The sequence below is a fragment of the Ochotona curzoniae genome, unplaced genomic scaffold (assembly GCF_017591425.1).
Source record: "Ochotona curzoniae isolate NIBS_2020 unplaced genomic scaffold, NIBS_Ocur_1.0 scaffold_3890, whole genome shotgun sequence".
NCBI classification, from domain to species: domain Eukaryota; kingdom Metazoa; phylum Chordata; class Mammalia; order Lagomorpha; family Ochotonidae; genus Ochotona; species Ochotona curzoniae.
This window is the reverse complement of record NW_024467115.1, coordinates 3,101,354-3,173,442: the sequence shown is the minus strand read 5'-3', so window position 1 is coordinate 3,173,442 and position 72,089 is coordinate 3,101,354.

Genomic DNA, 72,089 nt, shown 5'->3' with positions numbered 1-72,089 from the left:
AGGGGTGCCAAAAGCATGTTAAGTCTTTGAGAGTGTAGTGTAGCAATGAACATGAGCTTTGTTTTTTAAACTCAGGGGTCATTCGTGAGACCTGAATGTCCAGAAGACCTGAATGACCTGAATCTTAGAGAAGGTGGCTCATACTACCACATCGCAGTGTGTGCCACCCGTGACTATCCAGACTCTAGACCTACAATGAAAGCAAGTGCTCATTTTATGTCAAATTGTTCCTGTAGATACACAAGTTGGTACAGTGTGGTTCAAAGCCACATCATAGAAAACAATCGTATCAATTAGTAGCACAGGAGAGTTCCCAAAGTCTAATGTCCCTGACTGAAATCAACAGCAATCATTGCTAGATAGGAAAGAAGTTATCATCATAAAATGAGATGCGTTAATACTTTCCTGCATATGTTAAGTTGACTAACCCTATTGAAATGTAATAATTTATGGGATTCCATATACCTTTTCTATTAGAGCATAAATTCAAAAGAAAACAGTAACTATATATTTTTCCTTGACCTTATTTCTTATGCTTAGTGAAATGACTGGTATGGGAGAGCCATTGGCAAGTATTTGATAAATGCAAAAAGGGTAGAGAATTCTCATGGGTAAGATTATAACATGCAACTGTGAGAGAAAGGAAGAGTGACTACTGAAGAAGGTTGTGCTAAAAATTATGTTTTCTAGGCACTGACAATAAGAATGAATACTATTTCCTCCTTCTGCTCCAAAGCATAAGATAGAGATGGGATGCTACAAGATAATTTAGACGAAGTAGTGACAATAATGAAATGCTACTGGATATGAAATGATTATAAGAAGAAAGGAAACAGCTGGTCACCATATTTTCTGACGTGGTGAATAGGCTTTAATTGTTAGTTAAATTCATACATGGCGTAAGAAAGACAATAAAGCAAGCCAGGCAACTAAAGGCTTATTGTAAAGGCTTTGAAATCTTTACAGAAGTTATCACCAAAAGATGCCTGTTTTCTACTCAGTCCTTTAGTTTTGATGTCGCCACAGTAAGAAGTACACTATTGTAGTCTTTTCAAGGCCTCTTCGGTTCATAGGATTATTGCTAAACATGCCTATCCCATACTCCCGAAGCAGCTTCATTAGTTGGAAAAGTAAAGCATGACACATGCATTTTTCTCGTAAGTTTAAAGTAAAAATTATAAATGTTTGCACAAGAGAGATGGCTGAGGGAGAAGCTCCAGTGGAGATTTCTCTGCAGACATCAACATGAACAGCTCTGCACACACCACTTATCTTCCCAACAGCAACAGCAATCGGGGAAAAATAAAATGACAGTCCCTTGTCTTAATACAGTCATAAGAAAAGTCTCATAGAAGAAGGCAAGAAACGCTGCATGCATTACTCCTCCTCCACTAAGTGCTGGGACAATAGCCAGATGGGACACTTTCTGTTTAACAGAGGGAGAGTGAACTCAATGTCAGTGCAATCTATGATAACCGCAATTAAGCTGAGCTCCTCTGCCAAAGCCTCCAGTCGAATCCTGGTGGATTATTGAAGTTTTCACAGCCAGGAGCTGCCCTGATTCCTCCAATGACCAGTCTTGTGTAGATGCCAGGCCATGAGGCTCAGAACTCTGTATTGAAAATTAAAAGCAGGCCTGTCTTGCCAACATCAGGAGCCTGATGAAGACAATCATCTGTGGCCCCTAGCCAGGGTTCACAAGCTGAACTTTTAGACTCCCCCATTATCAGACAGACACTTGCTCTCCATGGGGTCTGACTAGTTTTGATGTGCATTGCTGTCAGACTCTGGTGGATTTAATGGACTCATCTGGGACTCTGTAGTGATCTATGGTGGTAGGCACCATGTGTGATAGGCTTGAAGCTAATCTGAGTGGCCACAGGCCTGCTAGGACATTCAAGACTGTGGCTTGGAGCTCAGTATTAGCCTGGCAAAGTGTAACACTGGAATGATTCTAACAGTTTTGTTTTGAGGCAAATGAGAATGAATAGTCAGTCTCTCTCTCTCTCTCTCTCTCTCTCTCTCTCTCCCTCTCTCTCTCTCTCTCTCTCGTTTTGCTTTTTCCAGTAGCAGGCAGATATGCATCCTAGTGAGAGAGACTTGATTTGGTGTGTGTAATACCACCATTCTCTTGAAGAACTGGTGTGCATCTATAAAATTGCATAGGCCTGGTAGCTGATTCAGGTGTGCTGCACTGAGGGCCTGCATGTGAAGCTGATAACTTGTTTAGAACCCATCTTAGAATCTTAGAAAGCAAGGACTCACATGACTTTTGGGTATCATTGTCAGGCTGATCAAATTTAGCCATGGTACAATGGAATAGAATGTAAATTCTACAAATAAATGCATACAACTATAGTCAACTGATCTTTTATAGCAGTGCTAAGAACGTGGATTAAAAAAAAGATAGTATTTGGACAATTGTGTTCCACATGCAAAGGAATAAAACTGAGTTCACAGCTCTTACTCTATGAAAAACTCAAATAAAACAGATTAGACACTTAATTAGGCCTGGGTTTTGAAACTATTCATGGAAGTCATTAGGAAAGCATTTCAGGACTTTATAACAGATAGGGTTTTTCTACTTCAGCCTCCAGTAGCATAGAGAATAATGGCACACTTGACCTAGGAGGAATTTATTAGTCAAAGAGCTTTTGTAGAGCATAGGGAACAAGAAGCAGAGTGAATGGAAAACATGCAGAATGAGAGAGAATACTTGAAAGCAATGTACTTGCAGAGGGAATAATAACCAAAATATACAAAGATCTTATAGTCCTCTAAAGTGAAAAACTACATACTCCAACTAAAAATAGGCAGGAGAGCTGAAGATTTTGTCAGAAAAAGTCATGCAAATGGCCAATGTATACAGTCAAAAATGCTCAAAATTACAAATAATCAGGGCCATGGAAATAAAATAACATGATGTATTACCTCAGAGTAATAAGAGTGGCTGTTATCAAAAGGACAGATGGTAACAAGCATTGGCAAGGATGTGGAGGAATAGGGATTCTTGTACTGTGGTGATTCTTGAGTTTATAGATTTTGAATAAAAGTGATCAAACAATGTGAAGCACAAAGAAAGATTGGATACATAAAGATTATATTCATCTACAAAATTCACATAATTAAAGATAAGGGAAGTTAAACTTCGATTGATAAATGAAGTTCTTTTATAATTGTCATAGGCCTAAAATATTATACATATTATATCAACAGGCTCTTATGAATAACTTATTTTATGCAGATATTTATATATGCATATATACTATAAGTTTAATTGGTAGATATAATATTCATTGCTAACATTTTTTTCAAGTAACACGGATTAATAAAATGATAAGCAGCCTTTAGCTTTGATAGTTTGTTATCTACTTGTGTAGATTCCTCTAAAACCTATTAATAAGACAAAATATACTTAAATATTTGACAAAATACGCATTGGAATGGATAAAAAGCAAAAATGTACAAGCTGCTTTGTAGACATCTGCAGTTTGGAAGCACAATAAAACAGAACAAATGTCATCCTTTCCTTGAGAAATGGAAATGATCTATGATGAGTAGTACTTCATAGAAAATACCTTACAAAGTGGGCACAGAAAGCAATGCTTGTGTAGCCCTCACAATCCCTCCATGTGTTTACTATTCCTGACACCCACTATTTCAGTGCCATTCGTCACAACCAAAGCTTAGCTTCAATTTCTTAGAGTGTAATGGAACATCTAGGAACACCCAAGGAAATTGAATATATATTTCTCAAGCAAAATTAAACCTATCTTCTGTCTTACCTGAATTGTATCTATTATAAAGACAGCAGTGATTAGACTTGACTGTGTGTATTTTCTTACAGGCTATCTCCTAAATTTTAATTTGAACTAAATTGCTGAATTAAAAACATACCTAAAGGTGTACCTTTTTTATGTTACCCTTCTCGGGTGACATGAAAACAGAACTTGTCAGTTTGGGGATAAAATAAGGATGAGTAAACCAGCTATCTTCATTAGATAAAATTATCGGGTATTGTTTACATACTTCTGGAACAAAAGCTACTAAGAAAATACTCTATCTCCCAACGCTTCCCAGAGTCAGTACTTCTGTTCTGTTTTCAGATCTGCTTTAATTTTAATTTTCATAGATGAGAGGGAATTTGTGATACTTGCTTTTCTGTGTCTGGCTTATTTCACTTAGCAAAATGACTTACAGTTGCATCCATTTTCTTGCAAATGTAGGATTTAATTATTTTTAATTGCATTGTGAATAATTTTATTTGCATGTACAGCATTTTCTTTATCCATTCATGTGCCAAGAAGTACCTGATTGATACTGCATTTTGGCTGTTATAAATAGTGCTGAGTGAGCTTGAGCATGAAGGTGTGTCCTTCAAACTCAGATGGATTTTAAGAGATAAAGAGATTTATCTTCATGTGGTCCTAATTAAAAAAAAAAAAAAGTATGCTCCAAAAAGTAAAGCAAAGGAGTAGAAAAAGTAATTCAGAAAGACCATGTTTTTTGTACTTGCATATTGGTTGGTGTTCTCCAGACACACAGGACCAAAAAGAAGAAAGGATTGATTAGAGAAATGGTAGGTAGATAAGTAGATAAATGATACATGGATATGACTTACCATCATAGACAATCTAGGTATTCATGTCCTATTCCCCAGTCTATGCCTTAAAGCTTCAAAACCAGGGAGATCAATGGTATCATCCTAGAGAGATGCTCAGAATCCAAAGTCCTGACCACCTGCAGTTCCAATGTCCATGGGTAACTCTATGAGAGAGAAGAAGAACTTGGCTTTTCTTCTGCCTTAGTGCTGTGCATGGTCTTCCTGCTGATTGATTGGTTGTTACTCATTCTGAAGGAAGGTCTGAGCGCAACGGTTCATATAGCATATGAAAATATAGGCTTAATGTATATAACATATGAAAAGTCATTTAAAAAAGCAAACTCAGAAGTACCTCGATATCACTAAATAGGTGTCTATCCCTAAATTCAGTACAACTGATAACTAACTAATCATCACATTGCATAGGCATGTTTTATTGTATTAATACCTTCTGCCATCCAGTCTTCTATGTTTATATACCAATATCTATTTCTTATACCTCCTGGCCCGAAATCCCTTGTTATTGGTAATGTAGCTGATATCTGCAAATATTCTTGTGTGCCTCAGTAAATTGATCAGGTACATCTCATTAAGGTGATTGGCAAGTGCTTGAAGCTTCAGGAAGTATTGTGATAACTAAGAGGGCCAGGAATCCTAATAAATAATAGGTTTTCCCATATTCCTATTTTCACCTGAGAGGAACAGCCTATAGTTTGCCCTCTCCTGGAAGGAAATTCTGAGTATTCAGGCACAAAAATCTCAAAAATGATTTAAAGTTTGATTATTAATATAAATGCAATTAAATGAAAGCATTTTGTGATTGCATTTGCTCTTCTCCTGAAGAGGTCTACCCTCCTGCTATTGTGAGTCTGATAAAATTATCACAGCATGAAATTGCACTACAATCTTAATTCCACCAATGTATGTGTCATCTGGTTTCAATTCCATTTTGCTTTGAATTTCAGTTTCATTTAAATCATAGGTTAAAGGAACGCGCAGAAGAAGTTTTATTACATTTCTAAGTTTCAACAAGGTTAATGAAGTTCAGCACTTCAGTTGAATTTGAAAATGAAGGAAAAGGGGATGATTATCATAGTTTCATTTTAAAAACCACTGTGTCAAGAAAGGCATAATCATTATAATAACCGTGTCCTATGAATAAACACATGGTAATTATGTGAGATTCCTTACTTTCTAAAAATTTCAATAGATTTTAACTTAGTTTCTACTGTCCGGAGCATACCATTCTTATCTGTAAAATGCCTTGCAGAAGAACATGCATGTTGTCAAAAATTTATTCATAATAACAAGTAATGCTACTGTGTTACTTTTATTCAAAATAAGCATTTTAATAAATTTATTTTATTTTGATGATGTTTACATAATTGAGAAGGATGCATGTGAATGTGAGGAGAGCAGAATGATACAGTAAAGTGTATGACACAACTATTTTCAGTCTCCCTTTTTTACCCCGTATCTGGGGAAAGTGAGGAGAGAAGAGAGGACCACTCTCAGCCAGCAACCACATCAGTAAATCAATTTTTAATAGGGTCTCTGGGGACATCTACTCTTCCTACTACTTTTTCTACTGCTAAGGCTTACTTGCATTTAAAGTAAACATGACTTATAAAATAATTAGAAATGTATGTACATATAAGGTAATTTTCACAATATGTGTTAGAAATATGGAATGCTGATTTATCTTCAAGATGCACTAACTCTATGTGGACAACTTTATAAACAGTAGGATTCAGAAGGGTATTCATTAAAACTTTCCACCATATCTAAAATGCTTCTGTTGAATTTACATAACAAATCTCAAGAGCAAAGAAATCCCAGGCAGGAACCATTTCACGGCCTTAGTCAGCTGGACAAGCAGCGTAGGATTCATGTTTTTGTCAGTTAGGCAAGAGCAGATGCTTTCATTCTATCACCAGTTTTGATCTTGCTCCTCTAGATCAATAGGATGCTAAAATTTTCATTATGAGTCTGTCACAAGTATTATAAATGAGCCAGCATTTGAATTGCAATGATGGAGATTTTTCATAAGTTCTCTTCAAGGTTGTGTCAAAATGAACACATATCCTATTTTATTATCACTAGTACAAAACAATGGAATGACACAGAAATCAAAATAGTCAGATAACTTGCCTTTGAATAATTTCTGGTATCATGTAACTTTTAAAAATATTTTATTTAGAATAATTAAAATTTACAAGATATATTTTGAAGTGGCAGTTCGTAATTCTCATATTTTTCATACTAACATTCCTTAGGCTCAAGGTTTGACCCTTCCATATAGCTGTCACTCTACCCCCAACCCCAAATTTTCCCCTTGTGTTATAATAATAATAGTATACTCCTTCAGCAACAGTCTATCATTCTTCTATTTGTTTATTATGACAGTGTAAGTAAAGACAATGGTACAAGGTCCAGCATTCTTTCATCTAGACATATGTAATAACCACCTCTAATTTCTCCTGTTAATATCTTATAAAAAGATACTTGCCATAATTAATAAATCCCATCCTACTTCCTTAATTTTGTGCTGTCCAAATTGCTTTTTTTCCTTCCAAGTCTATTCAACATTCTGTGTTTAAACTGCTATTTTTTTGAAATTTTAGCTCCTATGTACAGCACAAGAAATGAAGTGTCTGTGTGTATTCGTGTCTTTCACTTATTCACTCAACATAATGTCCTTCTATTCTACTTATTTTGCTGAAAAAATAAGACTTAATTTCTCTAAATTTTTAAGTGTGGCAATTTATCAAAGAAAAAAAAAAGAAGAAGAAAATGACAAATAATTCTGGGTCAGCTTTGTGTAGCATGCTAAAAGTTCTTACTTTTTTTGGGGGGGGAAGCATGTTGTAATTTTACTTTCCTAAAAAAGTACACAGCCTGATGTTCTTATGAATGATATGATATGATGTTTATACGTGGCTTAAAATTCATGCCATGAAGGAACAGTGATGATGCATAGAATGAAGAGCGCTAACACTCACATTTGTTGGGTTCAATTTCTGTTGAAACAATTTCTATTTTCATAAAATGTTTGAATCTTTAAATATTACAACTTTTAAAAGTCATCTTCTTAAAACTGCATCAGTAAAATACATGAGATATGTGGTATTTATATTAATAAAATTATAAACTTTGAATGAAAAACAAAATAATAAACAAATCCAATCTTCTACCTTTGCGGTTAAAACTGATGGTCAATTACACTAAATTGGCCAACACTAGATTCATATCATGTTTGAAACCTGGGAAAATTCACTGAGTTCCCTGTATTTCCAGATTTTCTTAAAAATTAAACATTATATATTAAAATAGTATTTCCTCATAAAAATACTTGGCAATGAAGAGTAAAAGCTGCTTCCAGTGAGACAGGGCTTACATTGGCCTCAGCCTTTGAGAGCCACATGTCATGTCATGCTGACTCCCCTTTTTTAATTCACTGATTTGTAATCATTTGAAATACTTGCATATTCTAATGCCTTAATATTGGTATTTACTTCATAAAAAAATGCTGCTTTGAAGAAACATCCAGTTACTTATTTTTGGATCACCATTGCCATCCTTAGATTTTTCCCAGAAAACCCCAGGATTCAATTTTTACAAAATTTGCCATTTTACAAATCCTCTACGAATCCAATGTCAGCCACAAACTTGACCATCACATTATATTCTGCTACTCTTATGGATACACCCAACACATTTGATAATATCATAAAATAAATACAGTGGAGAGAAATGAGATACTTTAGTCCTGAAATATGAAGCAGAAAAATCTTCTTCCTTACTACTCAAGATTAACTTTGGGGGCTTATGAGCTTTTATCAGTTGTTTATGCAACCAAGAGCTATGATGATTAAAGTGTTTTATTACTGGTCTCAAATATTAATCTTACTGTGCTCTAGTCAAAATTGTATCAGCTACTCTGATGACAGGTATAATCACACACATTTACAAATAACAGGCATAACAGACACACACCTTATTTCATATTAAAATATATTTTGCATTTCAAAAAATTATAAATCATTCATATAAGCATGAAAGGATAAAAAGGTAACGCACCAATATTTCAGTAACAACACTAAGGAAGAGAAATGAGTTATGGATGCTATTATATATCATTCATGTTTAAAAGAACTTTTTGAAACATGAATATTCAATTCACAAAGCCTTGTTATAAATCAAGCAACATCAGTGAGAGATTTATCTTACTTGCCTGTGCGCAACCATAATTCATTGCTTTATGGGAAGAAAATAATGGAGTAAATTGCTAGATTCATTAAAATAATTATATATTACTGTCTTGCAAAAGGCCAGCTGATTGAGAACTGCTAAATCAACTAGCATGCAATTCTTCTACATTGAAATACTTTAATGAGCCTATATTGTTACATATATTCAGATGTAATTAGAAGAAAAAGTGCTGCCATGTCAGGTTAACAATTTGGTGTAATTGAGTTAAAAAGATTTGGGAAGAGGGAAATAAAGATTTCTATGATTAGTGCTACACAGTTTAATCCTATCCTACCCGATGGACTTTCATCACAAGAAGTTATAGATTACATTAGAAATTTCAATACCAATATTGATCCTCAAAAGTCCATGTCTAACATTATGACAAGGTTCATTAGCAGTACTTTAAGTCTTGTACTCTAGTCTTTGGGATTCAGGGAAATCCATCAATATCTTGATATAAAAGGAAAAGGAGAGAGCTATGGGGAAGCTTTCTTTGCATTTCTTCAAAGAGATTAATGAAACGCCAGACATGAAAACCTCCCCTCCTGGTTTATGTAGTACAAATGACTTTTGTATGGAGATATGTAATACTTCTTGAATCTCATCTGTATTCCAGAGCAGATTTTAAAAGATCATTTATTTCATAACATCTATGCTCCTTTTCCACACTACTAAATAATATATTAAAAATTGGCTGGGATGCAAAAGCAATTGATATCTTGTGCTTACTGGAATTTAGATCGATGATACTTTATTTCTACTACTAAAGCTACTTCTAAAGAAATAAAAGAATTGTATTGAGACAATTGGAAATGTACCTTTCAGCATTAAATTAATAAAATATGAAATATGATTTTGTAGTGTAGCAACGATTATCAATGAGTCACTTGTTCTTTTCAGTAAGGTCATTATTAAGTTATCAGAAGAATAAAGATCTCCTGGGAAAGTTCTGTGATGACGATTGCAAGGCACTTAATATTTCAGTATGATGGAGATTTTTTTCCAGTTTTGGGGCCAGGAAAATGAGATATTACATGAAGGATAGCTAAAGGCTGCTGTTTATGACTGTGTTTCATTTCTCCTGGCTCGTAACAGAATGCATACTTCAGTTAGGATAAAGACTGGAGAAGAACACCAAGCTTTGAGATGTACAAAAATTATCTTGACACTTTTTAATGGTTGGGAAAAGTTAGCAGTTTAGAGAGATGAATGAAGCAACAGAGATGTCTGAAGCAACAGAAAATCTCTGAGACATTTTCTAGATTTGTTGCAGTTTTGATCACAAAGTCAAAAATTTGTTGGAAAAATATGAATGGGTTAGGCATTCCAGAGGTTAAAAGCTGGTTTTATTTTCCTCAGAATTTCTTTTTTTTTTTTTTTTTAACTTGTTCCATTTTTTTTTTTTATTTTGACATTCTTTACATAGTTAATTAGGGTAAAAAGGTTGAAGGGCTACAGGAAGTGGGTAAGACTATTATTTCCATATTGTTTCCTTCATGTATCTGAGGTAAAGGGAGGATATTGAGGGAGAAGCCCCACCCAGTCTCCCACCCATCCCAGGACCCGGATGTGGGGCATGCTCCGAGGGTTTTGCTCAAGCGGTTTTGATAGTTCAACAGTTATGAATTGCTGCCAATCTCGCCACTTCAAGCATAACAAGGTCATTGAAGAATCCACTGATTGACATAGCCCATGTTAGTGTTGTGGCGGCACTGCAGGCAGGGTACATTGTTCTTCAGCCATGCTGAACTAAACAATTTGAACATAGTATTTTCTCACCAGAACGACTAATATGCTCTTCACAAGTTTTTATGTGCTTTTCTGTACAGAGAAAGGTATGGTGTCTCCCTGATGCCCACGTTCTGAATTGGTACATAAAACATTTTCAGTGATATTTCACAATCATGGAGTTTATTCAAATTGACAAATGCAATCCAAGAAATTTCTACATCATCATTAGAAAACAGCAGCAGATAATTTCAGTGGACCAAGCATCAGAACCATGTCATAGTTTATTGTCATAATTTTCTCTTTGTGCTACAATTTTATCCAAAATAATAGGAAATATTTTAGTACACATTTTCACAGAATGTTTTTGTTTTCACAGTATGCTGCATGTTTAAATGAATTCATGGTAATGTTGCTTGGTACCAACAATGTCAGGCCAGTAAGATGTTAATTCTGCCTCTTATCACAGATGAAATGACCAAGAAGTTATAATGGCCTGAGAGACAGAGTGGGTTGGACTGCTATTCTTTATGTCACCTTTTATTTCTTCTTTACATATTGTCTACTCATAAAATTAATTAATCATGGGATCTTTTGTAGGTTAAGTGGACACTTTTCCTTACCATCTTTAGGACCCTCTCCCTATGATGAGCTTTCTGCTAAAATATTTTCTTAGTTAAGCCAGATTTCCACCCTTTGAGCTATGTGTGACTAGATGACATTTTCCCCTCACTTTTCCACCTACTTCCCATTGTACTGTACATGAATTAGTTCCACAGTTTTCTATCCTCAGTGCCCGAGAACCAAAGAAAATACTTTCTTACAGCTGATTCTTCTTGACTCTCAGTGTCTGATTATACATGACATTTTTCAAATTGAGAAATAACTTCAAGTTAAACTATTGGGATTATAAACTCATTTCTCTAGACAGACTTCTTATCCTCTGCAAACTTGAGAAAAGTGAAAATCTGAGATATTTAAAAATTTTTAAGTTAAAATGTGAAGTTAACGATTGTTGAAGGATGTTAGAACAGGTATTAGGAAACATGTCTAAAAGTCCAACATTTCTGCACCAATAAGATAAAATATAAAAGTGTGTATATATGTATATGTTTGTGTATTATCCATACTCCACACACATATATACACATGCATATATCTGTATAAAACCATTTTGAATATTATTTCTATTTTTTAGGCATTTGGGGCATCATCTGAGATGAAGTTAACATTAAGAGTTGAAAATTCTTGTTGTGTTGTGCTTTTCTGTAGACATTCATAGTTTGTAAACTCTGGACAAGTTCATTGACTTCCTCATGTTTATATCTTCAGACCAATACCCCTGATGAACATAGTTGCAAAAATCCTCAACACAATACCAGCTAAATGAATCCAAAAGCACATCAGACATATAATTCACCTGGACTTGGTGGAATTTATCCCAGGCAAACAGAAATGATTTAATATATGCAAATCAATAAATGAGAAAGTGATATTTAAAACAAATGTGTGATAATTCTAATACATAAAGCTGATACACATTGAGAAAACTTACTGGAGATAATTCTAATAGGTAAGCAAGAATTGATTTGCTCTGTTTTTTAACGTGTATCTAGCCATTCTGGCAATTACAAGTTATTAGGGTGTATTGATCAGCATAGTCTTTTGCTTACCTGCATTAAGGAAACAGCTTATTTTGATGATAGGCTCAAAGTATTCATACCAATAAATTTATAATTAGTGTTTGACATGATAAGTGTTGTAAAGGAAAATTGAGGACACTAACACATATTCAAAACAGAATAAAACAAGTAGAAGCTAGGAAGGTAAAATCACAAGAAACAGCTAGGTGACCTAAATAAATACATGCATACACACATACATAAAAGAAACTTATTCAAACACTGAGGAAGCAAACACAAACTTACCATTTGAAAATTCTATACAACTCTGGTTGGACTTACAGACATTTGTATAAAGTATATTTAGAATATGTACAAAAAGGAGATGCAAACTCATTGAGGTATTTATAATCAGTCTAGTACTTTGGCCATGTTTCCAAAAATAATATGAAGGTTTTAAGACAGAGATTTACATAATAGAGTTTGAGTTTTCTTTTTTTGGAGTTTTGTATGTTCAGTTATTTATTCATTTTGCAGAGATGGCAAGAAAGAAAAAAAAGGTTTAAGTCATTCTCATTTGTAGATGAAATGATATTTTACAAAGAAAAGATTTAAAAATTCTGCAAAGTAGTAAATAAATTCACTAAAGTTTCAGAATATAAAATAAACATGAAAAATTGGTAAATTTCTTTGTATTAACAATAAGCTATTTGAAAAAGAATGTAAGAAAGCAAAACATTTGGAATATGCTAACAATGTCATGGTACTAGTCCCTGGATATAATTTGATGAAGGAGAACTGGAGTGGTTGGAAAGGACAAAAATGGAAATAAGTTAGTCATTTAGTGAATAATTTCAAAACTACATGAATCAACATGGAAACTATAGTTATTGAATGCATATGTAAAGCCTGATAAAATGCTTATAGTAGATTACATGTATGTATGTATGTATGTATGCATGTATTTATTTAGGTCACCTAGCTGTTTCTTGTGATTTTACCTTCCTAGCTTCTACTTGTTTTATTCTGTTTTGAATATGTGTTAGTGTCCTCACATTTTCCTTTACAACACTTATCATGTCAAACACTAATTATAAATTTATTGGTATGATTACTTTGAGCCTATCATCAAAATAAGCTGTTTCCTTAATGCAGGTAAGCAAAAGACTATGCTGATCAATACACCCTAATAACTTGTAATTGCCAGAATGGCTAGATACACGTTAAAAAACAGAGCAAATCAATTCTTGCTTACCTATTAGAATTATCTCCAGTAAGTTTTCTCAATGTGTATCAGCTTTATGTATTAGAATTATCACACATTTGTTTTAAATATCACTTTCTCATTTATTGATTTGCATATATTAAATCATTTCTGTTTGCCTGGGATAAATTCCACCAAGTCCAGGTGAATTATATGTCTGATGTGCTTTTGGATTCATTTAGCTGGTATTGTGTTGAGGATTTTTGCAACTATGTTCATCAAGGGTATTGGTCTGAAGTTATCTATTGTGTTTCAGTATGGCTTTAGTATTAAGGTTATGCAGTTTCATAGAGTTTGCAAGGATTGCTTTCTCTTCTGTTGTTTTGAATAGCTTGTGAAGGAAAAAACTATGTTCTTGAAATGTTTGGTAGATTTATTATCAGTGAAGCCATCTGCTCCTGGGCTTTTGTTTTTAGAAGGAATTTAATTACTGATTCGATTGACTAATGGTACAATTTTGACAAATTTTATGTATTATAATGATCCATTGCATTCAGTTTTTCTGATTTGTTGGCATCTGGTTGCTTGTAATAGCTCCTGAACATTGTGTCTGGTGCTGAGGTATCTGTTGTTGTAATTCATTTTTTTTTTTTTTGTCTCTGACTTTTTTGATTCTTATCTTCAACCTCCTCTTTTGCTAAGTTTATCTAGTGGGAATTCAATGTTGCAGATTTTCTCAAAGAACCAGCTCTTTGAGTCATTGATTTTATATATATTGTTTTTGTTTCGATTTGGTGTATTTCCTCCCTTATCTTGATGATTTCTTGTTTTCTGCTAGTCTTGGGATTCTTTTCCTGTTGCTATTTTAACTCCTTCATGTTAGCCTGTTTGCCTGGTGTCTAGAATTTCTTGACATAAGCATTAAATGAAATGAACTTTTTATTTAACACTGCCTTGAATGTGTCCCATAAGCTTTGATATGTTATGTTGATGCCTATGATTATTCCAAGATTTTTTTTTCTTTCTGATTTATGTTATTCATTTCACAAGTGTTTCCTTATCTTTTAGGGTATTTTGAATTCTTGGTTTCCAGTTTCATTCCAAAATGAAGAGTAAAAACTGTATGATCATCTCAACAGGTGGAAAGAAAGGATTTGATAAAATCCAGTACCACTTAATTTCACTTAATTTTAAAAATCATAAGAAAGATAAAGAAAGAAGGAACATTCTACCGCACAATCAAAGCAATATGTTAAAAAACTTTAAAAATGCCAGCATTACACTAAGTAGAGGAAAGACTGAAACTTTTTTTTACTAAGATCTCAGCGTAAACAAGAGTATCCACTTTAACCACTACTGTTAAACAGTTTATTGGAAGTCCTTACTAGAGCTATTTGGGCATGAGAAAGAAGTTAAGGCAATTCAAATCAGAAATGAAGAACTTTAAATTATCCTTGTTCACAGTTGATATTATTCTAGGAAAACCAAAAGACTCAATCAACACACTATTAGAACTCATAAGAGAGTTTAGCAGAGTACAAAATAAATGGACATAAATGGTTTGTACTAGTATACTCAAATAACTCCGTGGCTGAGAAAGAACTTGCAATTACAGTCTCCTTTGAAATAGCTGGGAAATATTTTAAATATTTTGGAATAAACCTAACCAAAGATGTGGAAAACTTCTATGATGAAAACTACAGAACATTTTTCAAAAAGAAATAAAATAAGTCATTAATGGATGGAGCAATTTGTTATGTTCCTGGATCAGTAGAATCAATAGGATCAAATGGCCATATTAAGAACAGTAATATTCAATGTGATCCCAATAAAAATTCCAACAACATTCTTCTCATAAATATAAAGGATGATACAAAAATTTCTCTGGAAACTAGATATCAGGAATATCCAGGGCCGTCTTGAATAAAAGTCAAGTTTCATACCTTAAGATGTACTATAGGGCAGGGGTAACCAAAAATGTCTGGTAGAGATACAAAAACAGTAATATCAATTGAAAATAATAGAATTCCCAAGTGAGCACACACATGTACAGCCAACCAATATTTAACAATAGACTTGAAATTCTTGCAGAAAAAAATTGGTCTCTTTAACAAATAATATTGTGACAATTGGATAGCAGCCTGGGGAAATAAGAAGCAAGACACCCACTCATGATCTTACAAAACAACAACAAAAAAGTGAAACTAAAGATATCAAAAACCTAATCAGCACCTGGAAATATCAAAGTATTAGAGGAAATCACGGGAAGCAGTCTACAATAGATAGATATTTATAGACTCCTACAGAATCTTCAGAAAATTTATCAAAGACCCAGTAATAGCTCATTGGCTAAATCCTTGCCTTGCATGTGTCAACATAACTTAAGGGGGCTGGATTTTGTTCCAGCTCCTCCACTTCTCTTCTAGCTCCGTGCTTATTGCCTGAGAAAGCAATAAATGATGGTCCAAAGCCTTGGGACCCTGCACCCACATAAGAGATTCAGAAGAAGCTCCTGGCTCTTGGCTTTGCATCGGCTCAACTGCAGTCATTATAGCCAATTGGGGAGTGATTCAGCAGACAATAAACATTTCTCTTTGTCTTTCCCTCTGTATAACTGCATTTGCAATAAAAAATATTAAAGGAAGAAAATCATCAAAAACACAGGCAATCAGCTCCAAAATAAACAAATGTGAATACGTCAAACTCAGAAGCTCCTGTACAGCAAAGGAAAGGGTCAGCAAAGCAAAGAGGCAAATAACAGAATGGGAGGAAATCTTGGCACGTTGCACAACAGATAGGGGACTAATGTCCAGGATTTATAAATAGCTTTAGAAACTCAACAACAAAACAAGCAAACCTGTGGAGAAATTGTTAAATGTAACGAGCAAGCAGTTTTCAACAGAACAGATTCAAATGGCTAATAGACACATGAAATTATCTTCAGGATACATAGCTGTTATGGAAATGAAAATAAAAAGACACACTGATGTTTCATCTTACTCCAGGGAGATTGACCTACATTCAGAAATCAACAATTACCTACTGATGTGGTTGTAGGGGGAAAAGGTACCCTGCTTCACTGTCGGTGTAAATGTAGGCTAGTGCAGTCACTATGGAAGTCAACAAAAGGAGTGCTCAGACAATTGAAAATGGATTTACCGTATGATATAACTATTTCACCCCTGGAGAAATAGCTAAAGGAAGTAAAATATGTATATGAGAAAGTGACCCATAACCCTATGTTTAAAACAGCTTCACTCTCCATGTAGTGAAGAAAAGGAAACCACCCAGGTGCTCACTGAAAGAGGAATGGATAAAGACACATACATGTGATGCATGGAATACTATTCTGTCGTTAAAAACGTTGAAATTCTACCATTTTCCACAAAATGATCCCAACTAGAGACCATTACGCTCATTGGATAAGCCAGTCACAAAAGGACAAATGTTACATGTTCTATCTGATGTAAAGAAACCTTCATGAAAATATAAATTAAACTTATTGTTAGATAAATGTATATATAAATATATTCATTTTATATATATGTTCCTATATATATTCATATATGTATGTATTCATGTGTGTATATATATGTATGTATATATGTATATTCATGCATCAGAAGCAGATAGACACAAGCAGGTAGCTGAAAGGGAAGTAGAGAGCTGGAATATGAATCAGCGCCCATCTAGGTTCTCAGAACTTGCAAGGTGAGGATCCAACCACAGGATATCAAACTAGGCCAAGTTTTATAGCTTTTCGAAATTGCAGGTAGTTTCCCTATCATTGGTACTGCTTGGGAATTTAAATTACTACTTTAAATTTAAATTAGCATTTAAATGAATAGTTTAATGATGGACATATACATCCTATTGCAGAAAACATGGGCAAAGTCAAGAAATGTGTTTAAATTCTAAGTTGTAATAAATATGACCCTGTCTAACCATGTTCGCCTAATATTTCTCTTCTAATACAAATTAATTTTTCCTGATTTAATTCATAACATTACAATGAGAGACTGAGCTATACATATATACAGTAACGTTAAATGGCATGGTATCATTATCCCCAATTCACTTTTTTTTCCTTTAGTAAATATCATTAAATAGCTTACTACAGTACACTCTTAGGATTAAAATCTTGACTTTGAAGTTATATCATTCTACCACTATTTGTGTGATAATTTTAAATCGTCTCCCTTTCAAAGTGTTCTTACCAGAGAAATAAAAACAGTTATTAATTTGTTCTTCAATAAATCAATGTGAGAATATGAATTGGACAACCTGTTTTAAACATTTAGTTTGATAATAATGAGTGCATGAGAATTGAATAATGACATCATAAGCGTTTTCAAGAATTAGTGAAACAGGCTTGACTTGTGTATAGGTTGATTTTCATCTGAATTCTGAAAAAATCATTTTGAAATACTCTATACATTTATGATGGCAGTCATTGCTTCAGACATACCAATGTGAATAGCCCCCAACAATACCTTGTATTCTGAGTCTTAAATGAGTGTAGAGAGAACATCCACCTCCATGGTGGATTACAGCCCCTTGTGTTTGACCACTCTGAGGACAGTACAGGATGCCCTTAATGGGATTTCTTTAGACTATTTTAGTTTCTACTGGCCAATTTTCTCGAATATGTTCATTCTGTAGTACTCCACAATAATCAATAGTGCCAAATATCTTGATTCTTCTGAAAAAATCATGACATAATGTCTTAAGTTCTAGCCTAGGAAATGGTGGTGGAGTTTGCTGTAATGTTTTCAACACTCTGAGATATTACATGGATATTGTTTGAGGAAGGAAATTAGATAGATGGGGATGTTGAAGATTCTATGAAATCTAACACATATGAAAGAGCAGATGGATTATGATCTGTTGTGACAAGCTAATATAAGCAGTGAAATTTTTAAAAAAGATTTATTTTTATTATATTTTTATTGGAAAGGCAGATAGATATACAGAGAGGAGAGACAGAGGGGAAGATCTTCCATCCGATGATTCACTCCCCAAGTGAGCACAATGGCTGATGCTATGCCGATCCGAAGCCAGGAGCCTCTTCCGGGTCTCCCACTCGGGTGCAGGGTCCCAAAGCTTTGGGCCGTCCTCGACTGCTTTTCCCGGCCACAGGCAGGGAGCTAGATGGGAAGCGGGGCTGCAGGGATAGAACTGGCGCCCTTATGGGATCCTGGGCGTGCAACGCGAGGACCTCAACCACTGCGCCATTGCGCTGGGTCCTGAGCAGTGACATTTTAAAATGGTAAATTCTAGGGCAGAATTGTGGTGTAGTGAGTTAAACCACCATGATGGTAGCATTCCATAAGAGAGTGTAGGTTGAAGTCTGGCTGTTCTGCTTCTCATCCTGGTTACTGTTAGTGTACCTGGGAAGGCAATGGATGATGACCCAAATTCTTGGGCCCCTGCCACTCCTGTGTAGGAACTAGATAGTATTTTTGGCTTCTGAATTCATTTGGTTCAATCTTGTTGCTGTAGCCATTTGGAGGAGTGAATTGTTGGCATATAGAAAATCTGTCTGTGTCTCTTGTCCAAATAAATTATTTTTTCTATTTAAAATTTTTTTTCATGTAAAATGAGTTTTTCAGGTAATTCATGTGTTTAGTTTTGAGCACAGGATTATTTTCCACACTACCTTCACTAACTTTCTTCACTTTCAAGTTCCCCCCTCATTTTCTTACTCCTTTTTTAGTTTTTACAATGGCAAATTTATTTGTTTAATTTCTTTATTTTTATTTGAAAGGCAGATTTATAGACAGAAGGAAAGATATACACACACACATACACAGTGAGAGAGAGAGGGAAAGAGAGAGAGATTTTTCTTCTATTAGTTCACTTTCCAAATGGCTGTGACAGCTGAAGCTAATCCAATTGAAAGCCAGGAACTTATTTTAAATTTCCCACATTGGCGCAGGAAACCAAGAGCTTCGGTCATCCTCTGCTGCTTTCCCAGTCTAAAAGTAGAGAGCTGGATTGGACGAGGGATAGCCAGAATTAAAAGTAGCACCTGTTTGGAATGTTTTTTCTTGTAGTAAAGGATTATCCAGCTCTTTGATTATTTCAATTTACTTTATAATTACATGTTTGATCATTCACTAAATAAAATATTCAACAGGTAATATGTAGATCACCTATTTCTCAAGAGCGTAGACAAAGGTTATAAACAATAATCAAACCTCAAAATGTCACTGTAATACATTTTCTATCCTCTGTATATTAGTTACCACAATCAGGTAAAGCATATTAAATTTGATTTTCAGTGATTGGGTTATTTCACTAATCATAATTAATTCCAGTTGCACACATTTTGTTGTTAATGATAGATTTTATTTTTTGTGATTGATTAATATTCCCACCATGTATATAAACATCTATTTCTTTATCCAGGCATTAGTTGATTAACATCTGAATTGATTCAATGTTTTAGAAACATGAGGGTTTGATGTTATTCCCTTTGAGTAAATCCCCAGTAGTAGAGTGGCTGAGTCAATTGATACAGGTATTTCAGATTTCTGAGAATCTTTACACTGTCTTCCACAGTGATTGTACTAGTTTACGTTTCCATCAACAAAGTACCTAGGTAGCCTTTTCAACACATCCTTATTAGCATGTGACTTTTTTTTGTTTTTGGAGAATATTCATTTAAGTGGAATGAGCTGAAACTTAATGTGGATCTTATATGAATTTCTCACCATGAGAATCACTGCAAGCATCTTTCCATGTGTCTGCAAACCATTTGTATTTCATCCATTGAAAAGTTTCTGTTCATCTACTTTGTCCATTTTCCTTTCTTTTTTTCTATTTTCCTATGCAGCTTGTGGCTGTGCAGCCTCCTTGTGCCTAACACCCATGTCCCATGGGAGTAGCCCACGTGCTGTGATCCACCATAAAATGTGCAGGTCACAGCGAATCTAGGGATTGGAGTATGCATGTCCATTTCCTAACTGAGTTGTTCATTTTGTTGTTGCTGGTTTTACTATAAATTATAATTTTATGAAAACTTTCATGTTATAATGTTTACAACAAATTATAATCTTTACAAAAACTGAAATAAAATAAAAAATGTAAGGAAAAGTTTAAAAAAAGAATTAAATTGTTTTCCTAGATTTCTGTTTTACCCCACCTGTGTAACCTGTGTATACTCAACCAAATGATGGAATGGAATTGGTTGTTGTGGTAAGATGTTGAAATCAAGAAAATGCTAATAAAAATCATTTTATATATAAAGATTTAATTAAAAACTTTAGTTGCAACATAAAGTCATTCATCAGAAATTTTCCAAAAGTCCCACCATCCTCATGAAACACACAAAAATTAAGAATTTTGAGGTTATTTAAAAATTTTAAAAAGTATATTATGAAACAACATATGATTTTTTCAAAAGGCGGAGTCGCAGAAAGGGAGAGATAGAGAACTTCCTTCCACTGGTGCAACCCCGAATGTCAACGATGACTGGAGCTGGTCCCAGCTGAAGCCGGGAGCCTGGCAGCTGTATCTGCTTGGAGCTGGACTGGAAGTAGTGCTTTGATGTTCAATGCTTCTGTTGCAAGTAGCAACATAAACCACTATACCACAAAGTTGACCTCCATAATTTTTAACTGAAGAAGATTTTAACAAGTTCTTTATAGATGAGGACTGTCAGTGGCTGTGTATAGAAGATATATAGGCTCCTAAAATTTGGAACTTGTATTACTATTTTCCAGAAAAAAAAGAGGCCCCTCTTATTTCAAAGCAAACAGGGATGTTAAAATGTGTGAACACATAGTTTATTTTGATGTATGTCAATGATTTTACAAAGTTAATATTTTAGCAATAAAATTCAATTTTCCTTAAGCTATTTGAGAAATGGTTAATAATATGCAAGCATCCTCACCTATAAAAAGGTTGCTGTTCAAGTAATGTTGACACATTTTTAGTATCAAAGAGAATTAAACTTTAATGCATTTGTTTTATGAAGTTCATATTTTGTAAGTTATATTGAAATAATTTGTCTACTCTTAACACTAAGTCAGTGCTAAAAACTGGCTGCTTCTCTTCAGCAAGGTCTTTAATAAATGACATTAATCTAAAAGTCACCAAATTACCTCCAAAAATCGATATCATTTTTTACCTCTAAGGCATTTAAAGAATTTTCATTAAAAAAAAGAGTTTTCAGGCCGGGTCAGTGGCTCAATGGCTAAACCCTCACGGTGCAAGCACTAGTATCTCAGATGGGCACCAGTTCATGACACAGCTGCTCCACTTCCCATCTAGCTCTCTGATTACTTCCTTGAAAAACAGTTGAGTACACCCCAAAGCCTTGGAACCCTGCATCTGCATGGGAGACCCAGAAGAAAGTCCTGGCTCCTGGCTTCGGATTGGCTCAATTCCAGCCATTGTCACGGGAAATGAACCAGTGGATGGAACTTCTTTCTGTATTTCTCCTTATAAATTTGATCTGACTTTCCAACAAAAATAAGTAAATCTTAAAAAGATGGAAGTTGTTCTTTTGAGCTGTACCTGTTCATTCATCTATATCCCGCACAATCATTCATGATTTGAACTATATAAAGCAAGAACTTTTAAAAAATAGGTGTTGTGGTAGGAGTGACCTGTGTGCAGATTCACAATGAAGCATGCTGCAGAATTTGACAATTTCTCCCCTTATAAATCTAGCCATTTCCAGTGACATTCTTCGAGGGATATCATTGCTCAGTCAGATTATCACACATACAGCTTTCTGCCAAAAAAAAAAAAAAATGAGTCCTTTGAAGTTGCAAAGTTCTAGAGACTGAAAAAAGCATGAAGGAGAAAAAGGAGAGAGTAAAAAGTTCTGGGAGTGTTTGTCAAGCCCACTCGAGGGTGCTTAGACTTTGTCAGGGTTAGAAACATACATTTCCCTTGTGACTCTGTACAGTAAGAATTTTGCTGCTAATCTCTAGAAAATGCACTTATGGGAGCAGTAACGTGTTTTTCAGTCATGCTCTGATTGTCAATGCTTTAGCCTATCTAGTCATAAATGTTAGTTTTTAAAATTAAAACAGATTGGTGAATTATATTTGCATCACGAAGACTAACTGATACAACCCACATTTCATTCCCTTAAAAGCTTTATCAAAGTTCTACTTAGAAACATAATTATTAGAAGACTTTTATCACTGCACTCATTTCCTGACTTGCAATTACATGTTGAACTTTAGTATATTAGGACATCTGTTATGATGTTTTTGTCTTTGAAACCAGAAACATAAGTAGGGATAAGGCAAAGTATACTTTAACAAAGACTTTAGAGAGCTTCTATTTTAAACCCTTTTTCTTTTCTGAAAAACGAACATGAGCAATGGTGGGTGGGATGGGGTGGAGAGAGAGATGGGTAGATAGGAAGAGGACAGGTAGCACGTTGCTAGATGATAGCTAAGCAGGAAAGAAGGAAGGGACTTAGGAAGAGCGGGAGAAAGAGAAGGAAAAAATGTTCAAGAAGACAGGAGAAATCCTAAAAAATATATTTCCCATGCAATGCCATGATTTCAAGTAGTAAAAATACCATGCCTTTCTTTGCCAGTAGAGCAATATAATGAAATTGATGTACTTATCAGATAATTTCCTAGAACTAAATTTTGTAAGAATAGGAAAAGATAAAATATAGAAAAGTGCATGTTTATGGCATAAGATAGAAAAAAAAAAAAACCTTACTAGACAGTGTAAGTGAAATGCCAAGAAAGAGATTTCTTTCTTCAAACTTTTCGGAAGTAGACACTTGAGTAAGATTAGCAGTATTTGTTCAATTTGTCAACATCACTAATATTACTAATAAAACTAGTAATATTAATCTAAGGGTATTAATTCCAATTTTATTTATATGTAAAACTGCAATATTAAAAGTTGCAAGCAGTTGTGGCATAGTAGGCTAACCCACTACTTATGATGCTAGAATTTCACATCAGTGTGGGAGATTCAGTTTGGTTGACCTACTTCTGATTCTGCTTTTTGCTAATGAGTCTGAGAAAGCAGCAGAAGAAAGTTCCAGCCACCCACAGTGGAGACCAGTATGACCTTATTTTTTATTATTTAAATTATTTCCATGATATAGTTTTATAAGATACAGGGATTCAGATTGTTCCTCCACCTTCCCATTCTCCCCCTCCACCACTGTTTTCTCCCATATTATTACAATAATACGATGCTTCATCAATAGTTACAAGCCACCCAAGAATATGATGTTTAAGGATATTGTAGTAAACATAGGCAATGGTAGAAAATCTAGTATCCTTCTGTCAAGGTATATTGAACAGCTTCATTGGGAGATTCTCTTTGATTCAGGAGCAGAGATGTATACTGTAATATTTCTTTACCTCCTGGTATGATAATCTCCATTATATAGTTCTTCTAAGAGCACACATATAAACATGTTTACCTATATAACTATCTTGTATTTGGCATGAAGGTTGTCTTACATCAAAAAGAAGGCCTGAAACAGTCCAGGACTTGTCCCCATTTACCACATCTTGATATTCGGTCTCTGCTTCTTTCAAAGTCTCTGCTTCGTATTTCTATCAGTTTTACTTCTCAAAAGATTATGACTATCTAAGGTTATACAATTTTTGTTTAAATGTGTCTGGCTCATTTCATTTAGCAAAAGTTTTTCTTGGTTTTATTTTTTATTTCCTATTGGAGGGTAGAGTTACAGAGAAAGAAGAAGAAAGAGAGTGGGGAAAAGGGAACAAGAGAGAAGGAGGAGAAAGATCTTCCTCCTGTTGTCTTACTATCCAAATGTCCACAATCGCCAGAATTCCACTGACCTAAAGCCAGGAGCCAGAAACTTCTTTCAGGTATTCCATATGGGTATAAGGGCCCAAAACCTTGGCCCCATCTCTGTCACTTCTCCAGGCCATAAGCAGGGAACTGTATCAGAAATGGAGCAACAGGAGCCCAGTGAGCATTAATGTGAGATGCTGGTGCTACAGCCAGAGGCTTAGCTTACTAGCCATCATGCAGCCCCCAAATTTCTTGACTTTAAAAGTCCAAGTAATATCACATTTGTGTGTTTTCTTTATCTGTTCCTCTGCTGCATTTAGCTTAATGTGTTTTATTAATCATCATGAACATGTGCCAAATTTTGTGAACTGCATTTTCGACTTTTTTTTCAAATGAACATTTTTATCCCTTATTTTCTGAAGTTGCATTCATAAATTCACATATAATATTATAAAGCAGCAACATATTAAACATAAATATAAATACATCTAGATGCAAATGATTAAAATCTCCAATAAAAAAATAAGAGGTTGTCACCCAGGATAAATGCAATCTCAAACTACATTCTGTTTGTAAGAGAAAGAGGAACAATATGTATTTACAGACAGTTTGAAATTAAGAAAATAATTTAGAAGGATTGAAAACCATGTATAAGCAAGAGGTAATAAACGGTAGAGCTGCTTTATCAATATTAGATGAAATTGTCTTAAAGACAAAATTGCTATCTATGATAAGAGTGAAACTTCATGAAAATTAAGGAGTCAATTCTTCAGGAATATTTAACAATTTTAAGCAAAATCGTGGGAGAGATCCAAAATATATGAATTAAATTTTACTACACTCACAGGAAAAACTGACAATGAAACACAAACATTTACACATCTTTTCATATTAGGAAATACAATCTTACAAACTCATTGTTAAGCAATTACCTCAATTTGAAATCAGCTTAGGCTGTTGTTACATAAAGCTGCCTGATGTAGCCTACTATATATCCAAATGATATTGTACGGCCTACTGTTCTTCCAGAGTTGCTTTACCAAATTGCTCTGATTTGCTGTACTGAACTGCTCTTGGCAGATTTGCTCAGGGAAGTAATTTTCCACCATAATCAGCTTGCATAAGGATTCCAAAAATTCTTCAGCTGCTTTCTCCTCAACATTTGCAGAATCATCACACACATTGACGTTATATAATGAGTAATGATTCTTGCATTATTTAAACCACCCTGAACTGGCAGTGGGCTCAACATTGTAGTTGATGCAGACTTTTCCTTTGAACATCACAGCAAGCTTTCTGCTGTGACTGTGATTGTCATGGTGCTGAGGCACAGACTTTTGTTTCTGGTCTTCAGTCCAGGTCATTAGAAGTGCCCCATGTGTGACACAGTTTCTTCTCAGTTGAAGTAGATCCACAAACAGCTTGCATCAACTAGTTCTTGTTCTTCAAATTCACAATGATGGTGAGCTGTATCTTCATCTCTCTCTCTCTCTCTCTCTCTCTCTCTCTGTAACTATGTCTTTCAAATAAACAAAATAAATATTTAAAGATAATATAGACAATGCTATTTGTGTTGGCATTATATTGCATTTAGTCCTTCTAGTTTCTGCAGGAAGAGTCACAGCTCAGAGTTGACACACAGTAAGAAATAGCCAATCACTTCATGTTGATAAAATCATACATATATTCGAGTATAAGTGATGTAAAGCAAACTATATCATTTGGAATCAGAAAGTGAAAGCCCATAATATGACACTGAAACACTGTGCGCCTTGATTTAAAATGAATTGATGTGCCACCCTTCTTTGATTTCCTTTTCTCTTCCAATGAAGAGAGGCAACCACAGAGGATTCCTTATATAACTGAGGAAATTCCCTTCTAGCAGAATCCAGTTGTGGGCTAGCCACTGTGGTGTTGCTCAGTGGATTTAGCCACTGCCTTCTGTGCCAGAATCTAATGCTTGAATGTTGCTGTAAGTCCCATCTGCTCTGCTTCCAACAGCTCCCTGCTAATGCACCTGGGAAGGCAGCACATATTCTCACATGGGAGACATGGATGGATTCCGTGCCTCTTGACTTGCTCCTGCACAAGTACAGGCTGTTGTGGCCATCTGGGGAGTGAATCAGAGGATGTAAATGATGCTCTCATTTTCTCCCTCTCTGTTGCTCTTCCTTTCAAATAAATAAATAAATCCTCTGTTAAAATATTAATAGTAAATGAAATTAAAAGGTAAGTTAAAAGAGAAACACAATTGCCTTAAACCCTCATCTTAAACTTGAAAGATAAAAAGGGAATCAAAACCTTCAAAACTCTCAGAATTTCTAATTATTCACAGGGCACAAGTGAGTGATGACTTTGAGTCAACACGATTTCAAAGTTCTAACCTTCATTTCGAACTTGCTATCACATTTTCTTTTGCCAAAGGGAACATGGACCTAGTAGACCATTATCTACACTTGGGCTCATCTATTTATTTTAAAAAGTATTAGCAGCTGGTGAAAATGACCTATACTTCCACATATCCATTACCCTGTAAGAAAGGAACATGATTTTCTGAATCTCATTGGGTAATCACTCTCCTGTGCAGCATACCCCTACCACACACATTGTTAAATTTTGACTTCTTTTACTTCCATTAATCTATTGCTGGCAGTTTCCTCCCTGGAATTGGTATTACAACTAACTGTAGATAAATGAGCAGACAGCAAAAGAATAAAAGATCTATTTTTTTTCCAAGAGCTTACGGAAATAGTTTTAAGTAAGTAGAGTTTTCCACTCTGTGACATATTACTATCTTTGTTTAGTGGAAACTGCCTTGGGTTATATGCTGAACAAATGGCAGTAGAGTGTGCCAATGAGAAAAATGGTGAATCCCTGACTGTATTATTTGAAGTTTGTACCCTGGATCAAGACTGGATCAAAATCTAGCGTTCTGACAAGGAATGCAATGTCTCCGATGAGAATTGGTGTGTGACAGTCCGTTTGACTAGTTGAATATTCAAAAATTTGTCTATGCAAATATTACTGTGAGGAGTGACTCAAATGTCAGCACAGAAGACTGATGATAGGGCCACCATTTAGACCTGCTACTGCTTTAAATAGCTGTATCCCTTAGGTTGCAGCTCCGTTTCAGTATCAGTTTCCTTATGTTATGGTTTCGGTTTCAGGCTCTTTAGATCCCCACACAATTTTGTTTCCTGACTGCTCTATCCACCAATCCCTTGTGGCCCTGTATCCCTGGCCCTGGCTTGCTGCTGTGCCTACCAATCTCGCTGAGTCTGTTCTCTGAGTATCTGGCCCTATGCTATAAGAGCGTGCTCATTTCCTTCCTCTCTGGGCCCTCTGTTCTCTAGGCTCTCTGCTTTCTTGGCCCTCCTAGCCCACGGCTCTCGGCTCCTGGCCCCATTGACTCTTGGTTTTCCCAGCTCTCTCCTGCTTACCTGCATGCAGCAATCTCCTTCTGCATACATAAAGGTTCTTGGTCCTCAGCTCTCCCTTTCACTCCTTGGCTCTCCTCGGTCCCAGCTCTCTGTTCTCCTGCTGGCCTCTCTCAGAACCCCTTCCTGTTACTATGACAGGACAGCTCTCTTTTCTCCTCTCTCCCTGCTCTCTGTCTCTGTCCGTTGCCTCGGCTCTCTTCCATGCCATGCTTTCTCTCATCTCCAGGCAGCAGCCTTTCTCCATTGGAGTAAAACGCTTCTTCACAGCCACCTGTATCACCAAAATAAAGACCACTCGTGTGACTGGCTGTGTCTGGCATCTTGGGTTAATGGCGAAAGTTACTAACAGTTACTATTTGGTGATGGGGTACTGTCTTAGACACAAGAGTCTCTGTTACATTGTGCATATGTAATGGATTTCTAAAATAAAACCCACTAAATCCAGGATAATACAATGCAGTGAGTTTTAGATTTTACAATAAACATGTATGCCACACAGAAGTTCTTATTTTGCCATGTTTCGTCAGAAAAGTACTATTTTGATGAAACTTAATGTCCTACCATAGCTTTAGATTCCCAAGAACATATTGATTAATTGTATTTTAGGTTATATTTTATATTTTTCAGACTTTATAGACGTGTCTTTGAAACATGTGGCTGGAGGAATGCAGGCTGGTCTAACCAGACTGAAAACTGGCTGTTTGTCTATAACTTGGCTGCAAATTGGTAATTTTTTTAATCTCTAAAGTCCCAGATAGAAAGTCTTCAATTGAGATTAGCTTTTTAAGAGGCAAAGAGACATCTCAACTTCATTCATTGTCGTCACAGCTGAACTTAATCTAAGCTCCTCAAATCTTCATGCACACTCAAACTTCATATTGATATCTCAACTTCACTTATTAATGAGTTTGTGCAACTGATTTTTAGTATTTTCATTTAAGACATTAAATATTTGGAAGAAAGAATTTCTTTTATTGGGACTCTAAGATCTAGGTAATCATCTGTCCCTCAACGTGAAACTGGGCAATTTTATTCCAGGGACCAGAAAACAGAAGAGTCTCGCTCTATTCATCTGATTTAAGAGGTTCATAAGACCTGGGTGAGAATCACAAGGGGTTAATTTATCAGATTTAGGCATTTAAATTATTTCTCTCCTTATCAATATTGTAACATTTAAATACTTAAATGGGATCAAGCATAAAAAAGTTCAATATTAACATTAATACATGCTATAGCTTATCTAGTAATCTAGCCTCACAATGAACAGTAAGCACTCATTTAGGTAACCTAATCATTATTTCTAAATATTGACTATTATGGGCTGGCATGGCATGATAATAGTGGTTGAACTTGTTACTAGAAAAAAAAATTGCTTCATGCAATGCCAGCATCATTTAGGATGTCAGTAACTATCCCACATATCTCAATTTTGATCTTTATAATGGCCTGGAAAAAGGAGTGGAAATTGAGGCAACTTCCCCTGCACACCCACAGAGGAGATGTGGATAAGATCCTGGCTCCGGGCTTCCTCCTGCCATGCCTTGGCTACTGAGGCCGTCTGGGGCCTGGACCAGGGAATGAGACTCACTCTTTCACTTTCTCTCATTCTCCCTCTCTCCCCCGTGTGAGTGTGTGTGTGTGTGTGTGTAACTAAATCTTAAAAAATGAAATATTAGAAAGTAAAACTAATACTAACTACCTATGTATTTTCCCACTATACATTGCCGTTTCTGAGACTTCATTATGACATTTTAAAAATATTTATTTTATTTTTATTAGAAAGGCAGTTTTACAGAGAGAAGGAGATACAGGGAGAAAAATTTTTGATCTGGTGATTCACTCCCCAGGTGGCTGCAATTGCCATCAATCTGAATCCAGGAGCCAGGAGCCTGTTCCTTAGCTACTACCTGGGTGCATGGACCCAAGACAGGGTCCCAATGAGGCCATCCTCTACTGTTTTCCCAGGCCACAAGCAGGGAGCTGGATGAAAAGTGGAGCATCCAGGATAGGAACTGCAGCCCATTTGGAATACTTGCATGTTCCTGGGAGATTAGCATAAGATTATCCATAAACATAAGATTGAGAAAAAGCTTTAAGAACTTATAAACTTACATTGAGCAGGTTCTCTAAAATTAAAAGAATCACTTTGCCAGTCCTTAGTCTGATAAATATAAGTTGTTAGCACATAGTATTATATTTGATATTTAAGACATGCTTTATAAAACATTTCAAAGTATTCAGATAAGAAAATTGAAGCATTGAGAATTTGAGTGATTCTTAGCTAGTTACATGGCTAAGCTTGTATTTAAAATACACCGTTCTAACTTCATAATTTATATTCTCAGTCACTTATGTTCTGCTATGATTATACACAAACACATATATGTTTATATGTATGTTATTATTGTAATAGAAATATAATTAATAATTTGGTAGTTATTTTGATTCTTATAAACATAACCCCAGTTCTGTAACTCTGAGGAAATATGATGGAGTTATATTTTCTAGTGCCTGTTTTTGCGTTAGTTCTGATTTTATGAACTTGTGATAAACAAGTTCTGTGTATTATACCCAGGCTTCACATGTAATTACATCAGAGTCTGACACACAGAGAAAACCTGTGCATCTTACTGTCAGTCTGAATAAAAAATGTACTTAAACAGAAATCAAAATATATTGCTTTAAGGCACATGCATCTGGAAATTGCTTGTCAACAACGGAAACATCTAGATATAATATGTGTTTCTGGTATTAGTAGAGCAAAAATAGTGTAAATGAAGCATGTTAAGTAATACATATTCATCATTCTGGAAAATTCTGTCACAGTCAAAAGATGACAGATTTTTAAATTATTTATCATTTTATATTTAGATCAGAATTTCATTTGTCTCTAAAACTCTACAGGAAATGATTTTTTTGTTTCCTGTGCCATTGTTAAGTAAAAGCTTAAATGAAAAATGACAAGGACTAGTTCTCTTCAGCAACATGTTCTTTTCAAGGAATGATATAATTTGATCCATAAATATATATATGCGTGTTTGCCACCAAACATATGCCCCGCACAGCTGATTGTATGAATCAAGACTGATTAAAAAATATTTTTTAAAAAATACACCTCGTTGCGCTTAAGATTTCTCAAGCCACATTTTATATATAAATATTAGGTGCTGTGCCTTTCATAATGAATTAATTTTCCTGGAACCAACTCGTTTTTACCAATATCTCAATATGTTCTGTCTTTTAAAGTTGCTTTTATCTACTGATTTTAAGAAATGCTAAAATATGATACATAATTACCTAAGTTAAAATATAGTTCTATGTAATTTGTAGGGCATAAAAGTTTTCCAAAATGAAGGGTAAAATATAGCTACTCCCTCTTACTTCCGTGAATACACTAACTCACAAATGTGTGTTTTTCCATTAAAGACATTAACATACAGAAATATGCCAATATTAAGTTACCTGTCCAAACTCTAATTTAACTATAAAATGTTTGTGTAGAATATCTAAAAATACTCTTGTTTCAGGCAGCGCAGTGGCTGAACTGACTTGTTTCCCTCTCGCAAACACTGGCATTCTATAACCATCATTGGTGGGTGGTTTGGCTGCTCCATTCACCATCCAGCTCCCTGCTTGTGGCCTGTGAAAGCAGTCAAAGACAGCTCAAAATCTTAGAACGGGCACCCATGTGGGAGACCTACAAGAAGCTCCAGGCTCTTAGCTTTGGCTCGGCGAAGCTCGGACCATTGCAGTCATTTGAGGAATGAATCAGAAAATGAAGATCTTTCTGTCTCTCCTTTTCTCTGCAAATCTACCTTTCTTTTATGTAACATCATAATTACTACTTCCTGAGAGTCTGTGAACAGCTAAAGATGTTGGTTTTTTTGTTTGTTTATTTTTGTCTTTTGCTTTTTGTTTCGAACAGAGCAGGGAGAGATAACCCAGTTCATGTCAGTGTCACTGGTGAAATTGTAGAATAATATTTACCCGAATAAGAGAATAAGTGTTTTTTTTTTTCGAGAAAAAAAAGACATATTTATTTAGCAGTATTTCTACTGAAATAGGAAAAATAATTAGTGTGCTTACTGGACAAATAAGGAAATCTCACTTTTTCCTCCACACACCTGAGATCAACCAGAGCTAAAGACTTTGTGTGTGCTGTCAAAGCTACTTCCTGAATTCTCTTATAACTTCACTGCCAGAGGCAATTACTATTCCCAACCTTTTACTGTTTTAGAAAAAAATATGACCAAGGTATTAAGCTGATGGAGTAAAATATAGGCTTGATCATATGTAATAATAATAATAGTAATTATTATTATTAAGAAATATATCTGAAGATTGACTTGAACCAAGTTACAGAAAGGTGAACATTGCACATCCATTATTGGTAGACTTTAGAATCACAAAATATACTATTAGATATTTGTTGTGTTTTTTGTTTTGTTTTGTTTTTTTAAGATTTATTTTATTTTTATTGGAAAGGCAGATGTACAGAGAGGAGGAGAGACAGAGAAGAAGATTTCACTTCTGCCAATTGACTCCTAAAGTGGCCACAACGGCCAAAGCTGAGCCAATCCGAAGCTAGGATCCCAGAGCTCGGAGATTCTTCCGGGTCTCCCACATGGGTTTGGGCCATCGTTGACTGCTTTCCCAGGCTACAAACGGGGAGCTGAATGGGAATTGGGACTGTCAGGATTAGAACCAGTGCCCATATAGGATCCCCATGTGTACAAGGTGAGGACTTTTGCTGCTAGGCTACCGTGCTGGGCCCCAGACATTTGTATGATTAGAAGCAAAATTAGTAATAAATATTTTTTAAATCATGTGTGAGAGAGCTGCAATATTCTTACAATTATGTATTTTGCAAGGTATTGATACAACTTTTTGTTTAAGAAAAATGGAAAACAGTTTTGACTTTTAGTTCTTGTTTATTGACTGGGCTTGTTTTCTGCTTATGTGAAGTGTAGAAAAAAATAAAGAAGGTGCAGGAATGTTTCACTGAAATTGTGAATAGATATTTATTTATAAAGTAAATAGTAAACAAAACAGCAAAAATGTTCAACTTTATATCCTCTACTTCTATTCTGAATAAAATGTGTTTTTGAAAATTGATATTTGTGGGTTCAATCTTTATCTTACATGCTCTGGGATCCCATATAGGCCCTGCCTCATATCCCAGCTCCTCCAGGTCTCATCTAGCTTCCTACGTGTGGCCCAAAAGAGCAGTAGAGGACAGCCAAAAGCCTTGGGACCCTGCACTCGGGGGAGGCTTGGAAACGGCTGCTGGATCCTGGCTTGGGATCAGCTCAACTCTGGCCATTGCTGTCCCCTGGGGCATGAACCAAAGGACAGGACATTTTTTCTCTCTGTCTTTCCTTCTCCCTGTAAATCTGCCTTTTCAATAAAAATAAATAAGTCTTTGAAAACTCGTATGTATATATTCAATGTGCTCATCAGTTGATTTCAAAGAACTAAATTAAGGATATGTACTTTGGAAACATCTGTATAACAAATTTGACAAAATAAAAAATTTATCCATGAACCAGAGTATGCCCAGCTTGCACCATGCTAATACGGGGCATAAAATAAAATCGTGGTTTGTCCCTGGAAGAGTTTCAGTAGATTTAGAAGGAATGAAAATGTCAAAGAGTTTTCTAACCAAGGAAGAACAAGGATTATTTGCTGAGTATGATGTAACCATTGGCTGTTCCGCTGGTTCATTCTGCATCTGTGCAAATTTGACATTCAAAATGCCAGTGTATCTATGAAAAGAATTGTCTTTAAAGCCATCCACAGTTGAATTTGTGAACACGCAATCTCACTTCCAGATACGTAAACTTGGATTTTATCTATCTTCTCCAAACTTTAGCTACCTTATGTAGGAAATGGAAATGACAATAGTACTGAAATTTGAGAAAATTAAGTTTGACGGTTTAGTATTTGTTCCAGGTATTTACATATTCAAATAAATATTATAGATTAGAACTTAAAGTTTGATATGCATTTAACATAATATGCATTTATTTTATTTTCATGTCAAAATGTTCATGGAATTATGAGATTAAAAATAAAAATACATGAAAAGCTGTTGTAAGCAATGACAGTATTTTTTTAAATCTCTGCAGAGAAGACATGTTGGTAATTCAGTCATTAAGAGCAAATAGAAAGACAAAGAGAATAAGGCTCATGTGATGAAAGAACCTGAAAAAAGTCTAACCTTGAACAGCCAGAGCTACTGTCCTACAACAATTCCAAGGATACAAAACTAATATTCCAATTTTAAGATTTTAAAGGCAGAGACAAAATGTTTTCTTTTCTCACTTTGCCTCATATTTTACTCAAATTACGGATGATTGAATGAGGTTTATCCATATTGATGGGAGGAACCAGATTTCCTCCCAGATTACAAGCAAAGAAAGCATCTTCAGATGTTTCAGGGAAAGAAAAATGATTTCCAAATAATTAGCTACTTATTTATCAGATATAAACAAATTAAATAGAAAACTTAAAAGTGAGCCTTAGGAGCTGGTGCAATGGCTCTGTCGGCTAATCCTCCACCTGCAAACACCTGTATTCCATATGGGTTCCAGTTTGTGCTTGCTTGTTCCACCTACCATCCACCTGCCACCTGCAACCAGGGAAAGCAGTAGAATATGGCCCAAAGCCTTGGGCCTGACAGCATGGGAGACCCAGAAGAAGTGCTTGGCTTCAGATTGGCTCAGCTCTAGTTTTTGCGGCCATTTGGGGAGTGAATCAGCAGATAGAAGGATGCTCAAGTTCTCACAAGAGTTCAAGGGAGGGACTACTCAGCATCGTAAACCACATATGCTCTATTTTCTGTTTTCAGCCTACGCTAGATTTAGAGAGAGGATAGAGATAGATTCATCAGAAGGGGCAGTGATTTTCATGTGTCTTCAGGGGTCTATCCCCCATCTCCTGTACTGCCAGGTTGGACAGGATAGATGCTAGAGCAGGAACAGCATTTACACTACAAGATGCCAATAGAAACCACACTTCCTACTAAGGTAGGGCTGAAATAAAGAGTACTCCATGCAATGGGCAGCAGTTATGTAATTTAAGATAAGTGTAATCTTATCAGGACATTTCCTGACTTACCAAAAAAGCCTTAGAGCTTAAACCGTGTTTTCTGTAATCATAATATACATCATCATTTTCCTCTAGGCATATTTACTTCAGAGATTCAAAGCTGAAGTATAACGGAAGCATGATCTAATTAGGATGTGCTGGATCAATCCGACATTTTAATAATATTGTCTAGCTCACAAGGTTTTATTTTAAAGTAGTCCATCAAAAAAACCAATTACCTCAAAAAGTAAAAATTAAGGTTTTTTTTTTTTGATGTAAGTATTTCTTAACATTTCTTACATTAGAAAGGGTTTTTTTGGGGGGGTGTTATCTGTGACTTTATAAACAATGTATATTAGATTGTCCTATTTCATTGATTAATTTGAATCAAGTATTCATTGGGATAAGGTGAAAGAGTTTATTTCATATGTGTATATTTAAGAACAGAATGACATTCCCTGCCCTGCCCTCCCTCCTAGCCACAGTCCCATTTATAGTTGTCCTTCCTTCTCGATTTTTCTTTTAAGTTTTACAGTGAGAGACTTGTTGCATTCCTTTTACATTACAAACTTACCCATATACTACGTAAGAGTTCAACAAATAGTAAATAGAAAACTAACTATTTCTCAAAATATAGACAAGGGTTATAAGCAATAACCAAATCTCAAATGTCCATTTTGTTCATATAAATTATAATTTTTGTGCCTTATATATCATTTGACAACTTAACCAATTGAATTGGGTTGATTCACCAAACACCCATTTTTAAATAAATTTAAATAAATAAGCTATAACTACACCTTTCATTAGTTAACTATTATGCTTTGCTAATTGCCAAGTACGATTTGTATTGTGTGTATAGAACAACACACTATTATCTAAAACACATTAGCCAAAGCATTATTATTTTAAAAATAAGTCTTTCACTGATGTCTTATGTTCATTTTCCATCATTCTATAACAGCCAGCCACTCGGGGCAGAATTCAATTATCCACTCATCAATCTTTCTATCCATCCATCCACCAATAATACATCTACCCATATTTAATAGACTTGCTTTTTGCTATAATTGTTGTTTTCCCACTTTTCCAAATGCCTTTTAAGGAACAGTGTCTAATCTGAAGAAAGGAAAGAAAATAGTAAAGTTAACTAAAAGCTGATTTTAAATAGAGTAATCAGACATCATCTGACATATTAATAGCGAAATGAGAAATAACACTGCAGCCTCCATAGAAGGAATGCAGCAGAGAGGAATCAGAGGTGTGAAACAGAACCACAAAATAAAATTAAAAAAAACAAAATAAAATAAAATAAAATCATAGCTTAGAAAAAAAAGCATTCATATAAGTGTGAATTATTGTGCTTTTATTCACAATGTGTTCAGTACAGGTGGATGTTTAGAAGAGTAACATTTCTATTATTCTTCAATATTTGAAAAAAACTTTTTTCCTGAAAACTTTTCTTTGCCTTTATATCTGTGATTGTTTATCTTGTTCTTTTTTTCAGATTAATTTATTTTTATTGCAAAGTCAGATATATAGACAAGAGGAGAGACAGAGGGGAAGATCTTCTGTCCTGTGATTCATTCCCCAAGCCACCACAAGGGCTGGTGCTGAGCTGATCTGAAGCCAGGAGCCAGGAGTTCTTCAGGGTGTACCACCTGGGTGCAGGGTCCCAAGGCTTTGACCTGTCCTCGACTGTTTCCCAGGCCACAAGCAGGGAGTTGGATGCAGAGGGGGGCTGCCGGGATTAGAACCGGCACCTATGTGAGATTCTGGCATGTTCAAAGAGAAGACTTCAGCTGCTAGGCCACCAGGCTGGGCCCTGATTGTTTCTTTAAAACTGTTCCTTCAAAGAACTGAGTCCTCTTGGTCTTGTCTTTGTATCAATTTTTGTTGTGTTCATAATCACATCTTCATTTCTAAATGAATGCTTGTTTCTTTCCTCCTTGCTGTATGTCCTAAGCTAATGTCTTATTTTAGGCATTTTGTTTTACTTTCCAAAAAAAATTTTTCTAAAGATTTATTTTATTTTTATTGGAAAGGTGGATATACAGAGAGGAGAGACAGAGAGGAAGATCTTCCGATGCTATGCTGATCCGAAGCCAGGAGCCTCTTCCGGGTCTCCTACACGGGTGCAGGGTCCCAAAGCTTTGGGCCATCATTGACTGCTCTCCCAGGTCACAGGCAGGGAGCTGGATGGGAAACGGGGTCGCCGGGATTAGAACCGGCGCCCATATGGGATCCCGGGCGTGCAAGGCAAGGACCTTAACCACTGCACTACCACGCCAGACCCTACTTTCCAAAATTTTTAAGAGGCAAAACTTTTTCATATTTTGTTTCCAATCTTTTCCTGGAAACTAGTGTATTTAAAATAAGTACGGTTATGTTCTTACAAAGGAAAACATGAACTGCACCAAATGTGATCCCCTAAATAAATAAAAAGTTAAAAAATAAATTACCACTTTGATCTCATCTGGTCTTGCTTCTAGTTCTTCATATCATAACTCATGAAATTTTCTTGGTTTTAAAAAAGAACACAAAATAAGCTAATTTCAACAAATTGTTCATCCTGTCCCTATTATGTTGAAGCTAACATTTTAATTTGTATCACATCTTATATCTTAATCTAACTCTGTGAAAAAGTTTAAAAAATTAATAAACCAGGGTGAATGTGGTACCACAGCAGGCGATGCCTCTTTCTGCCATGCCAGGACCCTAAAGCACACAGGTTTGGTCCAGGTGGCTCCTCTTCTAATCTAGTTCCCTGTTGGTGTGCACAGGAAAGCATTGGAGAATGATTTAAGTCTTTTGGTCCAGCAGATAAAAGATCTCTATCTTTCCCTCTCTCAGTGGCTCTGCATTTCAATAAAAAACAATCAGATGGATAAATCCAGGCATTATAACAAATGTATTTCATAAAAATATTAAATTATTCTCTGATAGACACTGAAATTACAAGCAGAGTTCAAAGAAAATGCCATTATGGCTAACTTGCTTCAATAAATTTTATTCAATGATTCCTACTGTTGTGTCTTTTAAACTCTGCTCTTCAGTACAAGCCCTCAGAAGGTCATTGCAATCTTAAATGACGTTGATTTTCTTTAGATTATGCTGTAACTTGACAGAAGCCATGCGAGGCCACATTGTAAATGATATGTCTTGGATACTAATGTCTTTCTCTGTTGCAGCCCAGACAATTGTCAAAGTGTTTAGACCAATAATGCCTTGTAGAATTACCAAAGGATAATCTGAAAATGTTGCACAGGGTTCCACCACCTGCTAACGTATTCTTATTAAAATACTTCATGTCTCGAGAGGAAAATGGCAACGATAGAAATGTGAGTTACTTTTTAATTCCTTTTGTAATGTATATATACATACACATATTTTTACCCCCACAAATAAAATTTTAACAAGATGGCTCATAATAATTTTGTGAGTTTATTTTTGTTGGTTTTGTTATATTTTGTATTCATGTGCCAAATGGTAGCAGACCATTATGGTTTCATGACAATTACATTCAGCAAAAGAAAATGCTGTGAACGGTTGATGTCTTTCTCTCCGAAAATATTTTCTCTCTGAAAATATTTAAAAATACCAAGTCCTGTGAGCTTTATTGTTTAAAATAATAAAAGGTATTCCATGTTAATGTGACAACATCACATTTCAATTTATTTGAAAGGGCCAGAAAGAGGGCTTGGGGAAAGAGAGAGAGAGAATTCTTATTTTCTTAATTTTTGGCTTATCTCTCAAATGTCTACAATGACCATGAATAAGAGTAGGGGGTGGATCCAGGCTTCGGCAACTGGGAATGTGACAATGACACAGTCACCTAAGCCTTTAAAACCGTAGGGCAGGGTTTGCTTTTGTGGGAAGCACCAGGCGGAAGCCAGAGCTGGTTCAGACTCAGGGGCTTTGATGTCTGTTCCAAATCTCTTAACCACTAAACATCCACTTCTCTACGGAATATTCAGAAAAAGTAAGAACAGAATCAACTGCATATCAAGAGAGAATTAGTCAAAAGTTGATTGCTGTTGAACAGGCTACAAGTCAGTTTTTAAGAAGGATTAATTTACAGGGGACTTGGAGTTTAAAAAGATACAAGACAATCTGTATGTCATAATATATATGTATGTGCTATTGTGTCAGTTTAATCATCTAAGTGTATTCTAAACATGTATTAGTTATTTATAGCTTTTTGTTATTTTTTATAAATATTTATTTATTTTTATTGGAAAGGCTGATATACAGATAGGACAGACAGAGAAAGATCTTCCGTCTGATGATTCACTCTCCAAGTGACTGCAACAGCAGGTATTCGCCGATCTGGAGCCAGGAGCCAGGAGCTCTTCTGGGTCTCCCACGCGGTGCAGGGTCTCAAGGCTTTGGGCTGTCCTCGACTGCTTTCCCAAGTCACAAACATGGAGCTCGATGGGAAGCGGGACCGCTGGGATTAAAACCGGTGCCCATATGGGATCCCAGCGCGTGCAAGGCGAGGACTTTAACCACTTAGGCTAACTGCGCCGGGCCCATAGATTTTTAAAGAGAAAATAGTAACTAATTTTAAGTAAATTGTAATTGCAAATATCTTATTACAAGACATTTACCTTCGAAGTTAACTGGACACATCACTGCGCAATATTTTCATTACATCAAAACATTGGACTAATGTTATTCAATACCGCCATGATTTCTGTCACTCCCCTATGTCCCTAGGTCTGCAGGTGCCTGCTGCCTGCCCGCTCCTGCTTTCTGAGACTGTGCCCTATTTGCTTTTCTTCCGCTTACCCTCCCTCACCTGTTTTAATATGTCCTCACCCCATTTCACCATCTTGCTTTCTCCATTTGATTTTGTTTATAGCTCTTGGCTGTGCTCACATTCTTTGTTGCATTCTTTATTTGGTGGAGCACTGTAATTTTTAACTATAATACACATTCTAAAGTATAATATCTCAAAAAGAGTTAAGTATACAAAATTTGTAAAAGATTTATGGTAGCTAAAAGAAAGCTCTTGAAGAATGGGTCCCTTCAAAAAATAAGCACAGAAAAATCCCAACATGAAATAAACCAATCATTGACATCAGGATGGTGGAAGAAAGTAGCTTTCTATTGCTAAGCACAGAGCAGGGAGCTGGGCAACTATTGCTTAATTTCCAGGCGTCCTCATGTCTATGGCTCAGTAATGTAAATATATTTAATGGCATTGATACTCTCACTCATTTTTTGTAGCCAGAACAAGGAAAGCTCTAGTTGGTAATAAATAAATAAATAAATGCTACTTGATGAATTAAACAAAAGGGAATAGCTTCTAGTTACTTCATGATTCAGGTGGCATACAGGCACTTCATGCTAATGTGATGTCTTAAGAGAGAATATAAAACAGAATGTCTATCATTTTAAGAGGGAAATGGCCATTAAAAATCAGGTTAATTGCTTCCGAACAGGTTATAATGTGAGTTTTTAAGAATGAATAATTAATTAATGGAAAACTTACAGGCATCTTTAAAGAATATGCCACAAAATTGAATGTTGTAATATTATACAAATCTAATCACATCTTCTGTTCAAAAGAGATGATAGCAAAGTTTCAATATATTCCAGTACAATTTCAAGCACTTAGAAAATTTATCTTTAATTTGGACTGGTACATAAAATTAAACATTTATGGGTGGTCAAATTACACTTTTATAAAGATATAAGAAGTGATGAATAATAAGAGATTTTACTTTACATTTATGTAATAATGTATGTCATTTAATGTCCTAAACTGCAGAGCAGAAAGCAAAGATTTCAAAAGTCTCTAATTAAAACCTGGCTTTATCATCCATTTATTAACACTATTCATGCAGTACAGAGTATCTCCTTCTGGAAATGTCAAGAATTCTTAATACTCAAAAGAAACAATGTGAGTTGGAAAGAATAACTGCTCTATTGTAAGATTCCAATACATTTACTTTGCTAGATGTTAAAGAGTCACATATTCTTCAGCATGTGTAACGTTAATGATAAAAAATGAAGTATTCTTTTGCATTTCAATCCATTTTGCATAACATACCAGGGAAAAGAATCTGGTATCTGCTCTCTAAAACATAATGAGAGAATTTTCATCCAGTATCTTTGGATGTATATTTATTTAAAATATTTGGGGCCCAGCATGGTGGCCTAGTGGCTAAAGTCCTCACCTTGCATGCACTAGGATCCCATATGGGTGCTGGTTCTAATCCTGGTTCCCTTCCCATTCAGCTCCTCCACCCAGCTTCCATCCAGCTTCCCATCCAACTCCTTCCCTGTCTGTGACCTGGAAGACAAGCCGAGAATGGCCCAAGATCTTGGGACCTACACTCATGTTGGAGACCTAGAAGAAGCTCCAGGCTCATGGCCTAGAGATGGATTGTCTCAGCTTTGGCTGTTGTGGCCACTTGGAGAATGAATCATTGGAGGGAAGATTATCCTCTCTGTCTTTACTCCTCTCTGTATATCTGATTTTCCAGTAAGAGAAAAATGATAAAATATTTGCTTCATTACATACATTGCAGTCTGCAACTACTCCAAAACAAACAAACAAAACCCCAAAAACTTCCAGTGAATCTGTAAAATATATGTTGAAGATAGGATACGATATTTTCTACCATTGTCTATAGCTACAATGCTATGATACACTCAGCAGAATGTTGGACTTACAACTGTCACTGAAGGACTATACTATTGTAATTGTATTGGGGAAAACAGTGTGGTTGGAATGGCAGGGTTGAAGGGGAAATCCTTGTGCATTTGGAACAGTATGATGAAAAAATAAAGATTTCTTTCAACAAATTCTAAGTTATTTAATGACCTGAAATAATACCACTTAACATAATTTGGTTTAAAGAGAAAAATATGTCTGCAAGAGGGTTTAAGAACCTTTGAGACACAAGGTGAAATACTGTTAATAAGGGTTATTGAATTGCATCCCATGGTTTAAATAAGTGTCATACTTTGAATACCTTATGGCTCTTGAATCATAAGGGTTTTAAACACTGTAGTGATAAGTTAATTATACTAAAGGATAAATTAAAGAATCATGCTGATTTCAGGTGTGACCCCCTCAGCAGGTCCTCAGTTCACTTGAGGCTATGCGGCCAAATGGTAGTTCTCATGAGAGGATAGGTCGTCCAACCTGAACTGAGCCGAGCTGCTCTCTTTGCTGGGTACCACGTGATCCCTGCACCAATGTGTTCTGCAACAGTCACTTGTCTGTTCTACTGGAGGCCAAAGAAATGGGGCATCCAGTCCTGAATCTGAATTTCCAAACTGTGAGCGAACTAAACATTTTCTCCTTATGAATTCAGTTGCTGTCACAATGAAAAAAAAAAAAACTAATAAAATAAGCAGCAGATGAATATATGTGAAATGATTTGTATGAATTTTGTTTTTCTCAAATCAGGCCATGCAAATATTTTCATAGGATTAGAAGTTGGGTTTGTCTAAAAAGCAGGCCTTTTTTATATCTGAGGTCAGCAGCACTTTAATTCTGTTGATTGAAATGAGTCTCCTCAAGTTTTGTTCAGAGAAACACAAAATTGTGATTTATTGATTTAAGCAATAGCAAAAAAGCAGACCCTTCACATAATCAGAAGTTGACCATAACTGGAACTACAAATAAAATGTAAATATTAAAAGAAACAAATACCAAAACACATTGAATTCACACAAGTATATAAAGTCTCTGGCTTATTCAACAGACAAGAAACCTAAGGCTTCCTCAAAGCATTCAAGATGATTAGGTTTTGAATAGTTAAGATTTTTCCCCTTAAAATTTAACGAAATATGTATTTTTATACTTATGTGAAACAAGGAAATAAGAAATTTAAATACAAAATCTTAAAAACCTTGAGATAAATTTTATCAGGGACAAAAACAAGATTTCTAAAATAAAAATTACAAAACATTAAGGGAAAAAAAGGAAAACAGAGGGAAATACCAGAAAAACAAAACAAACAAACAACAAAAGAAGAATCTTCCATGTTTAAGGATTGGAAGAATTAATATATTGAAACGTCCATACCACCTAAAGCTTTCAGGGGTCTTCTGTCCAGTAGCCCCCAAGACCACTGATACGTGAGACTACAGTTCCTTTGCAGCAAAACCACCAGAGACAAAACTGGTGAGGGAATACCCCTTTATTTCAAAGAGTGACAGGCTTATATAGAATAGGAAATGGGTGTAGGCCAAAGGGTGATTCCCAAAGGTGTACCTAACACTTTGAACCCTTCAATGAAGTTCAAGGTCATGAAGCACAGGAAGCTATATCTCAGGGCAAACTAAACAACAGGATGAATGTAACATTTGACTTCCCAGAGTTATTTACCAAGGAAGTCCTAAAGAGAGAAATTGATAAAGAGAGAAGAGAGACTGGGGTGCAGCTCATTGCTCTTGCTGCGTGCCCAGTGAATGTGACTGCTGGGGTCTGTTAGCTGAGATGCCTGTGTCAGTGGTTTCCTTGAGGACACAGTGTGCTTTGTGCCTGTGAGCTTCCACATGAGCGAAGCAGGCAGAGTTTCAGAGGCGATCTCCCATCCAGAGCAATTTACAGATTCAATATCATCACAATCAAGATAGTAAAGGAATTCTTAGACATAGAAAAAGCAACCTTGAAATGCTTATGTAAATACAAGAGACTCCAGGGAGCTTAAAAGTTTAAGCAATTAAAATAGTTGGAGACATCACAATATTAGATTTCAAGATATTATTATAGGATAGGTATAATTAAAACATCCTGACACTGACACAAACCTAGAAATGTGAACCAGTGGAAGAGGTTAGAGAGCCCCTCAATTAATCCACATAACTACAAGCAATTAAATTTTCTTCCTGTGCCTGTATGCCAGTTCTTGACATAAAGAAAAGATATAGCAAAACCGCTACAATACACCATGTGCAAAATTCAACTCATGACGGGCAAAGAACTACACCTAAAACAATGAAAATCTCAAATTACTAGACAATAAGACCCAGTAAGCACAGATAATAAAAGCAACTGCAGGCAGATTGACTATGTCAGGATTGGGAACTTTTGCAAAACAAAGGAGACAACATGGTCAAGAAGCAACTAACAGGATAGGAGAAGTTATGTATATATTATATAACTGAAAAAAGATTAATACCCAGGACCTATAAGGAACCCAAGAAATGCAACAACAGCAAAATAAACTATCCAGTTAACAAATGGGCAAAGGACATGAACTCACTTTTTTAAAGGATGAAATAAAAATTGCCAATAGACACGTGAAAAGACACTCAGATCCATAACAATTAGAAAAATACAAGTAACAAAACCTCACTCCAGTTATACTGGCTATCATTTGAAAACCAAATGAAGAAAAACATTGGCAGAAACATGGAGAAAATGTACCTTAATATACTGTTGGTGAGAAAGCAAATCTGTACAAACATTATGAAAGGCAGCATGGAGATTCCTCCCAAATATGAAAACAGAGATATTGCATTATTCAGCCATTCCAGTGCTGAAAATTTATCTAAAAAGAATGAAAACAGCAAATGAAAGAGATTCCTGAATCCACATACATTTGGCAGCTAAATTCACCGCAGTTAAGATATAAAATCAACCCATATGTGCTTCAACAGATGACTGGATAAAGACATTATGTTACATATACATAATGGAATACTCCCATAAAAAATGAAATCCTGTCTTTCCCAACTAAATGCATGCAACTGGAACCCATTATGCTCAGTGAAATAAGCCTGCCTCAAAAAGACAAATATGATATGTTGTCTCTGACTTATAACTAGTAATGTAAAAATGCTAAAAATTCAATACATATAAAAGAAGTTGACATTAGGATATTTGATTTTGTGTATAGCCCTCGTTTATAATCCTTAGGACGTGAGATGGTTCTGCTTACCCCTGTTGGATTCTTTATTTAGTGAAGAATTAAGCCTCTGATTATAAAGAAAATTAAAAGTGTGGCATTGCACAAGCTGAAATAAAAAAGGAAAAAGACATGAGAGTGTGAGGGCGGTTCGAAGGCAGTGTTATTATGTTTCAAGAGTTGTATTGATGAAATGTATAACATTTGTTCCCTATTTAAATGAATTTAAAAGTTCTAAACTTAAGGTTTACTCTTAGTCTTTTTATTTTTATGTTTTTAAGATTTTTTTTTTTTTTACTGGAAACTCAGATGTACAGAGAGGAGATACAGAGAGAAAGATTTTCCGTTTGCTCGTTCACTCCCCAAGTAGATGCAATGGCTGGAGCTGAGCTGATCTGCAGCCAAGAGCCAGGGGATTTCTCCTGGTCTCCCACACAGCTGCAGTTTTCCAAGGCTTAGTGCCATTCTCAGCTTTTTTCTGGCCACAAGCAGGGAGCTGGATGGAAGTGGAGCAGCTGGGACATGAACAGGCACCTACATGAGATCCTACCACATGCAAGGAGAGGACTTTTAGCTGCAAGGATATTGTGCAGGACCCTATTCTTTGTCTTTTTAAATTTACTTTCCCTTTTTGATTTTTTTTTTGTTTGTTTGTTTAAACAGCAGAGTTGCACAGAGAAAGAAGAAACAGAGAGAGTTCTTCCATCTGCTGACTTACTTCCCAAATGGCTGAATGCTTAGAGGTGAATTGTGTCAAAACCGGGAGGCAGGAGTTTCTTCTAAGTCTCTCCTGTGGGGACAGGGGCCCAAGGATGTAGTTCTTCCGTTGCTGCCTTTCCAGTTCGATAGCAGGGAGCTGGATCAGAAGTTGAGTTTCTGGGATTCTAACGGGTGCCCATATAGGATGCTGGTGCTGCATGTAGAGTCTTAGCCTGATAAGACCCATTCTTTTTCTGAAGATATATTTCTGTACTTGAGTGTGTGTGTGTGCGTGACTGAGTGGGTGTGTGTGTCTAAGAGAGAGAGAGAGAGAGGGAGAGAGAGAGAAATCTTCTACTTGCTGGCTCACTCCCAAGTTGGTTGCAATGGCTGAGCTGAATCAAGATGAAGCCTGGAGCCTGGAGCTTCATCTGGTTCTCCCAGATATGCCACACCTGAATGTTTTTCCTTACAATTCTTATATGAAAAAAAAAAGTATTTTCCCATGTGAACAGAGTCAAGCAAGGAGCAACACACAATTAAGACAAGGAAAGAATCACATATCAGACAGATGGAAGCATGAGCCAGATGATTCCTACATATTGAACGGAGAGGAATAACATCCAGCATCTTTAACTCTCCGAGAAAGCATTGTTGGTGTTCATGCTGGTCAAGGTCAGGGCCATCAGGAGATCCCTGTGGACCAGGAGGGATGAGAGATAAGATGTGCTGCTAAGCATGCAAGTTCTATAACCTGTCCCTGAGAATTCTGAGGGCTTCAATATGAGGCATGCCTTGGGCTGGGCTCTGCTAACTTCCAGCTTCACCAGACATCACAGTCCCAAAGCTTCAGTTCCCATCCTTCCATCTCATCTCAAGGAATTTTTTTCTAAGTCTGTTTCAGCTATACTCTGGTAGGTTGTATTTAAAAGATTATATGCAGCATAGATCTTTGGTCCTGGACTGCATATCCTTATAGTAGGGGCCATTGTGCTGCTTATTGCTAATCTGTATGTAAGTAATCTCCTCAATAAACAGCATCCTTCATACCCACACTGTACGGCACTCCAATATTCTTTACCTCACCATACACTATTTGGCAAGAATTAAACATTTTTAATCTCAATTTATAAATGTGGCAATGTTGTGGTCCTTGTTTGAGCCTAATATTTATTTTCTAGATTTTTGTCTCTTAGCTGAAAAGCATTTTTTTTTACTACATGCATAAATACAGCTTATAAGTGATAAGAGTTTTTAGAAAGCTGAGGATTTCAGGTAGACTTTCGACTTGTCTAATCTGTGTCCTTGGAAAGAGAAAGAAAGGAGAGAAGAGAGAAGTAGGGGAGGGGGAAGAGAGATGAGCCTGGACAAGGCGAGGGACGAAGAGGACAGGAGAGGAGAGCCTAGAGGTCTCTGGGGCTCCTGACCAGCAAGCCTCGAGACCACTGAAGGGTGAGACAAGATATTTGGCCGCTTGAAGCACCAGAAACAAACTGGTGAGGGATGTTCATTTATTGGGGATGACTGACAAACTTAAATAGGAACAAGGGGGCTGGCAGAAATGTGGTTCCAACAATTATGTACCCAGCCATCATTGTGATTGGCTAATATGAATGCTCTCCAATCGCAAATCACGTTCTGCAGGGAGGGTTGGAAGCTTATCTCAAGGCAGGAGAAGGTAAGCCAAAAGTCACAGGTGCGCAAATGCCGGCCCTTGGGCTGAAAGCTATGACTTGGGCCACATTTATCACAGGTGACTGATGCGTAGAATGAAGGTCCATTTAACTTCTCAGAGTTACTTATCAGAGACATCCTAGCACAACTTGTGGGAAGACAGAGAAGAGCCGCTGGGTTATTGCCTGCCACATTCCCTCCACGCCCAGTGAACAGGCCAAGCGGAGATCTCATTTACCCAAGACCATTGTCATGGGATTAGCCCAGGACATGGTGTGCCCCGCGTCTAAGGCCTCACGCGTGAGCTGAGCAGAGATCCAGGGGGTGACCTGACACAGAAAAGGAAGGGGAGGGGAGGCGGGGGAAGATGAAGGCACATGGGGAGAGACGAGAGGAGGGGATGCAAAGAGAGGCAAGGAGAGGCAAGGAGAGGCGAGGACAGGCGAGGAGAGGCAAGGAGAGGCGAGGCAACGAGAGGAGAAGAGGGAGAGGGAGAGGGGAAAAGGAGGGACGGGAGGGGAAAGGGGATCTGGAGAATGTCTCTCTTTAGCATGGCAGGCTGTAAACAAGGGCTGGATTTGTTTCTGGGCTCTTGAACTTTGCTCAAACTTGCCTATGCAGAGCTGTTAGGGGAATTAAACAGAAGATGTAGATGGATGTCTTTCTCACATTCTACCTCTGCCTCCCTAAAAATAAGAGGGGATAGATAGAAAAAACATTATTGAAAAAAAAAAAGATTAACAAAAATGGCAAAATAGAAGTAAAAATGCTAAAAGGCTACAATTCAGGCATTAAAATGCTCAAAGGACTCAACAATGGAATATCTCATAGTTAAACAAAAAGTACTTTGTTGGATGGAAGTGAAGTAGCTGGGATAGGAACTGGAGCCCATATGATGGATCCCTGTGCAGGCAAGGCAAGTAGCCACTAGACTACTGCGTTAGGCCCATTCAATGCTGTTTGCAAAGAAAGTCATATGAGGGCCCGGCGCGGTGGCGCAAGTGGTTAAAGGTCCTTGCCTTGCACGCCCAGGATCCCATATGGGTGCCGGTTCTAATCCTGGCAGCCCCGCTTCCCTTCCAGCTCCCTGCCTGTGGCCTGGGAAAGCAGTCGAGGACGGCCCAAAGCTTTGGGAACCTGCGCCCGCGTGGGAGACCCGGAAGAGGCTCCTGGCTTGGGATCGGCATAGTATCAGCCGTTGTGCTCACTTGGGGAGTGAATCATCGGATGGAAGATCTTCCTCTCTGTCTCTCCTCTCTGTATATCCGCCTTTCCAATGAAAAAATAATAAAAATAAATCTTTAAAAAAAAAAAAAGAAAGTCATATGAGCACAGAATCCACCTGATGTTCCTACATGAAGTAAAAATACCAGCTGAGTGATATTTAACACAAGTTCATTGTGAAAGCACCTGGACTGTTCATGTAAGCTGCAGCCTCACGTCCTCCACTCACCCACACAGGAAGTGTTCACATAATTTTTCCATGAAAAGCAACATACTTAATGATTGATTAAATTAATTAAAAATAATTAAAGAAAGCAATTCTGATTTTAAAATATGTATTAATATATAAAAACATTGTTTAGTAGTGAGAGTGGGGCACTATTCAAAAGATTTGTATTCATTTCTGTGATTGAAAATTAGAAGCCGGGCCGGCACGGTGGTGTAGCAGTCAAAGCCCTCTCCTTGAACTCGCTGAAATCCCATATGGGCACTGGTTCTAATCCCGACAGCTCCACTTACCATCCTGCTCCCTGCTTGTGGCCTGGGAAAGCAGTCGAGGACGGCCAAAGCCTTGGGACCCTGCACCCGCATGGGAGACCTGGAGAAGGCTACTGGCTCCTGGTTTCTGTTTGGCGCAGCACCAGCCATCGCAGTCACTTGGGGAATGAATCATCGGATGGAAGATCTTCCTCTCTTTCTCTCCTCCAATCTATATGTCTGAGATTGCAATAAAAATAAATCATCTTAAAAAACAAAACAAAGCAAAATTGAGGTCCATGAGGTCTGAACTTCAAGATGACACTGATGGCTCCCGTGTAACTGGAAGAGGGTGGAGTTTTCCTCCCACCAAACCAAGAACAGATGGCGGAATTCTGGCAGGCCCCGCAGGCTGGGAAACCGCGTCGCACCAATGAGGGCAGCAACCCATTCCCCACCAATAAGGGCCGAGGAGAGTTTTACAAGGCCCTTCCCTGTCTCTTTCGTGCTCTTCTTCCTCTGCACTTCTTCTTCAACTTCACGTCTCTTTCTGCTGCACCGGGAAGGGAAGCCCATGAACCTGGCTCCCTGAAGTAAAGGCCATCTACATTTTGTAACAGCAATGGCCTACAACGGAAAAAAAAATCACTAAATAATTTAGTGATACTGGGAGCAGCCTCACTATGAATTTCTTATTTCTTACACAAATACACAATTACATAATTGTATTACATAAATAATAATTACATAAATATCCATGTGTCATTTAACCTCACATCCACCACCTGCCAGAAGCATAGGGTAATAATTTTGCTTTGATGCTATCATATGGCAGGGAGTTTGTATATAACCTAACTTGTGAAGCTATTAACTTTTTTAATTGTGCTAGCAGAAATTACCTTTCTTGATATTTCTATTTTTCAAAGGGACTTGAAAATAGCCTGAATGAGTTAAACATTTTTTTTTTCCCCTTTAGGTTTGTCTACTTTCTGTAAAAGTAACTTAGCTAATTGTTTAGTATTCTACCTTACCTTGAAAACTGCAGCATCCTCTGCTACTGCTTCCCGGTAACCGACATCTGCCTGTTTCATTAGCTTAGCTGCGGCTTGAGAATCCCTTCCTTTCCAACGAACAATCTGCTGCACCTTGTCAACGTCCCCAATGGTAGTTTCTTCAACAAGGAGAGGCTGTTATGCGAATACAGTCCTTCAGCATAACTAACACATAAAAAATGAAAATCTTAAAAGATGCAGAGTTTTTAGTAAATGAGAAGTCTTGCTGTTACTCTTTTTTTTTTTTTTTTTTTGGTCATACAAAGGAAAGTGCATGGCATATAAAATACCAAGTAATTTCTATTAACTACTAAAATAAATTCAGAACCATTTTGATAATCTTAAGATTTAGTTAAGCATTAATAAGTGTGGCTACAGCCAGGAACTGTGGCACAGAAAATTGGGGTGCCGTCTGTGACACCACCGTCCCATCTGAGTGCTAGCCTCCTGGCTGCTCCACTTCCGGTCTAGCCCCCTACTAATGCCTATGACAGCAGTGGAAATGGGTGCAAGGGCTCCTGCAGCCTGCTCCTCCTCGTCTCACCGGGGTAATGTACGTGAGGCTTCAGGCTCCTGGCTTCAGTCTGGCCCAGCCTGCTCATTGCAGCCATGTTGGGAAAGAACCGGAGGACCGAAAATCTGTCACTCCTGATGTGCAGTTTTGTCTTTCAAATAAACAAAAATAGATCTTTGAAAAAAAGTATGGTTAGCTATTCATTTCCTGTATTTTTCAGAAATTTCTGAATGGTTTGTGTTTGATGTTTGCATCATGTTTTTCTAATTTGTACTGAATACTTGAATTAACCTTAAAAAGTGTATTTCAAGAAACAAAATAAATTGTGTTTCTTATTTGCTCTATTATTTACTTCTCTCTTTTTACAAGAGTAAAGGCAGATATACAGAGAGGAGGAGAGACAGAGAAAGACGTTCTGTCCAATGATTCACTCCCCAAATGAGTGCAATGGCCAGTGCTGCGCCAATCAGAAACCAGGAGCCAGTAGCCTCCTCCAGGTCTACCACGAGGGTGCAAGGTCCTAAAGCTTTGGGCCCTCTTTGACTGCTTTCCCAGGCCACAGGCAGGGAGCTGGAAGGGAGGCGGGGCAGCTGGGATTAGAACCGTCGCCCATATGGGATCCCGGGTGCATGCAAGGTGAGGACTTTAACCACTATGCTATCACACTGGGCCCTATTTACTTCTCTTTATCTTTACAAGTATATAGTTTGTGGAAAAACATGTGTAGCATACCTACCTATTCAATTTTTAAATTCATCATAGCAGTTGAAAAAACAATTCATAAATTTTAACATTGGACCAGAAAGTATTCACAATTTATGGTTGCTTCCCCTGGCTTGGTATCACGGGAATGGAGTTCAGCTGAGCTTTTGGAAAGTTCTCATGACTCTTCCAGGTAATCAGTTCTGGTCATTCTTTATATGTACTGACTTAATCCTATCATTGATTTCATTAAATTTATGACTTTTAAGTAATAATGCAGAGCAAAAGAAGTAGGCAAGAATTCAAAAATAGATTTTACAAAGGTTAAAGAAATTCAGCATGTGTTTACACCTTCAGTAATGTATTCCACCAGCACGTTCATTCAAAAATCCTTTCTCTAGTTCCAGACATTAAAATAAATATAGTATTATGGATATTCATGGTTATGTTGAGAATGAAAGATTCCATAGTGCTCAATTTTCCCTGGTAATTCATAATTGTACAGCATGCCCTTCCTTGGCTGAGGCTATCTGAATGACAAGCTTGCACACTTCGTTATTTAAAGGGTTCAGCCAGGGAATTTGGAGTAGATTACTTGATGTTCTATTGGTTCTTTAATGTATAGGAGACAGTTTTCTCTTATTGTAACCTTTCAAAATGATACCAAACATACTTTTAAGCAGAGAGATAGTAGGCGTGTGACAACTTCATACATGAAATGGATTAGTTCATTTCAGTTACATTCTGTCATTATATTTGTTTTATCGTGTAAGAAATTCTGTGGCAAGGTAAAACAGAATCACTGTGTTTTTGCTGCCTCTGGGGGTATAGACATGCTCCTTTTCTTTCTGAATAAATGCTTTCTGAGACAGCCTTTGTGCATCATGTAGAATCAAAGCAATATATTTGAATTATAGAATGGCTAACTGGATGGGGATTTTATTTTTAAGAAATTACAATTTTTATTTGCTTCAGTTTGTCTCATCTCTGAAGACAGCCATTTACTCACTTACTGTGTGGCATAGAATTCATTTGCCTCCAAAGACAACAAATAGGACAGGAAGGAATATGTGTCTTTTTACACACAGATTCTTCACAGAGTGTCACAAAATTCTAGAAGAGAAGGAAGTAATGTTGTTATGTACAAGTTTAGTTTTTTAAAGAAATCTGTAGAAATTGTCCAAAGTAAATTTTGCTAAACGCAGTAGTGGCTAACTAACTTTTGATTGTGTATTAACATGGCTTATGAAATATTCTCGAAGTTTTCTAAAGTAGAGTATATATAAAGTTAGTATAACTATGTAGCTCATTGTTGTATCTCTCAAGTAAAAGCATTCAAAGATAAATTAATAGCTTGTGCAACATAAAATTGAAGTAGAGTTCAGTAAAATACCTAAAGTCATGATGAGAATTATCATTTTCTATAAATTCAATTTGTTTAGTGATAAGTGTTCTAATCATTTTATGAAGTTTAGAGAATAATACACATACTTATTTTAACGTTCAATAAGTAAAGATCTTCAACTTGTGAAAGTTTATAAATAGGGCCCGGCGGCGTGGCCTAGTGGCTAAAGTCCTCCCCTTGAACTCGCCCGGGATCCCATATGGGCGCTGGTTCTAATCCCGGCAGCTCCACTTTCCATCCAGCTCTTTGCTTGTGGTCTGGGAAAGCAGTCGAGGATGGCCCAAAGCCTTGGAACCCTGCACCCATGTGGGATACCCAGAAGAGGTTCCGGGTTCCCGGCTTCAGATCGGCATAGCATCGGCCGTTGGGGTCACTTGGGGAGTGAATCATTGGATGGAAGACCTTCCTCTCTGTCTCTCCTCTTCTCTGTATATCTGACTCTGTAATAAAAAAAATAATAATAAATAAATCTTTTTTAAAAAAGAAAGTTTACAAATAGATAAAGCTAGAATTATGTCTTGGTTTTGGAAAATGTTCTTTTACTTTTACTAGGTTGTGTTTTGTGCATAGATTGAATGTATGGAACTAATTTCTAACCTTGGCAGTGACAGCTTCAAATAATAGTTTCACAGAGATAATGTGGATAAATTGATGATTTTTTTAAAATCAAGAGTTTCATCAGACTTTTATTTTCCCTTTCTATTTTTAATTCAATTATATCATGTTTCAATCCCCATTCTTTATATATTTATGTTAGTCCCCTATTTCACAAAAATTCATGACCATTTCTTTTCTCTCTGTGTACACAGTTTTTTTAATTAATTAATTAGTTAATTAATTTGTTGGAAAGTCAGATACACAGAAAGGAGGAAAGATAAAGAGGAACATATTCCCTCCAGTGATTCACACCCCAAGTAACTACAATGTCTGATCCAAAGCCAGGAGCCAGGAACTCTTCCAGGTCTCCCATGTGTGTGCAGGGTCCCAAGGCTTTCGGCCATCCTCGACTGCTTTCCCAGGCCACAAACTGGGATATAAATGTGAAGCAGGGCTGCTGGGACTTGAGCTGGCTCCCATATGTGATCCCCATGCATGCAAAGCAAGGACTTTAATGCTAGGCTACTGTACTGGACCTGTATGTAATTTTTTATATGCTATCAATCATTAAAACTTCCCTTGGAGTTTCAACCTTCGACTTAATTTCCCCCAAACAATGATTACCATCAACAATAAGTCAATATTACTAAGGACAATATGATGTGGAGGCTGGCTTTTGTGGCAAAGTAGATTTAACCAACAGCTGCAGGGACAGTGTCTCACATAGTGTCATTCTCTTGGTTGCTCCATTTCCAATTCAGTTCCGTGAAATTGCTGCTAGGAAAAGAATGGACCAAGTCAGAGGTACCTGGACACTTATACGTACATGGGAGATCTGGATGGGAGGAATTCCTGGCTCCTTTTCTCGCTCTATCTTTCTTTCCTTGCTCCAAGATTTATAGTCATTCTCAGTATAATTGATGTAAGTGTCATAGAGCAGATGAAAAAAGAAAAGATTGGAATAAAAGGACTTTGAACCTTTGCCCAGTGGCCAAAATTATAAGGAAAAAAATACTGCCAAGTAAAAATATACTTTCTGACTTTAAATTAATTTATCTTTTACAAATAGTATCACTGTCTGTAAAAGGTCAATGAATTGCACAGATGAAGATATTTTAAAAGATTCATGGAAAATAAATATCAAAGGTCAGTTTTTCCGGGTATACAAATTTTCAAAATACATGCCTACAAAAAGTGTTTAACATGTTAATAGTCATTAAAAAAAATAAGTGTGTTAGATTTCAATTTCTGTTGCTGCAAAATGGACCCACATTTAAAAAAAATATTATTATTTTTCATGAAACATTTTGTTAGGTACAGGGATTCCCTTCTTTCCCTCACATTATTTCATCTCTTTTCTTCCTCCCATCTTCCCCTCCCATCATTTTTCCTATATTGTTACAGTAATATAGTCTTTCAGTAGCCAATACAAATTTAACATTCTGCTATTTAAGCACATATGAAATTACAAGTATCTACAAAGAGAAAATCTATCATCATATTGTCAAGATTTATTTAACTGTTTCACTGTGAGTCCTTCTTTTATTCAGCAGTAAACATGCTTATCCTATAGATATTTTAAGGTAGATAGAAGCCGGTTGTATATAAACTAAAATTGAAATGTTAATGAAGTAGTCACAGGTTGTGGTTAAGTACCTGCATTTTCTAACACATCAGTCACTCAATGCCATGTCAATTAACCCCATAATGTTGTAAACTGTTATTAATATTATGTTACAGCTTTTAATTGGTCGGAATGATATTCTGCCAGCTCTGCCTTTAGACCAGAGATGGTCTCCCCAAGAAACTGTTGAATTTATCTGGACAATAGGATGCTGGACTCTATACATGGCACATGCTTGCAATGAAAGAAGCAAAATTGTATATGAACTTTAGTACTGCAATAAGGTGGAGTAATGTGGGGAGGGTACAGGAAGAATTGGGGGAATCTCAGAGCCTATGAAACGATGTCATAAAATAAAATGCAATTTAAAAAAAAAAAAAGAAGTAAACATGTTCATTGCATCGAGGAATGGAATACTACACAGCCATTAGAATGAATGAAACTCAACAATTTGTAACAAATGGTCCCAACTAGAGAGCATTATGCTCAGTGAAATAAGCCAACACTCATGAACCCAATTTTAATTCAATTTTTTCATGAATGTTTTGAAGTCCCAACCTGTTTCTCATAAGATATTTTACATTAATTTTTAGGTTTCTAATCATGTATGTAGCTTTTGTATGGGCCAATTCATCAAGGTGTTTTCTATGTTTGTAGGATTAATAAATCTTCCAGGATACACTTCTTGAGAGCTGCTTTTACACTCCTGATCATCTCTGACTGCCAGACCTCATCACAGAGTCAGGCAATAAAAACATCACATACAATGAATGATGAATTCATCCTTATGATAAAGTGAAATCTAATTCAGTTTGTCTTTAATTTAGGTGGTTGCAACATAAATTCTACGTCTTCTCATTATGTTCACCACCATGGAGAAGCTAGTATTTGCTTTAACTTTATCTTGAGATGAGTTAGGACTTTGATTCGAAACATTATTGTCACAAAACGTGCAGAAATACTGATGCACAAAACATGTAAAATAAACTTGATAATTGAGTAAATTTAACATTGAATAAAGTTTTATAATATGAAGTTTTTAAATATAATTTTCTTATTTGCAATCAACTCCTCAAAATGGTATTAGGAAACTGGAACTATGCACTCAGAGTTAGAAAGCAATATTACTACCTTACAGTTTATACAAAAATCAACACATAAAGGATCAATTTCTAATTTTAATATAGCATAACACCAATTTAGTATAGGAAAATATTGGAGAAATGCTACAAGATATTGGTATATGTTAAGACTAATTTGTTAGCACCTCAGGTGTATAGGCAATTAAAGAAAAAAAAATAGACAAATGTGATTATAAGAAAGAAACTTCAGCATTATAAAGAAAACCCTCAACAAACTGAAGAGGCAAATCACAGAATGAGAAAACACTTGCAAGCTATGCAACTAATAGTTAATTTTTCTGGATCTGTAAAGAGCATAAGAAAACAACAATAAAACAGTGAAGTTAGGGAATAGGATATGGATATGAATAATAATTTTTCAAAGGGGAAATAAAAGAGGCACATTGAAAAAGTACTCAGAATCACTAAATTATCAGGGAAACGTGATAAAATGACAACCAGGTTTCATCTCCAGCCATTTATTGAGGAGTAACATTCAAATAGCAAATATCAATAAATACTGTTGAGGGTGTAGGGAAAAATATCCCAAGCCATTGTTGCTGGGAACATAAACTAGCACAACAATTAGAACAGTAGGGAGAGTGTTTAAAGACCTGATATTAAATCTATCATATTACCCAGACTTCCAACTCCTCTTCATTTACCCAAATGAAATGAAATCTGCATATGAAGAACTTATTTGAATTTTCATATTTTGTGCAGCTTAATTTATAATAGCTAAGATATGTAATCAATCCAGATAGCCATCAATAGATATCTGGATAAAGAAGATGTGGTTTGAATGCAATATGAAATATCATTCAGCTATAAAAATATAATGAACTATTATCTTTTGCAAAAAAAGTGGATGCAGCTGAAAACAATCATGCTGTCAAATAAATCAGTCTTGGAAAAGCAGATATATTTCCTCTATTATGTGATAGTTAACATAGAATACAAATAGTGATCTGATCATTATTTTTAGACTGTTTATAGTTTTGTAGAATTGTGATCCTTCTAATTTTTACTGTTTGAATAGTATGGTTACTGGTGCGCTAAACCTGTGAAAATAGACTTAACTAAAACGGTTTCTGCAAAATTAAAGGGCAAAAAAGAAAGAAAGGAAGGAAGAGAGGGAGGAAGGAAGGAGGGAGGAAGGGGAGAATGGTTTAGGGAGACAAAAAGTTGTACCTACCAAATACATGAAATAGATTCTTATTATATCAATAAACATTTTTGGGTAAAACATGGGTGAAAAGCACTTTAAAGCATATCTTGGAAACAAATCAAAATTGTCTCAGTACATAAGAGATTTTAGTGACTTTCCAATCATGTCACATTATGCAATTCTTTCTAATCACATTTCACAGGGACTTCAGAAGAAGTAATTTACAGTTCTAACTTGTGTTTACAGATAATGTGAAACAGATTAAGAAAGAACATTAATCTGAAACAATGAGCTAAACAGGAAGAACGCATGATGTAAAAGAAGCTATTTTAAACACAAGCAATGCAGTAAAAAAAAAGAGGTCTTTTAAATATTATCATATCTCCTAAAATTCATATAAATATGATAAAGAACAACAATAAAACTCCTTTGTTTGTCTATCTAGACAATATACCAAGCTTTTAGTGCAAAAGGTCAGTATAAGATGGTTTAAATTGTCTTTTCAGCCATAGAAACATTCATAAATTAGAAAAATATTCTTTTCCTTATATAGCTACAGAATTTTATTCTTGAATTACTTATAATATGGCAATATAAAGTGTTTATATGACAGCTTACAGACGATACTGATATAGGCCTTATTAGCTTGAAGAACTTTAAAATTACAATCAGGTTCAGAAAAAATGTTTAAGCTTCTAGTATCTCAAGAATTAGATTCTTATCTCACTTGCACAGTAATTTTACAGTTCTAACTTTAGAGGATTTTCTAAGTTGAAATTAGTGCTAATCAAATCTATAGACTTGTGGAAATTATTCCTACATAAAGCTCATTGGCTTAGAGTGAGAGGTGTATTGCCTTCCTAAAAATTATTTTTAACCTACTATTTCATCAACCCCAAATATATGTTAAATGCTTTCATGACTGAAATGGATTTATTACTCAGGAAGAAAAATGCAGTGCATCTTATTATTATGAATCTTAATTACAGTTGTCCCATGTATGTGTAAATAAAAGCTAGTTTCATTTATTATGATAAAGACGCTATCTGTGAAATACAAGCTTTGATTCATGCAATTAAAATTCTATAGACATATTACAGAAACTTAAAGTTTAAACAAAGAGACACATTAAGCTTTTTAGAAACCTATGCAACAGGATACTTCATATTTTTCATAATTTACATTTTGGACTGTGGAATTCTACATTTGATTAATCATGAATTATTATATCTTTATCTTAAGTAAAAATGACCACTACATTTATAAATGTTTTAGCTCAACAGTTAATGATTCACATTTTACAGCATTTTTCCCAACATAAATATTTCAAGAAGTTGTCCCTTCACAATTCTTTCCTGTGTCTAGAGATGATAGTTGGAAATGCAACACACCAAAACTGTATAGTTCTGCTTTTCAGCTGTCTCCCACTCCAGTTCCTTATTGCTAGGTACTCTTGATTGCGGCCCCAGCTCAGCTTGAGTTACCTTCTTTGACGATGGATGTGTTTTGCTACATATCTGTTTCAAGCTCTCGGCAGCAATCTCTAGTGGATTCCACCTTTGTGAATACATCTGACTTCAGCCCTGCTGGACCTGGAGCCTGTCTGGCCTTGCTGAAGGAAACTGAACTTCCAAAACCCTTGTACAGTGAAATTTTAACGTGGTGAGCATCTCAGACAACAGCCTCAATGTAGCTGAATTCTTTCCCAGTTTTGGTAAACAACTATCAGAGAGGTACACACACTTGGACTAAGGGGGTCCTTCCTTAGTAGTATCCAGCTGTGACAAGTTCCACAGTCATGAGTTCCATTACAGCTCAACCCAACTCAGCATTGATGGGCATGGTCAATTATGTATATACACTGGAACTGTGTATCTGCCATCCTCAATGCTCTTGGTAGTGGGGATTGACCCAGCCCCTATCCCTGCCACGTGTTGCCCTAATCTCTCTTTGTTAGATATATTGTGCTGTGTGTACTTGCTTAAACTGTGTAACTCCCTTCTTCAACAGATTGCCCTTGGTTGTTTTATATAAGAGCTATGGAAAAACAAGATGATCTAATTCCGCAAAAGGAATGTAACAACCTTTTAATAAAAGACTACTTAATAGGGGGGCTGGTTAATTATTGATAGAAATTTCTAAGAATGGCTGTAAACATACTCAAAGATAATTCAGGCATTTAAATGATACCGGGGAATTAATGTAACAGAGGAATGAGAAATTTAGCAGAGATAGATATATTGAAGAATTCCTGGAAATGAGTAGCTCAACAATCCAGACAACTATAATCAGTTGAAAATCTCAACTGAAGACTCGATCAAGCAGAGTATCTTTTTTTTTTTTTTAAACTATCTATCCTTTTTTTTTTTTTTTTTTTTTAGAATTTAGGATACACAGCAAGCTTAATTCTTTTTTTTTTTTTTAAAGATTTATTTTTATTATTTTTTCATTGGAAAGGCGGATATTCAGAGGGGAAGATCTTCCGTCCGATGATTCACTCCCCAAGTGAGCACAACGGGTCGATACTATGCCAATCCGAAGCCAGGAGCCTCTTCCGGGTCTCCCACGCGGGTGCAGGTTCCCAAAGCCTTGGGCCATCCTAGACTGCTTTTCCAGGCCACAGGCAGGGAGCTGGAAGGGAAGCGGGGCTGCTGGGATTAGAACCGGCGCCCATATGGGATGCCAGGGCATGCAAGGCGAGGACCTTTAACCACTTGCGCCACCGCGCCGGGCCCTCAAGCAGAGTATCTTAACATTAAAATAACCCATGATATTTGGGACATCACCAAATAAATTAAGATTCTCATAACTGAGATACCTAAGGAGAAGAGATTAATAACAATATAGAAAGCATTTCAATAGTAGTAATTCAAAATATCTACAACTTGGGAAACAGTAGGCAATCTAGGTAGAGGAAGCCTATATAATTCCAGATAGAGAATACCAGAAAAGATGATAAAGCAATGCCTAATAGCAAACAGTCAAAAACACATCGCAAAAGGTAAAATTCTAAAATTTGTAAGAAAAAACACACACACACACAAATCACCTTTCAGGGCACTACATTAGTAACAGATTTTTCATCAGAAGTCTTACAAGCCATAAGTATAGAATGATGCATTCTAACTAAAAGAAAAGGTTTTTCACCTCATCCAGTGAAGCCAACTTACATAAGTAAAGAATAAACACAGAGTTCAAAGAAAAAACAAAAACAAAAATTGTGGGAATGCATCATCACCATAACAGCCTCCAGAGACATAGGTGAAAGGTGGTAGGGTAGGCATTGTGATGCAGTGCATTAATCCCAGCTTGGGATGCCTGCAGTGCAAATCAGTGTCAAGTCATGCCCTGTTTTCTGTTGGTTTGTTTTTATTTTTTGACTTTATTTTTTGATTTGGTTTCTGCTTCTAATCTAACATCCTATTAATGCTTGCCAAAAGTTAATGGATAATAGGCCATTTAGTTGGACTGTTGCCACTTCTGTGAGAGACTCGGAGAGAGTCCCTGGCCCCTGACTTCAGCCTGGCCCTGCTACGTGCATTATAGTCATTTGAGGGGTGAATAGTAGAAGAATGGTAGAAGATTCCCATTGTTCTCTCTCACTTTCTTTCTCTCCCTTTTTTTCCCACTGTACTTTAAAAACAGTATTTTTTTTTCAAAACTAAGATTATATTATCTAAAATTTAAGACAAGAAACATTTTCTTTACTCAAAAGCAGAGATTGGCTACAATGTAATAGTAGGGCATGAACTTTATTACTGTACAGAAAAAAAGTAAGCAAGACGTTAGACATTTAGACAGCATATTGTCCAGCAGCTAAAGGGCAATTTTTTTTCACAGCAAAAAGTGTATCATAAACAATGGACCATAGATTCGTATAATATAGTTCTGAATAAATTTAAAGAATGAAATCACATCATGTGTCTTTTCATACCGCAATGAAATAAAATTATGTCAACAAAAGAAGTTTTACTAAGTTATATAAATTCAATGAGTGTGAGCAACATTCTACAAAATGAAAGTTATCTTAATTATCAAAAGGGAAATTAAAATGTTTCTTGCACTGCAATTCATGACAAAGAAAACTCAGAATATAACAACCTAAAGCATATAGCAAAAACAGCACTACTTGGTGCGTGCAGCAATAAGAATCCATGTGAAAGTAGATAAACGCCTATCATGGAATCTAAAAATGCATCATAAGGATTCAGCCACAGGAATAAGTGAAAATTAAAATGAAAATGGAAATCAAATGGAAAAGGAGTATTTTTAAATGGACAATGGACCGTACCATAAGTTACTTGAAACCCTGTGTTCCTCTGTCTTCTACACAGGCGTGTGTTTCAGGCAGGTTTAGAAAGATCTGAAAGACACATTTTGTTCATCTCTTCAGTTAATAAGTATCAAGAGAAAAGAAAGAAAGAAAGAAAGAAAGAAAGAAAGAAAGAAAGAAACAACCTTTATCCAACATAAAAACCTTTTCTTAATGGATTAATCATACAAAAGTAGAACATGAAACAATAGATCTGTTTAAACAAAACTTAGTAGCATTGCCATAGAGAACCTTTGGATAAAATACTGAAAACAAAAGCCCAAGCAGAATCACATCAGTTTAAGAAGCTTCGGTGGTGGAAACAACAGCATGAGACGACTACCCACAAAAATGGAAAAACATTTGCAAACTCAGCATATGTCAAAAAATTCATGTTTAGATTATACAATCAATTTTAAAAACTCCGGATATGTGAAGCTTGAGTTAAAATTAGCAACTCATGTGAATACGCAATCTTCACAATAAATGCAAATGGTAAGAAATACATAAAATTTCACAATATTACTAGCCATCAGGAAAAGTAACTCAAAGCCAGGAGTAGGTATCATCTCAAGTTAGAATGGCTGTTCTCAAAAAGACAAAGACTTAGTGATATATACTAGCTAGGATACAGACTAAACGAAGCCTATAAGCTGGTATAGTTACGGTGGAGAAGAGTAGAAAGGTATCTGAAAAATCTGAAAAGAGACTTACTGTGACGTCAAGATCTCCCAGGTCGGAGTACATCCAAAGTAAATGAAACAGTGGGTGAAAGAAACATCTGCAATTTTATGTTCCTTTCCCCTCTAGTCATAGTAGGTGACATATGGAATCAACTTAACCATCCACTGATGGCTGAAAACATAGTAGATTTGCAGAATGGGCATTATTCTGCCATAAAAAGAATTCAATGGCACAAATTTTAGAAATTAATGTAGATAGAATCCTTGTGATAAATGTGTCATAAACACAAAGGTAAATAATGCATGTTCTTCCTCATGTTATGTAATGATAGGAGTAGTTTATCAGAATTGAAAGTAGTTAGTAGTAGTAAGTTATGGGTTGAGGTTGAACAATGGAAACCAAAACACAGTAGGTTGAATGTGGCATATTCTGGTATTTCATAGTACAGTGGATTAATGATGGTTCACGTTGATACTGAATATTTTGTCTAAAATACTGACATTGAGAAGTGTTAGCAAGAACAGGAAAAGATGATTAAATTAAAAGCTTAATTTCTTGCTAGGGTTGGTGCCCACAATGTTCATTTGCTGAAAATTTTCCCTGCACAGTGCATTTTATTTTTTTTTATTTTTTTTTTAAAGATTTATTTTTATTGGAAAGGTAGATATACAGAGAGGAGAGACAGAGAGGAAGATCTTCCATCCGATGATTCACTCCCCAAGTGAGCGCAACGGGCCGATACTATGCCGATCCGAAGCCAGGAGCCTCTTCCGGGTCTCCCACGCGGGTGCAGGTTCCCAAAGCTTTAGGCTGTCCTCGACTGCTTTCCCAGGCCACAGGCAGGGAGCTGGAAGGGAAGCGGGGCTGCCGGGATTAGAACCGGCGCCCATATGGGATCCCGGGCGTGCAAGGCGAGGACTTAACCACTTGCGCCACCGCGCCGGGCCCCACAGTGCATTTTAGTACAAAATTTTAGAAAAAATTAAATACAGTGTTAAGCATAGTGGAGTAAGTAGTTTCTTAGCAAAATCTCACTCAGTGTCAGAATCCTGTAATGAATCTCTGCATTCTCTCCTTGTGGAGCATCCTGATAATGCTGTATTAAGTACTTGAAAAGTACATGAAAAACCTGGATGGAGTTCCCGGTTCCTGGTTTTGGATGAGTGTATCTGAGGCTGTTGTAAGAATTTGTGCATGCTACCAGATACAAGATCTCTGCTCCCTACCTGGCCATGCTGCCCTTGACATAAACCAATGAAACATTAAAAAGCATTAAAGGTTTAAACACAAACTCTAAAATTAATTTAAGGAGCTGACATTGTTGTACAGTTGGTTTAACAGTTACTGCCATAGTCACTCTTTCAATAAAAGAGAGAGAGAGAGAGAAAGAGAGAGAGAGAAAGTAAACATGAAACCCACAACCTTGGTTTATACCACTACCAGCTCAGTATAAACAGAATTGGAGAGAAAGACCATGTGCAACTGAGAAAAGAAGAAAAGATACAGGCATCAGATAAAGACTACAAAACTGTGAAGCCCTTTCTCTGAGGAAAGAGGCTGACCTGTAAAGAATTGCCTCAATCTTCTATTGAACTGTTGGAAGTCAAATTACAAGAGTCAATGTGGCACAAACATTGATAGCTATGTCCCATATTGAAGTTAATAGCCAATACTTATTACTCAAGAAGCAACAGCATAATCCAATTGGAGAAGACAGTATGTGGCTGTATCAAGGCTATTTTAAAACACACAGTAATGTGGCGTTAGACCGTTACTGATTTGTAGACTCTGCCCACTCGCAGATGTTACCCGCAGAGATTGATCTTGGTCTCTGGCATCAGCAGTTTGTGAACTCATGATTCAATCCACAATCTGACCTGTACTTTTGATCAAATCATGCTGTTATTTTTTTTTACAAGATCCCTGTGGCAATTTATGCCTTACAGAGCTATGATTTTTCTCTAATTGCTATTCCTTCTATTAAAAATCTAAGCAAAATGTGATGCTCCAAAAGTAAGTTTATTTTTTTTTTCAGATAGCTTTTTTGTGTTGTTACATTAGTAAACATTAAAACCTCATAAAACTGGTCATACATTAAACTTAATCACATTTGGAAATTAAAAAAAAAACCCTAATATGTTAAGAAGTAATGAATAAATACCACGGAATAGCAACCTCAAAAACTGCTGGTAAGATTTACATGTAATAAAATCAGCTGACAAGATCATAAAACACTTCTGATTATTTCCCAGTCACATACTATATCCCTGGGTATATTAAATATTTAATTTATTTTCCTGGGAGGCTTATCACCAGTCATAATGCCATGCCATGTAAAGTTCTTCTGGATAATCATGTATAAAATTTCAGAAAAAAAAAACAGACATATGCAGCAATTATCCTCATCAATCATTTAGAAAAATGAATACATATGAAATATGTGAATAACAACACATTATTTATAAGAACACACTATACAATCATATAATGCTAATGTATATCAACAGTATTATTGACTGAAATGGCACATGTAGGCACCACTATATTATATCCTATTATTCTAATTTGAAGAATTCATACTAAAATCAGTATTATCAAATTATCAATGATCATGTTATGTGAGAAACTATACAGAACACTAAATCTAACTCTTATAAATATTGAGGTAGAGAAAATGATATTCTTCCAAGAAGACAGAGCAAAGGACTTTCAGATGGATCAATCTTTCCTTAGACCATGTAACATTAGCAAGAAATCTTCCCACTACTTACTGCTTTAGTTTTTGTTAGCATGAAAGAAAAAACACTGTGAAGCCTTTAATATTTCCTCTTTTTCTGGCTAGCAAGATCTACTGAATATCCTGTTTCATTTCAGTGATTATATTCCAGGACTGAGAGTTGATAAACTGTCCACTTGCATAGCCTGACGTGGGACCTGATTCTGTGTGAAAATACACAGGACCAAGTATTAACTGGGATGCTAGATTTGATTAGATGCAATATTTTAGATACAAAATTTTAACTAACTTGTCATTTCTTGGAAGTTCTCCAGTCAGCATCTAGTACATGCTTCTTGCCTCCGTTTTTTGGCATATTTCAATACTTATTTTTACACTAGAAATACTAGTATTGAAAACTGAACCTTTGCCCACTTTCCTGTGGCCCTTGAACCTTTGTGCCCTAATTTATTTTGTCAAAAATAAATAAATAATAAAAAAAAAACTGACCTTTATGAGGGTAAAGAGAGTATGAGGACATATTAGAGATACTTGAGTAGATCTGATGCAAGAAATAAATAGAACAGATTTTTTATATCCAGCTATTTCACTACTGTTACATGAAAGGAAAATTAATTCCTGTCAAATTTAATCCAGTTATATTTTCCTTATCATCATTCATATCCAGATTTAATCTGATTGATAACACTGAACACTGAAGCTCTAAAGAGATCCATAGAATTTCAGTTACAACCACATTAATTGTATGCAACATTTATATATAATAAGTAATTGAATTATGAATTAAATATCAAAACGTTAGTTTTCTTTTCAAGAATCAGTGCATGTTGTTTTTAGTAATACTTGCTGTTAATGGATGAAGGTGTCATGAAAACTGATATAGAAAAAAGATAAAGTGGATGCAATGTTAGTGCTGATGCAAAAATATAATATCAATTCAACATAGTCCTCAGAGAGAAATGCATGGGAGTAATTCACCTGTTGGAAAACAAAAGCAATCAGAATTAAGCACAGCTTTTTTTTTATAGAAACTGAGCAACAAATAATCAGCTAAACACAAAGAAAATAGATAAGTCATTATAAAAAATAGATAACAGGATAATATAGATTAGGAAAAGAGAGCTGATCAATAAAACACATAGCTGTTTCTTTGCAATATAAAACCAAACACAGATCCTTCTCCAGTGTAATGTTGAAATGCTAAATAATTGATACATAAGTAAGTTCAACATTGAAAAATTCACTATAATTCAAAACACAGTATTTTTTGTAGGTAAATAGATGTTACTTTAAGAAAATCTGAAATTTTAATGTGGCCCATATTTATTCAAAAATGGAATAAAGAATGGCAGAGAAAAGGGAAGAAAATACATTCAAATCTCTACTTTGTAAAAAATATTTATAGATTTATTTATTTTATTTGAAAGTCAGAATCACAAGGCAAGGAGCTCAGGTAGAAAAACAGAGATCTTCTACCTGCTGGTTCACTCTCCAAGTGCAGCTCTGATATGAGCTATGCTGGTCTGAATCCAGGAGCCAGGCCTTCCATGTGTGTACAAAGGCCAAAGGGCTTGAGAGATCTTCCATTACTTTCCTTGGCTATTAGCATGGACGTGAGGGGGAAGTGGAGCAGCTGAGTTATAAACCATTTTCCATAGGTGCAGGATTAGTCCATCTGCTACCACACCAACCCCCAAATATGTGCCTTTTAAAATGCAATGGCCTCCATTACTGGAGACCTGTTCTGACTGACTCGAGAGCTTGCAAAGGATGCATGGATCGGCGAGACGACAAGAAGAAGAAGAGGTGAGACATGGACCACTATGGCATGATGCTCATAATGGACAACTCAGAAAAGCTGCCTTCTTTATTTATTCACAAATCATTACAAGCTCTTGCACAACATCCAATTGTTTCATTTTTACTTCATTACAAAAGATTGATTACAAAACCAATCCTAAAATACATTATTATTATTTTGCTTCAGAGAAAATATTTTCAGCAAGCTATTACTCATTCAAACCTGCAGTGACCTGGCAGAAGCCAGGAACTACATGGTTGGCAGCACATGCGGTTACAAAGTGACAAGTGGTTTACTTATATTCAAAATCAATTTTCACTAAATACAAACTAACTAATATTGCTTCAAATATCAACAGTATGGAGTTAAAAGAAAAGATCATAAAGCAAACAAATTTATAAAAGCATATAACATAGATTCTGTATTAAATCTTATAATCAATCATGTATTAATTACTATCACCTTCAATCATTTTTGTTCTTTTGTTAAAAGGCAGTGAAAGGGAACAGGGCAACTCAGCCATTCTTCAAACAGAGGGCCTTTACAAGAAACTTCTTTTTATATTTATAAACTATTTTATTTCCCTAAATAAGAGTGCCAATATAAGGTACAAGTTTTTATAAACTGTTTTCTTTCCCTAAATATAAGTGCCAAATTAAGGTTGAGATTTTAAGCCATTTGGGGGAGGGGGGGAGTTCACATTTGTTTCCCTTTAGAAAATGTCCCATCTACTTTTTTCTTTCTGTGGTGAGAAACCAAAATGTCTCATATCATGTGTGGTAACAGTTTGAAGCGCATGGTAAACAAACTCTTTGTACCTCCATGATTGCCATCTGTTCCAAGATAGCATCAAGCCGTTTTTAAGGAAAACTTTACTTCTACTAGGGCAAACTTCAGGACAAAGGTAGGCACATAACAAGATGTTTGGAGACATTGCGGACTCAATTATACTATTATATGCTTTTCACTGTGTGTCATTGCCTTACAATCATAACATGATTGATCAGTTTGAGGTGTTATATTAGCTACAAGAATCACTTCACATTAGCAGAAAAACAACAACAATGCCCTTGTGAGTATTCTGTAAAATATCAGAGAGGTGATTGAGTGCATACAATGGGGTGAGGCAGCAATGAGGTGACCAGCGACATTCTGCTGGGCCTTGCCATGCAGCCAGAAACTCCTCATAACCTTGCTAACTGAGGAGCAGTGCTCTTCACAGACCCATGCCATCCGATGCAACTGCATGGCTTCCCACACTCCATATTTTAAAAATAAATTCTGTCATGTATGCTGCATCTTTTTTAGGAACAAAAAACCTCTATGTTCCAGAGGAGAGAATTGTAGGAAACAATCTACCTATTTTTGTATCTAATATAATCTTCATACAAAAACAAGATTAGATAGCAGAAAACTGGGGAAATCATTGGCCGTTCTCATTCTTTAAAAGAACATTAATTGTAAAATTTCTAAATAATAAATTGATTTTAGCAATGTCTAAAAATGTGCTGCACATGACCAAAGACAGTTAATTATACATGCTAACAGAGATCCATCTGGAAAAAGATGTTGCTAACAAGCAATGCATTAAAATAATAGGTTTAAGTAGAAAAATCTATTTATTTCAACAAATGGAAAAAAATTATTATACTCAATATAAATTTGAGCAAATTGAAAAGATTTTTATCATTAAGTTGAAGGATCATTATTATTTAGGGCCCAGCATGCTGGCTCCATGGCTAAATCCTTGCTTTGCATATACCAGTATCCTAATGGGCAACAGTTCATGTACTGGTTGCTCCACTTCCCAGTTCCTTGCTTGTGGTCTGGGGAAGCAGTAGCGATGCTCCAAAGCCTTGCCACTCTGTGCCCATGTAGAGCCTGAAGATCTTTGCTCCTGGCTTCAGACCAGCTAATTTCTGGCTCAGCTCTGTACATTGTGACTACTTGGGGAGTGAAGCAACAGAGTAAAGATCTTTCTCTTTATTATCTCTTAAATTTAAGAAATTTAAGAAATCATTCCAGCAGAATCAATATAGTGGAATAGGGTAATGACATGTTTAAACAGATGGAGAAATATTATCCAGTGTGAAGAAGAGAGGGCACATTCCAGAAAAGAAAATAAGTTACAACAGAAAAATATAACAGACATGCAGATTAAAAAAAAAAAAACAACTAAATTATTTAACGTTTCCTCAAATTAGATTACTGAAAAATAAAGTAATTGCACTGATTATTGAAAATATATTTCAAGAATATTGTCAAAAGATTTAGCTTGTCGTTCCACAATGTGTAATTTTTCATGTGTACAAACCATAATGAATAAAACTCTGAAATGTAGCAACTGTAGTGGATTAATGCTAGAGTAACCAAGTTGACCTTTGCTTTCGAATTTCCACTGCTTTTGCATATCCACATTAGTGTGCTGGCATAAGAGATGTTGGATCCTGAAAATGAAACAACTTCCATATTCAATTTACACTAGGATAGTCACTAGAGACAAAAAGTGCGGTTACCGAACCTCACCCACACAAGGTTGTGATGCCCACACCATCACAAATTTCATTATGCCATTTTTGTATATGCAGCAACAGAGTTTTGTATCCACCAAAGGCTTTGATTGTTTTTTTTAATTCTATATTAAATACTTTTCCTGTTGATCATCAAATGATGGACATTAGAATCTTGCCAGAAATTTGGGAACCAAGAGGACTCCCATGTCCCCTGGCATGTTCCCTTCTTTTCTTCTGGTGTGTGATCGTGATTCCTATGTGAATGCCTAATGTGCCAATTCTTATTTTTGTTGTTGTTAAGTTTTATTTATTTGCTTATTTATGTATGTAGTTATTAAAAGTGATTAAAGACAGAAAAGTTAAAGCAGAATGATTTTGCATCTACTGGGTTACTTCCCAAATGGCTGTATTTGGTAGTTCCCTCCCCAAGTGATCAGGTTTGGTTAGACAAAACACCAACATCACAGGGTTCCAATTGTTTTCTCCACAGAATTAGCCATAGAACAGGTATTAGAGGTATCCTGCAGTGCCTCATATGGTGTTTATTACCAGAAAACGTGAATCAGGAGCAGAGTCAGAACTGAAACCCAGGCTCACCAATGCAAAAGGCAAGCATCTCAAGATGTCTTACCTACTGGAGCATTGCCCATACCTTATCTTATTTTTTATCATTTTTCTAACGTAAATTATGATAGAAAATGAAGGGTAAATGCATCCTAATTGTATTTGCTATTTGGCTATTGAGATGATTAATAATTGAGAAAATAAAATCGTATTTTAAGGAAATGCAATAGAGGATAATGAACATTTTGTTCTTTGATTTATGCTTATTTCTGTAAGTGTGTACATGATCAAGGCTGTTATCCTCTGTTAATTTTTCTCTGATTAATTAAATATTAAGTCAGAAAAAAATAGCTGGTAGTCATGGGGCTTATTTGAATACAGTATTTTCCAAATGATGGTAATAGTTTACAAAACCTAATATTAAGGCTTTGTTTTTTAGCTTGTGTGAACAGATATATAAGAGCTTGATGATATACAAAACAAGACAAATACCTGATACAAATGAAGTTTTGAAAGATGAAAATAAAAACTACAAAACGTATCTTACACATTAATTTAACATGCATTCACATGAGCATACTTTATGCAATTCTTAAGCAGTTTATGTAACTGCAAAACTGCCAGCATTGATTTTGAGGAGTGATAGAATGGCAGCTAACACACTGAGATTTATTACAGAGAAGAGCTAACTGAACATATTGAAAGCTTTGCATTGTTCTAAATGAATTTATAAGCAAAGCTTCCTGAATCACTAAATATTTCTCTTCAGAGGCATCTAAAATCTGATCACATTTATAGTGGATAGGTTTACTATACAAAAATAACTGGAAAATCAAGTCAATATTAACTAACTTTTATAATTAGTAAAAATGGGTTACTTTTCCAGAAGAGGCACTTAGTTATTGAAAGTGTCTGCCTTGGATATCAACTTAAACTACTGCTAGTATAAGCAAAAATAGTCACAGATATGAAATCTTCTTCAGGAAGGTATTCACATCAACTTGTTCCTCCTCCCCATCCGCCAGCTTCCCATAGGGTCACTGGTTTGTGTCCTGGTTGCTCCACTTTGCCTGCTGCTGTCTGCTGGGAAAATAGATGAGGACAGAAAAAGCCACAGGGAGCCCTTGAGGGGGCCCCTGTCGCCCAATTTGGGGTCAGCTTAGTTAGGACCACTGTGGGCATTCAGGGAAAGAAGCAGAGGATGCAGATCTTCTCCATTCCTATTTCTTTTTCCATAAAATGTGCCTTTCAAACAAAAGTAAATAAACCTTAATTTTTAAAGTTTATTCAAATGCAAAATTAAAAAAAAATATTAAAGTAAGATTTTTGTTGGCTTTCTTCTTTTAAGTGATATTTCAGAAATATATTTGTATGTCACCTAGTGTAAGATTTGACATACATATATAAAATGTTGGTGTTTTCTACTTTAGATGTTCAAAAAATCTTTTCAAGATATTCAGTAAACTGAGTGAAGAAAACAACCCTACATATATAAGCTCAATGATAAAGCTAGTACATTGATATTCATTTTATGTATTCTAAAGAATGACTTCCACATGCAATGAAATTTAAGTCAAGCATTAAAAAACTGTGCAAGTTCACAAACTATGCCTTACAATGCAGAGTATACTACGATATAGATAAGAGCAGACATTTCTAAAGAATTTATTCTTATCCTAAAGTGGTAAGTTATATGTTGAGTGATAAATTCTGAGGTCTTGTCACAATGAGAGAGTATGGAAATTATGTACTATATTTCTCATCCCAAACTGTGAATCACCACTGGAATCAAGGAAAAAGATTGTGAAAAATTATATCTAGCCATATTTTTCTTCCCTTGCCCTCCTGGCTCATTTAAGGGTAAATATGAGAAAGACAAGAATAGGTCCCGTAAATTATTTTGTGGTTTGAGAGGTTTAATAAATCATGGCTAGAACTTACCAAATTATAATCCACCAAAGAAGAACATGTAACAAGATACTTTAACTTAATTTATTTTATGGTTAAGTGCCTAGTTCACTCTTAATCAGAGAAAATAAATAAAGCAAAAGTCCAAGTACTGTAAGAATTATTATGGCACAGTGGAACATAACATATATGGGCCAGTGGAGGAGTATTTCAGTACACAGAGAAGCAAAATCAAAACTATAGCTAATGAAATTATCTACAACCATACAGCTGCTTTCTGTAGGAAGCCAGAGAGCTACTTAAATGCTAAGCACATGAAAAGGTTTTCCTTGTTCTTTAAGCTTCCATTTATCCTATTTACCTTTACCTTTGATGATTCTTTATGAAATTATTAAACTTTCAAAGTTTTTTTATTTTTTCTTCTGCTTCATATAGTCTCAATACTAATTTTTCCATTTTATTCACTGTATTCTTTAATTAAAATTTTCTTTATGACGCTTTGCTATTTGCATATTTTGAACTTCTTGACAAAATGTTCAGTATATATGTATTATTTTCTTGTGCTAATTAAACACATCTCTGATGGTTAGTATGAATTCCTTTTTCAAGTGACATGTTTTTATGTTCACACAACGTCATGTTGTTAGTGGTTTGCATTTACGTATTTGAAAAATATTTTTGTCATTTGTCTTTCCATGCATTTGACGACACAGTCACCAATCTGTCCTTGCAGGAAATAA